The sequence below is a fragment of the Mustela nigripes genome, chromosome 3 (genome assembly GCF_022355385.1).
Source record: "Mustela nigripes isolate SB6536 chromosome 3, MUSNIG.SB6536, whole genome shotgun sequence".
In the NCBI taxonomy this organism is placed as follows: domain Eukaryota; kingdom Metazoa; phylum Chordata; class Mammalia; order Carnivora; family Mustelidae; genus Mustela; species Mustela nigripes.
The window spans coordinates 101,012,995-101,085,083 of record NC_081559.1 but is presented as its reverse complement, the minus strand read 5'-3'; the positions used below and the strand labels follow the sequence as shown (position 1 = coordinate 101,085,083).

General features: G+C 40.9%; 1 protein-coding gene across 4 annotated transcripts; it reads right to left on the bottom strand.

Annotated features, from left to right (window-relative positions):
- Positions 1 to 30,871: 30,871 nt before the first annotated feature.
- INSIG2 (insulin induced gene 2) lies at positions 30,872 to 56,491 on the bottom strand. 4 transcript variants are annotated; one of them, XM_059394427.1, is made up of 6 exons: positions 56,417 to 56,491; positions 50,502 to 50,883; positions 37,611 to 37,735; positions 34,253 to 34,419; positions 33,974 to 34,073; positions 30,872 to 33,017 (listed from the first exon to the last, which is right to left on the bottom strand). In XM_059394427.1, the coding sequence occupies exons 2-6, from the start codon at positions 50,743 to 50,745 to the stop codon at positions 32,976 to 32,978; spliced, it is 678 nt and encodes a 225-aa protein (XP_059250410.1). In that variant the 5' UTR covers positions 50,746 to 50,883; positions 56,417 to 56,491; the 3' UTR covers positions 30,872 to 32,975. The 4 variants fall into 4 exon arrangements, with proteins under 4 accessions (XP_059250410.1, XP_059250409.1, XP_059250411.1 ...); XM_059394426.1 differs by lacking the exon at positions 56,417 to 56,491 and adding an exon at positions 56,082 to 56,399; XM_059394428.1 differs by lacking the exon at positions 56,417 to 56,491 and adding an exon at positions 55,957 to 56,041.
- Positions 56,492 to 72,089: the final 15,598 nt, after the last annotated feature.

The window sequence follows — 72,089 nt, the reverse complement described above, 5'->3', positions numbered from 1 at the left end:
CCTGAATTCCTATGAGGCCTGAGAGTGACAAGAGTGTAACCCAAATTCCCTTTCAGATTTCACTTATCTTTCTCCTACTTAATTCTCTGTATTTCCAGTTTTTTTGTAAATCGACACAAATAGTCATATTTAAGACTAATAATTATCAATGATTGCAAGTGTCAGACACCTGTTGAATGAAAAAAAAATCCCCTTACTCAAACATGTGAGAAATTACAACTTTTAGAATCTGCTGATTGAAGAAAATGTATCATAAAACCAACTATGACTTCAGTACCTTTTAAAAAATATATTTAAATCAGTCAGACATCTGTGCATACTTCAAACAGCATAAACATTTGTGTCTGTGACATTATGCATAAACTACAGATAATAGTTGATATATGAATTTGCAGACCCTTTGAAATAATTCCCACCCTTGTTCCTTGACCTTCTCTCTCCATCCACCCTGTTCACACTTCCTTAAAGGTCTCATCTCCTTTGCTTTTGTACTTGACTCCTTTTACCTCCTTCGCCTGGCCTGCCTTGATTGCTTCTTTCCGATAGCCCTTGTTTAGCTATCAAATTATTTCATGTATCCTTCAAGACCTCTCAAACTCCATTGGCCACATGCAAACTTGGCCCTACTCCTGGCCATCGATATCTCTCACTCACCCTGAACCAAATAAATGATAAGTTATCTTAAAATGTCTTCTTTTTTTGAACACTTACTCTTCTGGCCCCAGTTGGCTTTGTTTTACAAGTACCAGTTTTTCAAGAATCCAGCAGTAAATATGTGAGACCTCCAGTTATAGCCATACCCATCCTTTGTGAAGAACTCGGGTCTGGGCCTTGCAGCTTGGAGGAGTCCATAAATATTTGTTAGGAAGAACAGCATTATGAAGTAGGTGCCACTTGTCTTCTTAGGTGTCTCTTATTTACAGATTCTAGCTAATTTATGCCAATTAGGTGAGAACATTTTGTGACTTATGAGGGGACTGTGCTGGCTTCACTGTCTATGCATCACTAGGCTTAAGCCAGAAGAAAGAACCAAATAATGATGGGGTGAACTTTGCTATCCTGACATCTTCTATCTTCATTTGTACAGTTTTTAGCTTTGCTTCATGGGTCCCACAGCAAAAGCCTGGCCTCTCTTCCAGAAGATAGCCCTCCATCAATTAAATGACAATTTTTTGTTTCACCTTTGTCCTCTCCTTACAGGCTGAACACTCCCAGTTCTTCTGACTGTTTCCTTTGCTGGTTTGACTGCTGACCTGGTCACTCCCCTCTAAACATGCTCTCATTCATCCTCATCCTTCTCAAAGTGTAGGGCCCAGAATGGAATATATAACTCAAGATGCAAAGAGACAGGGCAGAGTGTGAGGACCCATTGGCACCCCTGTTCTGATCACTATGGCCTAAGTCCACACCTCAGTCTGGAGACAGTGTGGTACCAGGAGACCCACTGTTTATAATCACCTTTTAGTTGTAGGTCTTTGAAGACAACTTCCAGCTTCGTTGACCCATAGATTTCCAATCAGAAAAGGCACCCAACTTTGTCAACTGAAAAATGAGAATTTATATCCACAGCACAATACACTAGACCCACCAGAAAAGTTAAAATGACAGAGACTATACCAAGTATGGGGAAACTGTGGAGAAGCCAGAATTTGCATATATTACTGGGGAGAGTAAACAGGTACAACCACTTTGGAAATCTGATAGCATCTACTGTAGCTGACCCAGTAATTCCATTCTTAGGGATATACTCAAGAGAAATGAGCACACAGGTCCATCAAAGACATGCCCAAGAATATTCAAAGAAACACTATTCATATTATCTCTGAATTGGAAACATCCCAAATGCCCACCAACAACAGGATGAATACAGTGATCTATGCAAACTATAGAACATGATAGACATGTATTTGGAATGAATGAACTTGAAGTGCAAGCCAGGGTATGAATAGATAAAAAGTGAGACATGAAAGAGCATGTGGTATGTGATTTTATTTATGAACAGTCAAACACAGATGGAACTGATCACTGGTATTAGAAGTCAGAATGGTGGCTTAAGCATTTTCTGTATGTCATCTGTCAAAAGGTATAGTAGAGTAGGAATAGTGGCTAGAAGGGTGCTGGAAGGGGGCTTTCAGGGTACTAAAATTGTTCTGATCTTGATTTGGCTACTGGTTCCATGAGCATGCTCAGATTGTTAAAATTCTTTGAGTTGCTGCTTATGATCATGCACTTTTCTGTAAGTATGTTATACTTTAACAAAAAATTAAAGGAAACCCACCATAATAACATCAATAGTGGCAAAACTAGGACAGCTGAAACTCTTTCAAAACTGTCAGCAATTGAGGAGGGGGAAAAATCAGCTAGTACAAGTCCCCCCAATTTTTTACTGTGAGTACATTGGTCCACTCAAGCCTGGGTCTAAATGGACCATTTCTTTCTTCCCATGTTCCACTACCAACCTGGTCACTTTTGCATCTGCTCATTGGGCTTATCACCTCTCAAACTCATGTTTGCTCTGCCTTTGAGGGTGGCACATTGGAAATCGGAAAGCAGAAATCCTAATGTTAAGCATTTTCTGGGTGTCAGACAAGAGATTTACTTAACATTATTTCACTGTATCTCTAATCACCCCATAAGAAGTCTCTGCTTTGCAGATGAGGAAAGTGATACATAGAAAGATTAAGGTATAGTAAGACTGACACTCATTCCCTTAATCAGCAGGCTCTTTGCCTCTAACTCAGGTTAAGACACAGTGTTTGGATTGATGTCATGTTGACCTCACTTATATGGCTTCCTGGACTTCTGAACTTTGGTTGGCTTTTGCCCACATATCTGCCTGACCCTTAGTGTGTGTGCTGCTTATCTGGTACTGATATCCTACATGTTTCTGACCTCCAATAATAGCAAAACTCCAGACTCCTGGCCAAAAAACCAGGGTACCTGTGGGCTTCCAGACAGTTTACTGGGTTTTCATATCCCAGCATACATCTCCTAGTCTCTGTTTGTGGATTTGGCATTGATAAGAACCAAGATGCGAAGAAAGAACAGATAAACAGAGGTCATACTCTAAAAGAAGGTGTAGGGATCCTACAGGAAGCTCCAAGTTTAAAATTGCAACTCTCTGTGGGGTTTTCATCCTTTATGGCTGAGTCAAGACAGAAAGTTGACTGAGAGTTGGAGGCCATCACTTGACAAAATATTTTGAGAAAAAAAGAAAAAAGAAAGAAGAAAGGAAGGAAGGAAGGAAGGAAGAAAGAAATGGAGGGAGAGAGGAAGGAGAAGAGAAGAGAAGAGAAAAAAATGTTTCCAAGTTTCCAAGTGTTCCTGTTTTTGGCTTTTAGCTGTGTGGTATTTGCAGAGATTTCTTGTTCTTCTTAAAATCTGTTAGCAATCCCCAAATCTACAAACAGGCTTTAGAAGACGAGGGTAAGGAGAGCAGTGAGAAAGATTGTTTCAGAAGCAATCCCTCTGTGAGGAAAAGCCGAAACCTAAATTGGATACAGCTGAAAATATCTCAATCCTGTAAGATTAGTCTTGACACCAGCCCCACAGCAGAAGCATTCTGTGTGTTAAAGGAATTACTCCAAAGGTTTTTCTTTTCTTATTGCCCACTTATTTTTCTGAAAATCCCTCTTCTGAAGCCCTGTGTTTTACACTAATGCAAAGCCTTTTGGATTATTGTCCTAAATGGATTCCAACAGGAGACATTTTTGCTGGGGACCATGATTAAACAGGCTCCCGGAATTTAGGCTGGCCTGAGCCAGGGAAAGTATCCATACTCCAGGAATACCCAGCCCCAGCCAAGGACTTCTGGGTGACCACAGCAACACATACACACACACAAACACCCACATCAAAACTGAACGGGCCCAATCACATCAGTGCTTTGCCCTCCAGGGAGCAGTCCTCAGTTCCTGTTTCACCTCTTTGGGTTTTTAATGGTCTAATACCCAATCCCTCACCACTTCCTCTTTGAAGTTGCTCCAGATTTCAGAGTTTTGCAGACAGTGATGATGTTTGCTGGGTTCTCATCCAAGCCAATGGAATAGTCCACCCATTCTCATTCTCAAGAGTCTCCGTTCTCATCTCAACTCTGTACATCAGTTTTTCAGATTTTTAAAATGGCAAAAAGCTAAAAATGGGTTTGAATGGAAAATGAGGGAAGTGGAACTGTAGTGGACCAGGATATTTGCTCTTACTTCCACGAAATTCTGGGTCATATGGGATGCCTTACAACCAGGTGGGCCATAGGACATCAACGAATGAAGGGATAGTGTCTGGGGACCCAGTCAAACTCCAGCCCTTTTATAGGGCTTAGTCCCCCAGATTGTTGGTTCACTTCTTCCCTACACCAAAAAATAACAAATTCACGAAATTACCCAGAGCTAATCTGAACTCTCCTATTTGTTCCAGCCACCCCCAGTTATTGTACTCCACCAAGAGGCCTCTTCCTCAGGCACAGTCTTCAGGAGAGTCTTATCATCTATGGGCATAATGGTCCTTTTTCAAGAGAAGTATTTCATTTTAATAAAAATGTGTACCACCATATTTAATCAATCAGGCTGATTGACAATGGCAATAGTTGAGTCTTGCAGCAGATGCTGCTGCTACCTCATTCTTATTCCAGTTTCATTTCTCAATCAAATCCATGTGTAAAAAACATAATGTGCTGCCAACACAATGTAATAAAACCTCAGCTGAAATGCACACCAGCACGACAGAAACTGATAACTCAAAGTATGGGAAAAGTTAACTTCAGAAAAATCACTTCTGACACCCGTGTATTCAAGTTTTATGGACAAGAGAGGCATCGCCTCCCTATTGCTAACATGAATGGGCCAAATTCATGGATTTGTCCTGAAACAGAAAATAATAATCTCTAAAGCAACCTTTTCAAAAAGCTGGCAGAAGAATTCTTTTTAAACTGCCCAGAAATCATCCTTAAAATTGGCTGAGTTTGTTTGAGATGCACCATTTGTGTCATGGAGCAATAAATTAGTACTCGAGCAGCATTTTTTTTTTTATGGTGGTGCAGACTGGTTAAAGATGATGTATCACGGGTTGTCACAGACTGAACCAGCAGTTTTCAAAGTTAATGATTCAGAGAGGAATAAAGGTAACCTAATTATAGCAGTACCAGGGACAGAACCCAGTTACTATACTCAAATTCTGAATGCCTCCAAATTTCAGACTGGGAGAATTGCATGTCCTTTTGCAAGACTCTTATTCTTACAAAACCCAGCTGGGGAGCAGACACACAGGACCTGAAAGGGGAATGCATCCATCATGCAGAGACCGATCAGTATACTGGGTTGCCTAGTGTCCCCCCACCAACCCCTGCCAACCCCATGCTAGAACCTCAGCATGTGAACTTATTTGGAAATAGGGTCTTTGCAGATGCGATTAATTAAGATGAGGTCAGACTGGATTAGGGTGGGCTTTACACCCAATGGCTGGTGCCCTTGAAGAAAGCCAAGTGAAGACACAGAAACAGACATGTGAAGACCGAGGCAGCAATTACAGCGATTCAGCTATAGGCCAAGAATGTCCAAGGATTTCCAGCAACCACTAGAAGCTAGGAAGAAGCCAAGAATGCATTACACAATACAATAATGCCGTCATTTGAATGATAATGTGGGTGTAAATTCCTCCTAGTTCACTTATAATTGGGCATAATATAACCAAATAGTCCATGTCATAACATGATTTGGTATCACAGAATGGTTATAGTCACAGGTAATATTTAGCATTGAAAGGCAGGAAGTCACCTGGACGGGGAGTAGGAGGAAACAACTTTTTTTTTTCTTTTTTTCACTAATGGGAGACTTCCAAGGTGGCTCTCAACCCAGGAATTGTTCCTCCCCAAAGTTAGGGAGTTCCACAAAATCTTGGTGCAATAGGGCCATGCACCATAAGACTACTCTGAACATTTGCAGCAAGTAGTGGGAGTTACGGAATTCACTCAGCACTGTGCGTGACTGATCTGAGCAATCACAGTGAGAGTTCTGGATCATGGCAGGCTAATGCACTCTCAATACAGATCTCAAGCAGTTATGATCGGATGAGAAGCCTATACAGTAAGCACATCAACTTTTGCAGGAGGAGGTGACCAGCCCCTAATGGAGTGTCCTGGATCCATGCTGAATAAGGAAGAAAATTCAGGAGACGCACACTAGGAATTACACAGGACCCCATGAGGCACACTGGACAGCTCACCTCAGGACCCTGCTGCTACATCTGCATCTGGTTACTGCGTGTGAGTTCTTGTCTCAAGGTCATTGTTAGCAAACCATCCAGGGTTCCTCCACAGTATGGGTTTGATTCCCCTTGACTCAATATTTCCCTTGACTTGATGATGTCCTCAGAAAAGAAGCCTTTTGGATGTTGTGAAAGAAAAACATCTGGCCCGTGGTCCTAATGGGTAATGATAACCACAGTCAAGATACCCACAGCTCAAGTAGGGAGACCTTTTATAGAAGAATTTAGCCTAAATGAGACCTTTTGCTGAGTTAGGGAATAGGAATGTGATCCTCTGGAAAAGAGAATGGATCCATAGGTCATTAGGAAAATCTACATCTGTAATCAATCCATAGTCCTTTTATACACATCTGATCACCCAGAAAATCATAGATATACTTCAGCATTTATATAGATCCAAATTCTCCCACCTCAAAAAGACTTATGCACAACACACTTTTACTCAGCTGTGCACTGAATAGGGTACTTTGGACTTCCTCAGAAATTGGATGGTGATAACTATCTTCAACCCCTTTCCAGCCTAGCACTGTGCTGGGTGTTCAGAATAAGCATCCAATCATCTGAAGATTGCCTCAACCCTCAATCAGGGGGAAACAAATGGGTCAGCGTATGAAGAGCCTTTAGTTCACAAACCAGCAGAATTTTCAAATACATGTTGGTTGACCAATGCTCAAGGGCTGAGACTCCAGATCCCCTGCAGTAATGTCAGGTGGTATCAAGGTCTGCCAGCTTCCAATTTCTTGGGTCCCATAGTCCCATAGTCCCTGGTTACCCCAGGATATAGGACAAATTTTAACACAATGGGGACCTATGGCTAGCATTCACTTGCCAGTCTCAGCCCTCAAGTTCTTGAATTATGGCAACCATCAGCACACACTTCCCTCTCTCACACACACACACTGTTCAAAAATTCATGGAATCAACTTGCTGGCTTCCTGTGCCCCTTCATGATCAGATTTGCCTTGGGGTATCCTCCTATGCCCCACATTTCAGGTACTAGACTACTCTAACTGTAACATTTGATTGCCTAAGCATAGCTGGTATGAGAAGACTGCCTCCCCATCCCATTTGCCTACACTTCTGGCAACCCCAAAGGGATGTCCAAACCTCTAGAGAAACAGCCCAGGAAACTTTGTCCTAGCTGAGCTTTGATGGGAAGGGAGAAGGTCTAATTCAGCAGCCAAAGAGATAAAGGTTCTTGCCTCCGTGTCTCAGGTAGAGGAATAAGGCAGGTGGAGGGGCAGGGAGTGTTTGGGGCAAGGATTTTTTCATCCGCATCATAAATGTTTTCTGACTTGTTCACTATTACTACATGATACATATTTTTCAGAGTTAAAACCCGCCCGTTTGACATCAGTGCTTCAGGCAGGATCCTGGCAGGAAACAGATGGCATGCTCAACCTGAGCAATTGAGCAGAACTTCCCAAGACTATTCTTAATTGCGTGGGCAGGGGACACAGAGAACCCCACAAGTTTGGCGCAGCAGCCTGCCGACCATGCACAGCCTCAAAGGGTGGCAAGTACTTGCTGAACTCGGGAGATAGCAGCATATGGAGATGGCTGTGTATATTGTGATTCATTTATTTATTTGAAAGAGAATGAGTGGGTACACACATGGGGGAGGGGCAGAGGGCAAGAGGGAATCCTGAGCAGACTCCCAGCGGATCTAGAGCCCGATTTGGGACTCAATCTCACCACTCTGAGATCATGACCTGAGCCAAAACCAAGAATCAGATGCTTAACTGACTGAGCCACCCAGGTGTCCCATGTATATTGTGATTTATAACAAGAAATAGATACTCATTCTTTGTCCCCATCTCCGGCACAGAACTCCTAAAACCCTGGGAATTTCCCAAGGGATGAGAGCAGTAAAGATGTCCTAAAAGTCACAACAAACCCCTTTCAGCCCTTCCAACCACACCTGACTTAAGCTATTGAGGTGACTTTTGGAAAGCTCTTGAGAATGACGGGGCTGGATGCCAGGAGAACCAACCATGTGCTTAGAAGGTTGGGACTTTCAGTCCCACCCCTCTGAGCTTTGCGGGGGTGGGGAGGGCACCTGGAAGTTGGTGGCCTATGGCCAATTTTTTAATCAACCATGCTTATAGAATGAAGCCTCCACGAAAACCTAAGCAGACAGGTGTGGAGAGCTTCCTGTGGGAGGTGCTGGGAGAGAGTGGAAACTTCACACCCCTTTCTCCTCACACCTCACTCTATGCATGTCTTCCATCTGGCTCTTCCTGAATTATATCATTTATAACGAACTTTAGTCAGTAAAATGTTTCTTTGAATTTCTCTGGGTAAGCAGCTCTAGCAAATTAACCAAACCCAAGGAAGAGGTTGTTGGAACCTCTGGTCTAGAGCCGATCGGTAAGAAGCACAGGTCACGGCTTGAACTTTCAGTCAGCATCTGAAGTAGGAGGAGGGGTCAGTCTCATAGGACTGAGCCCTTAGCCTGTGGGGTCTAATGCTATCTCCAGGAAATAGTGAGAATTTACCTGAATTATTGGAGAATTGCTTGGTGTGAGGGAAAAAAACACACACACTGGAACTGGTGTCAGAATCTAGGCCTGTCTGACCAGAGGTGAGGCCTTTGACAGAAGAGTCAGCCTACCTCCTTCAGGAGGAGGCCAGGGAAATCAATAACTTTTTTATTCTCCTTCTACTCCCTCGTCTGCAGCTGGTGCTTCTTACTGGTCAAACCTAAGGCAAAATCTAGAACTTTGCTGTCCAGGACAGGAGCCACTAGGCATAGGTAGCTATTCAAATTCATTAAAATTTAAAATTTAGGTCTTTTGTCATATTAGCCCCAGTTCAAGTGCTCAATAGCTGTATATGGCCAACGGCTCTCCTACTGGACAGCACAGATGGAAAGCATTCCCATTATTCCAAAGTTCTGCTTGGACAAGCTTGGCAAAGGGCAAAAGAGGGCCACTGTCCATGAAGGTCAGCCTCGTAGGCACAAAGCAGAGCAGGGAAGGCTCTGGAGGGATCAGGAGTGGATCTGGAGGGACATACAGGAGATATACAGCATGTTAAGCATTTCCAAAAGCATGTCTCATAAGATACTCTAAAAAATATAATAAAATTTGGGGGTGGAGGGACAGCCAATGGTCATATAAATTTGACAACTCTACACACTGTTTTGTTCTCCTGAAGACTCAAGATATACATCAGCCTAGTAACAGCTATAAGAAATCCTGGAAATCTGCTTAACACTGTTTAAAAGCAAGTGTTTTCTGAACTCTTTTGGCTAAGAAACCTTTTTATTTTATCTTTGTTATGGGAAGAATTACAACGCCTTTCACAGAGTTCCTTTTATACTGGCTATTTATCATTTTTGGACTTCCAAGATCCTATCAACCCTCCTTATTTGGGGTGGGAGATCCCGAATGGGATCAAAAGGGTAGACCCATCTGCCCAACCCAGAAAGCTGACCAGTGGCTAAGAGGCTTTTGACGACCAACCTGGTGGGTAGGGGGAGGAAACCGTGCCCAGATCTCCAGCTCTGCGAAGCATGACTAATAGCCCCAGCTGTTGCCCTTTTGATCCGCCCTTGTGTTCCTGCCACACATCCCCTGGCTGCCCCCAGAGCCAACCAGAGCATTCATGCAGGCCCATTCCTACAGACATCAGAGCCTAATAATACATTCAGCTCTAGGATTCCTCATTGGTCTGGTTGAGACTTTCTGAGGATGGCCCTGGGGCCTGACACTCTTCCTACCCACTCTCCCTTCCTCCTACCTCGTTTCAGGGCTGTCAGACCTGCATCTCTGTCTGAAGACTCTGGCTTCCTGCCTTTTCTTTTCCTTCACAGGCATCCCCCCCAATCCCCAGTAAATCCCTTTCATGCATGTGTAATACTGTGTAGTGTCTACTTCATAGAGGACCTGAACCAACATAAGAGCTGAATCTTGAGTAGTATCTCAGAGATGTGGGAACACATAGAAACAATTCAAGGCAGAGCTCAGTAACATGGACAGCTCTCAGAGACATATTTTTTGGCAGGCCAGTCAAGGCTCAAAAGATTAGTGAATAAACTTCCCAACCTGCTTAAAATCATCTGTCCTTTCACAGTGGTTAGCCCTGAAAACTGAACTCTTCACCCCAGTATCCATTGCTAACATGCTCTGACCATTTCAGTAAAAGCCAGTGCCTTGGCCATGGTCCACAGCCTTACCACGTATCTTCCTCATGATTGGATAGGGTGAGCAGCTCCTGACTGAGGTCAATGAGACTGGTACTCTGTGGAGGGCCAGATTTTGAGGAGAAGAAATGAATATTTTGAATGAGAAGAAATGAATATTTTTGAATACAAGGCACTGATCTTGCCTTGTATTCAATACCAATAACTACCATTGAGTTTAGGGTATACACTTATATGAAGGCTCAAAAAGTGGCCTTTAAAAAGGGAAAAACAAGTGTCCTTTTCCTTTTTTTTTTCCTCCCGGGAAGATACTGAGATGGATGGTTAGTGGCCCTTGCCTCTAGAGAGCACACAGAGTAGAGGAGATGCCAGACAAAGGGAGAAACACTGAGAGAAGTGCCACATGGTGGCATAGAGATGAGGTGTCCCAAGAGGGCCAGCGAGGCTCCTCAGGGGCAGTGACTTTGCGTCTGCGAGTTAAGTACAAGCAGGAGTTTGCCAGACAAAATCTGGATGAACAGAAGATGCTGACCCAGTCTCAGTGACCGAAGTCCCCAAATTCCAAACGCATGCTTACTGACGTCAGACTGGCTGGTCTGAATACTATCTGTAAGGTTTGGTTCCCCAACAGACTGGACCATTCCAGCACTCTCTGTGTCTCAGCCCCTTCGCCCATGAGATGGGGCTAGTTGCAGGTATTCGACAGCCCGGTGCTGAGGACTAAATGAGATGCGGTATGTGTAGACATTTTCTAGGCTGTAGGCAGTGCTGTCTCTACAAACAGTCATTCCTCTGCTCATTGAGGTTAGTGCTATTATTATTCATTAATTCAGTGCCAGGGGCTCAGCAGGTGAATGAAAAAGAGCCCTGTCCTTAAGGTGATCTAATAATAATTCATGCTCATACAGGCCTTATAATGTGCCACCTCCATTCCCAGCACTCTGTGTGTGTGAATTGTTTTACCCTCACGACAACCTGAGAAGCAGGTGCCATGGTTCCTTCTCAGTTTGCAGGTGGAAGACTGAAGCACGGAGTGTGTGGTGGGGGGGGGTGTGAAAAATTGTGCAAGACCCCACAGCTGATGGGTGGGAGTTCCCAGATGTGAACCCAGGTGAGTGGACTCCAGATGACCCACTCTTCAGCACCGTCCCCTACAGGGAGATGGACAGGTGTCAGGCAACCATGCTATGATGTCAGTACTGTGAATTTAAGTCGAGTGAGGACAGGGGATTGTCAGCGAAGGCTTCTTGGAGGAGATGGTGCCAGAGCTGAGTCCTGGGTTGGAGGTGGGGGAAGGTGTGCCCGGCAAGAGACGTGTTCAGTGTGGGCCAGGACAGGGGTGGAGAGGTGGGCAGAGACAGGGCCTGAAGGCTTTGGGCACCATGCTAAGGAGACAGACTGTCCACAGGGCAGCAGTGACTGCATTGGAAGGCTTGCTCTGACTGCAAGGGAAGACATAACTGGGAAAGGTGAGTGTGGGCAACCACTGAGGGCAGAGAGGCCACCACCAAGGTCCAACTGCCATTCCTGGTGACTACACACCAAGCATGCCAGCGGGGATGGAAAACTCAAGGATCATTCACATACAGCAAACAAACAATGGCTAAGCAGAAGAGAAAGCAGAAGAGAAATCAAGAGCGACTATAGAGTCCTGGTCTGCACAAAAGCGTGGGTCATGACGACACACAACAGGACCTGAGGAGGAAGACCCAGGACCTCCTCTGTAGGGAAGAGGACAGGAAGCAGAGCCCAGGGCAGAGAGAGGCGGGGTGGGGAATAGACAAAAAGTGAACCGAAGGGGCGGAGGGAAAGAAGTGAGCATCTGCCCAAGAATCCAGGAAAGCTGAAGGGCAAAGGAGTTAGGTCAGACACCAAGAATCTACCTCTGCAGTGTTCTGGGTATTTAAACCCAGGTTTTACTTTATCTAAAGACCATGCTTGTCCCTGTGGTTCGAAAAGTCTTGTTTTCAGTCTTATTTGTCCCCTTGCCAAGATTTCACAATTCACTGCCCCACTCACGTAGAACTGTTTAATGACTTTCTCAATATCTTCGTCTGCTCGTCACTGTTCCCTGCACACACACGCATAATAGGATAAGGAGCAGGCTCTGCTGATGGGTATTTGTGATGTGCCAGGTGGATAAATAAACCGATAAACCCACAGTTGCCGTCACCAATAATAATAGCCACTGTTCTCTGCTCCCGTTTGTTGAGAATCTATTGTGTCCCGGGTGTTCCACTGAGAGTTTCACAAACATGGCCAATGAACAGAGTAGGAATAACATTTCTCTTTTACAGGGGGAGAAACTAGGACTAGAAGTTAGGTAAGCAGCTGAGGGTCACACACTAAACAATAAGGAGCAGCAGGACGTCTGTGTATCACCCACAGGGGGCACAGCCCTTAGGCAGCCCTTTAAAGTGTATCTGTTTCTAACTGACATGATATCCTTGCTAAGATCCTGGGGAGAGAGGAGCTGTGCATTGGAAGTAGAAGGAGGAGTGCAGAGCACAGGGAACAGGGTTAAGTGGACTCAGGTCAAGGGATACTATTTCCAAGTCCAGTATTACCAGCTGTCACCGGACCCTCAGTCAGTCAGTACCAGCAGCTTTTTCAGAAAAGAACAAGCCCATGAATGGGTTTTCATGTTTGTCATAGAGGTTTACCCAGAGAAATGAATGGCTCAGTCAGTTAGGCGTCTCCCTTTGGCTCAGGTCATGATCTCCAGGTCCTGGGATGGAGCCCCACATCCGGCTCCCTGCTGAGTGGGGAGTCTGCTTCTCCCTCTGCCTCTCCCCTGTGCTGCTGCTCTCACTCTCGCTCTCTCTCTCAAATGAATAAATAAAATATTAAAAAATAATAATAATAAAGAAATGGAACACATGACACAAAAATTCCTGGCCAGCTTTCCTTCAGGAACACAGCTTAGGAACCCTTTGCTTACTTGCCAAGTCTAGACCAAGCACCTATGGCATGCCAAGCATAGGCTAGTCCTCGGGGTACACTAGCAAGCATGATCAGCCACACCGGGTTGAGATGGAGGGCAACAGAGGGTGTCCTTGCCCCAGCTGTCTCTGTGGGGGTGCCTGGAACCATTGAGAGTGGTCCGAGGAGGAGACAGAGGGTCTTTCCAGCTGAAGGGTGGTTTAAGCAAAGGTCTCTTGGCTCCATGCTGTTTTCACCACCTCTTGGGCACCTCTGTGTCTTGCAAACTCTGACACACCCCTGAAAACTTGGGCAGGCTTGCCTGGCCTGAAGGCCCCGGCTGGGTGACGGAGCTTCCGGTGGGCATCCTCTGAACCTGTCGCACATGCCTAGAGAAACAGGTCCTAACGGGTGGCCCCAGCTCGTGTGTCCCTTTGCAGTCTGAGCCCTCTGGAAACGAGTGGGGAGATGTTGAGTTCTGTGTCCTGGAAGCTGGCACAGGGCAGGTCCTCAGTAAACGCAGCAGAGTCGATGTCTTAGGATGATGTCAGGATTCTTTCAGTAGTCCTGGCAGACGCTGCCCATGTAACCATGCCACTGCCACGGCCCAAGCTCTGCCGCCGTGACTGGAGCGTATCACTTCCGGTTTGCTTTCCTCCCATATCAAATGATGAAGTCCCATCAGCCCTGTGGGCTCGGGTTGTAATTTACAACTTATCAAAGTCCATAAGTAGGGTTGTTTGTGCTGGAGCAAGTCTGGGGTTTCCCTCCACCCTTTAGTCAAGGTGGAGCAAAGAGAGCTCTTCTAGAAGGGATGTAACCAGCACATTTGGTTTTTATTTTAGTGAACTCACTCATGATCGTGTGACACAATGTTGCCCTTGTCTGTAATTCGCTTGAAGCTTAATTTTTTCAACAAGAGCACAGTTCAAAGTGCCTGGCACAGAATACAATGACAGCTAAATAATAATATTTAACATTCATGGAGAATTTTACTTTTTGAACAGGTGAAAGGATCACATGGTCTGAAAATGAAAAGGATATAAAAAGATGTACATTGAGAACCCTATCCCTGACTCACGCTTGTATCTGCCCCAATTTCTACCCCTATTCTCTGCCCCATGAGCCACCAATTTTAACAATTTCTGATCTTTCCAATGTTTTTTATGTCAACTTGGATTCTCAAAAATGCATCTTCAAGCATCTATAAAAATGATCACATAATTTTTCTTCTTAAACCCATTTTGGTGAACTGTCCTTGCATTTTTGGGATAAGCTACACTTGGTAGTGAAGAATTATTCTTTTCATATGCTGCTGAGTTCTGATTGTTAATATTTTATTGAGAATTTATGCATCAATATTCATGTATGAGATTCATTTATTGTTATTGTTGTTGTTTTTCTACAGCCTTTGTTATTGATGTTATCCTAGCAGGGTTAAAAAAAAGTTGCCCTTCCTTGTCTCTGCTCTGGAATAGTTTAAATGGTCTTGGAACTATCCATCCTTTAAAGGTTTGGCTAAATTTGCCAAGGAAACTTCTAGCTCTGGTGCTTTTTAAATATTAAGTTCTTTATAATACTACCTAACTTTTTCTATGAAAATTGGCTTATAGATGTTCTAGAGTTGGTTTCAGTAAATCATATTCTCCTGGAAAAGGATCCATTTCTTTTAAATTCACAAGTTTAGAAAAGTTGTATAAAATTGTTTTTAAAATTTTCTTGCTTTCTGCACTATTTTTACTTGCCCTTTTTGCGGGGGGCTCTCTTTGTTTGTTTTGCCTTTGTTTTTTCTTCCTTGATGTCTGAGAAGGTTTATCTGTTTTACTGATTTTCCCCCCAATGACCCAGCATATTCACTTATTCACTTAGTTCTCCCCCATTATCTACCTCATTAATTTTTCTTATTTTAATTCTTCTGCTTTCCTCTGGTTTATTTTGTTGTCCTTTTTTTTTTCTGACTTGTTTGAGTTGATTCTTAAATCCTTCTATTTCATCTCTTCTGTGTTTAAATAAATGTTCCTTTTTTAGGCTATGACATCTCCCATGTAATTCAATCCTTTAGATTCAAATTCTAGTAAGTAGTCATATTTTAATTATTACTGGTTTTTAGAAATTCTGTAGTTTGAATCTGTACTTTTCCTTTAACTCAAAATTTATTAAAATTACAATGTTCTTAAAACTCTGATTTTTGATCAATTTTAAATTTTACTGCATTGTAATGTCCACATTACCTCTACTTTTTGAAACTTACTCTGAATTCATTTGTGGTGATCAGTGGGTGTGGCCAATTATTGTGTCTGCCCCACAGACATGGTGGCAAAAATATGTTCTCTACCTTCAGGGCACGTAGTTTGATATATATTTATTACATCCACAGTTATGATTCTGTTACTTTGTATCTTTATTCATTTTTGGTCCAACTGATCTGAGACAATGTTGCTATTCCTGAGATGTGGAAAGGCTGGGGAGGAGCCAGTTCCAAGGGAAGAGTGGATATGGAAAAATCGTAAGGTCTGTCAGAGATGTCTGTTAGATCATCTCCAACCAAAAATCATTCTGTATACATATATCATATATATGCCTGACATAAACACACACACATATAATGGAATATTAGCCATAAAAAAGAATGAGATCTTGCCATTTACAATAACGTGGTTGGAGCTAGAGGGTATTCTACTAAGTGAAATAAGTCACACAGGGAAAGGTAAATACCACATAATTTCACTTATGTGTGGAATCTTAAAAACAAAACAATGAACAAACAAACAAAAGCAGAAAAAGACCCATAAAGACAGAGAAACTGATGGTTTCCAGAGGGGAGAAGAAAAAATTCACTCTTGCCATAAAGAAAAGGGCCCTGCAAGACTGACCAAAGTCCATACTTCCTAATTTTTTTTCTTTAAGATTTTATTTATTTATTTGAGAGAGACAGAGAGAGAGCAGGAGTGAGGGGGAGGGTTAGAGGGAGAAGTAGACTCCCTGATGAGCAAGGAGCCTGATGCGGAGCTCAATCCCAGGACCGTGGGATCATGAGCTAAGCAGACAGACGCTCAACTGACTGAGCCACTCAGGTGCCCCTGTATTTCCTTTTATTGGTACTACTTGACAGGACAGTCAATCTTTCATTTAATCAGATAATTTTGTACTGTTTCCTAATTTCTTTTAAGCCCTACTTAAAAAAATGCAGGGCTTGAACTCATGACTATGAGATCAAGACCTGAGTCAAGATCAAGAGTCAGACACATGGGGCACCTGGATGGCTCAGTCGGTTAAGCATCTCTCTATTTCAGCTTAGGTCATGATCTCAGGGTCATGTGATGGAGCCCCTCGACCAGCTCCATGCTCAGTGGATTCTCTCCCTCACCCTATGCTCATGTTCTCTCTAAATAAATAAATAAAATATTAAAAAAAAAAAAAGAATTGGAAACTCAACTGAGCCACTCAGGCGCCCCTCCTTATTTTTTCATATATAGACTTTTCTTTCCCTACATCAAGTTAAAAAAAATCAAATCCTCTTTTGCATTTCTATGGTGGGTAGGACAAGGTCCTATTGGTGGCTTGAAGGGATTTTAGATGGTGATGTACCTGATAATACCATTTGAGCACTGACTCTGAGCCAAGCTCTCTTCTAGGCACTGTGTATGTCTGAGGCTAATTAATCTTCACATCAATTCAAGGCATCCATGTTTTACAGATTCAACAAGGCAAGTGGAGGTAAAATAACTTCCTCAAATTGAAACCATGAGTGAGGGCAGAGCCAGGACCCCAATACCAGTCACTCTACTGTGTTGCCTCTTTCAGAGACCAGCTCACCCAGTGGCTTCATTCTATTGGTGAGGAAACAGATTCAAAGTTGTTGTGTCAGACAACAAACTATTAGCAGAGCTAAAACTAGATCCATGAGGTTTGGACCCTCATCCAGAGCCTTCCAACCATGCAGCACTAACCCTCACATACAGAGAAGCAGTATTTCATCATAGAAAGAAGATTCAATTTGCTAATCCTTCAAAAGAAGACTAATCCTTCAAAAGCAACTCCTGCCTGCCTCACGTCATGGAACTGCAGAGGCAAAGAAAGAGGTTTTCAATTGAAAGCTACTGAATGATGTACACTTTTGCTTTTTGTACAAGTAATTCAGTATGAAATAAATTCACTTTTAAGATGATTAGGATATGTAAAATAGCAGAAAGCTAAGGTTCTACAAGCGATAGATTATCTAGGTGAGAGGACTTGTGTTTTTGATAGGCATCTCTTGCACTCTGCAACTCCCATGCACGTGACCTTCCTTCTTCATTTATGGGTTGTGGGGATGAGGCTTGGAAACAGGTACTTTCCCAGGACAAGAACTAAAGACAGCCCTTGGAAAGACACACTAATCAACCCATTGGGGAGAGGAGGATCATTAAAAAAACAACACAGAAACGGTGAGCTTCTTGTGTTACCTTTGAGTCCACCTCTCAGTTGCCAAGAGTAACCTAACATTTCCCTAAATAGCTTGGTTTCAGAGGGCAAGATTTGTTTGTTTTGTTTTGCTCCATTCTATACTTAATCCAGTAATAATGAAGAGAGAAAGGGGTTTAGGACATGTGGGGAGCGGAGACTGACCCAGCATATCAACTTTATTAAGAAAAGGACATAATGGTTTGGCAAAATAAGATAATTTCATTTGGAATGTGTAAAGACATCCTATACTAGTGGAATTATTTGGCTTGCCAAAAATCAAAGTAGTTTAGCTGAATATGGCAGGGACCTAAGCCAAATGACTACAGGTGGTACCCCTGTACAACTCCATAGAGTGTTCTAGAGATAGGCTAGGGAACTTAATTCCAGTGCTGGAGCTGGTGGTATTCCACTTTCATGGTGAGCCAGCAAGATGGGATGGACAACAAGCCCGAGAAACCTGTCCTCTACTAGCACAGAATCTCTGGGAAACTGTGATCTTTCTCTTGAATCATGACATCATGAAAAGATTTGTCCAAAGGTAGTCCCACAACCTGCCTGCTTTGGGGCTTGCAGCAGAAACTGAATAAATGCATTCCTCTCTTCCGCAAGTGCAGATCAATCTCTCAAGCCTTGTAACCTCACATTTGGTAGATGCCAAATGAAGAGGTGAGCAGCTAAAAAAGTAGGATGGATTCCTTGGGAGAGGTTTTGGACTCTCTTTTCTCAGTTTGCCTTTCAGACAAGAGACTGAAATGGTTGAGTTGTGGTCTGACTCAGATTCTAGTCACTAGAATCTCTTCAGTGGGGGTCTCCAGCCTCACTGACCTAAACGTCCTTGTTTGCAAAAGAACACCCCTATCTAAAGGAAGTAAAAAGTAAACTAATTCATGATTTACCACGTGGATTACCAGGAGTCTTCCTCTCTTGCTCCAAGTGAGAAAGCTGAGCTGGGAACTTTCTCAGTTGCTTCAAATTCAGGTCATAAATTAAGATGTATCTGGCAAAAGCGGGAAAGGGTTTGGAAAAGGGTAGTTTTGCATGAACTGAGTGTAGGTGTTTTCTGAGTACCTCAGAACTTCAGGTTCCATGGCGGGGCGGGGGGGGGGGGGGGGGCGGTCCAAGTTCATTTAGCTCAAACCATACCTCTGATGGTTTCCAGTAATCTGGGTAATGTTTGGTGGGTGCTCTTCTCTTCCCACGAAGGACACAAGTTCTCTGCAGGGCATCTACAGTTTATGCATTACCTGGAATCCAGCCTTTATCAGTGAAGGAAACAGTAGCAAACTATCTTAGTCATGGTCACTTGGTTACAAAGTATAGAAAACCACTCAATTGAAATTCTTTTTGTTTATTGGAAGGAACATGTAAGTTTCATGAGGTGTAGAAAGTTAGCAAATGGTTTTCCTCTCTTCTCTTTTCTCATTTCCTATTGTCTTTTTCTCTTGACAACTAGCTCCTTTCTCTTGCTTTTCCAGCTTCTTGCTTCATTATGACTTTTTGGCTCTGATACAGGATACCCATTTTTGGTTTTGGTTATTGCTGGTTTTTTGGGTTTTGTCTTTGTTTTTGTTCTTGTTTTTTTACATTTACCTTATTTTTATCATCATGTCCTATTTTTTTTCTGTGGAGAGCCAGCTGTAGGAATTAGTCTGGCAGTGGACGCTTGACTTGACCAGAGCCAACAAGATATGTTGAGACCTCTGCTGAGGTTCCTGAGAGATGGCTTGTGAGCAGGAGAGGAAACAAGACTGGCACTGCAAACACCATCCCGCCTCTGGGAAGTCCAAGACTAATGGTGACACAGCAGATCGAAGGGATAGAAGCAGCTGCATCCTGATGCCAGTTTTGGAAAGCTTAATCTCAATTATATGTGAAGCCAGTTTCATGAGCCAATAACTATCTTGCTTGCTTAAGTCATTCTGGATCACGTATTCTGTCAAGAGTAACCCCCAAAGTCCCAAATGATATAGCCATCAACCCTGGATCCCCACCCAGCCAACCCCATTCATCACCATGACCTTGCAGTTCTAGCTTCCTCATTGGCTTAGTTGGGAAAGGCATGATCAGGAAGGAGTAGTTTAATGTGGTATGTAGGGCTATCCTTTGTAAAGCTAAAGGTGGGGTCGAGGGAGAGGAAGTAATTACCTTCTTGCATTTAAAGTAATTAGAGTCCTTGATCTGACAATTAGCTTCATCATATTTTTTTTCCCTGTCTTCATTAAGGTCAGAAATATCAAAATATAGGGGATAATGTGCAAAAAATCACTTCCAACTTCACAAATAAAGCTTGTAATGCTTTTTCATATGCAAGTCTGATGGAAATTTAGATGATGGGTCCATTTTGTCATTGTTCTCTTGTGGATATGCCAGCAACTTCGAAAATGTTTTCAATATGTCAACTTTAATTTTAAAATTGAAGACAATTGAGTAGCTTGGAAGCTCAGATTTAAGTCATAAATGAAAATGTATCTGGTAAGAAGTGCATTACATTCTATTTCTTCATTATGAGACTATTCAACCTAATTCTTTGACTTAAAAATATCTCCATTTTACAGGTCATGATCCCAGGGTTCTGGGATCGAGCTCCCCATGTAGGGCTCTCTGCTCAGCAGGGATCCTGCTTCCCCACCTCTCTCTGTCTGCCTCTCTGCCTACTTGTGATCTCTGTCTGTCAATAATAAATAAAATAAATAAAATCTTTTTTAAAATCTCCACTTTAACACGTCAAGATTCAAATAATCTTTTCCCATACCTCTTAAGACATCTAACTTATTTCATCAAAAAATAATAAGTCACAGGCTCAGATATAATTTCTTAGCCAAGAACTATACCAGTGACGTTGTTCATTGTTCCAACTAAAATTTAAATTTCTTTAGGAAGGGCAAGGACGTGACTTCCATATACATGTCTAAGTTCCACATATAACCATTTCATTTTCACCAACATATATACACCTGCGATTGTATACACACAAGCAGTCCAGACACAGCCTGAGAAGAATGAGCACTTGGGCTCTATCTCCGGACATTGAGTCTACTTGAGCGACGTGGGCAGATTATGACCTCTGTAAGCCTCTATTGCTTCCTGTAAAGGACTGAGCTTACCTCTTTATAGAAAATACTACCAACCTCATAGTTTTAATGGAGTAAAGGTAGAGCATATACTTGATACTTGGTCTTATTTACCAGCTATTACTTAAGGTAACAAATACTTGCCCTTCATAATGAAAACACTCACAATTCATGAATGCCCACTTCCTACCAGCTGTCAACACCACCATAAATCTCCAGAGTTATAGAATCCTATCTCCTCTTCTCATGAATTAAATGTTACTGCCTTCTTAATGCTACTGAAATGTCTCATTCTGTTACTAGCTGGCCGTGTGACCTGGGACAAGCACTTAGGCAATGTGAGTTGTGCTTCTGTGTTTGCAAAATGCCAAGAGCAGACTGTCCTACTCATATTTGTCCTAGATGAATGTTAGGGTCCCCTCCCACTATACCATTCTTCCCTGTGCCTCTTAGAATTCGGTTCAGCGGCCACGTGATGTACCTGAGTCATCATGGGACAATTACATCCTGATTTCAAGTGAATCCATATTATTCTTAGAGGAAAAGCCACTACCATTTAAACCTAGTCTCCCAGACAAATATCAGCATCAGGATAAAGGGAAAGAGAGAGGGAGGTGATATAATGGTATGATAATTCACAGTCTCAGAGTTTGTCATTTTGGAAATCTCTAAAACTTATTTCTCAAAATTTGAGGATGAATTTTGAGACAGAGGTCATCAAAGAGAGGTGTGCCACAGAGCATGAAGGATACCTCTCCATGGGCTTTCAGTCTACTGTTCCACATAACAGCCCCAAACCCAAGCTGCCTTATTTATTGGAAATGCTAACCTCTTAAATCCTTGTATTTTTCTGAAACTGCAAAATAGAACTGTCTAATTAGCCATTCCTTTGGTATTTACTTCGAAACCAACTGTGCATTTCTTGGCCTCTTCACATAGAATTGATGCCAACTGCCACGCAATTCCACAGAGTTCTTGTACAATTTTCACTTGCTCTGCCCTTTTTTTTTTCTTTTTTTGGTCTTAGCCTCCCCTCTATTACCTCACAAAAACGGTGAATATTTCAGAAATTTCAATGCCTTTAGAAGGTCTCTACACATGTGTCTAGAAGACATTCAGGGAAAAATGCAAAGGATGCCTTCTCACGGAAGTGGGGAAGAGAGCATAAATTAAATTTCTAATGGACATCGCCAGGGAAGAAAGTGCTACATGTGAAAAGCCCGGATTCTCTCTGACAGATGGCACGCAGTGAATGCTGTTAACTGGGCAGTGCTCAAGGGCTTGTGCCATTGCAAACACAGAAACAATAAAACTGCTTATTGATTTTAAAGAGATCTGTAATTAAGTATGACATCCTAACAGATAAAGGTTTACCACGGCAGAACAGCCAGGATTTAAGGGGTCTTAAAGTGAGATACTATTTAATGGATTTAAATGTCACTCCTAGGATGGCAAAACTTTAAGAACTGCAGTGTGTGTGTGTGTGTGTGTGTGTGTGTGTGTGTGTGTGTCTGTGTGAGTGTTTATGTCTGAGGGCAACAGCATGCATACAATTCAAGTTTGAAGTGGTGCATATGCCCATTTGAAATTTTCTTGAGGTTAGAAAAGCAAAGGTTGCAACCCTTATGTTCAGTTGCCTTGGGCAAGCAAAAAATAAAAAAATAAAAAAATAAATCTGTCAAGCCCCAGGTCTTTCTGTTAAGGCTGGAGTTGAGAAATGCCCTCCAAATGCCTTCAAGTCAACATTAGCTATGACAGAAGCAAGACTATTATTTAACAGTAGCAGCAAATGTCAAAAACAAACTGTGCCTGGCGTTTTGACAAGACTCTGTTGAAAGAGAACCACTTTTTCAGCACTTGTGTAACCGTGGGGGAGAACTCGACAATTAATATCCTGAGGTCTGGTAATAGGATTTCCAGGCTGCTTGGTGGTTTCCTTCTGATACGCATAAAAGGAGTAGCAAGTGGCGGACATGAGCAAAAAGAACCCGAAACAGGGAGGCCTGGAGAAAAGGACTGATGAATCAGAAATCGGGTACCTAGAGCTAATTAAAATGTAACTTCTTCTTGGGGAAACTGCAGTCTCACCGTGGTGACACTGTAAAGTATGAGGACAGAGCCATCATCCCTAGGCAAAAATAAGATGCTGACAAAACCTATCTCCGATTTCCCACATTCTTCCTTCCCTTTGGTGCCCTCATGCCGTCCTGTGACACCTGCTCTGAGCTTCTTTCCATGGATGACACGGTCTGGCCTAAGCCGGCCAGACCTCCAGCCCAACAATCAATTACTCAGTATAATTACAATGAGCCAGGTCCCTGAAAAGTGACCTAACAAGTGAAGCTGTAGCTGGTGGTCGGTTGGCATAGTGGATTTGTGCATTCTGTGCCCTTTCATTTTGACAGAAACATTAGAGAGTGTCTTGATGCACAGGAAATGCCCATGTGCTGGCTCAGTACCCAAACTCAGAAGTGGGAACAAGAAGAAAAGAGAAAGGAACAAATATTTAACTGGTTGACTGTTCACATTACCTATCATTGTTTTGATGTTCAGAGGCCTCAAAAGAAGATGGCAGTGTATCTCCATTTCACAGATGAGGAAACTGAGGTTTAGAAAGCTCAGGGGACTCGCCCGGGGTCCCAGTCTATAAGGAAGTCATGCGGCGTTCCAGCTTAGCAGTTTGTCAGATTCCCAAGGCTGGCTCTTTCCCCAATTCACTCTGCCAAACCTCAGGATCACACCTGGATCAGCCTCAGAATGTTCTTTTCCAAGAAAAACCTGATAACAATAGTGACTGATCAATAATGCGGATGCTATGAACTGTGACAGATGGGGCAGTGTCAACTTGTAAGCCTTCTAGAATAACCCCCACAGGCAGCTGTGGACTCTTCCCAAGAAGCATGCCCAGCTTGAGGCTCTACAGGAGTCATTTAAGCCCTCAAAGAGAAGTCAGTCCCCATGTTTGACGTCCTCCCCCACCACTTCTTCTACCTGCCATCTTCACTGCTTCCAGACTGGACTTTGGATTCCCCAGAGTACACTCGCCGGTCTGCTCATATTGTTTTCCTGCCCATCCCATGCCACCAAAAATTGTCCTCCCTTCCTCGAGCTGAGTTCGGTCCTTCCTTCACACCTCATCAGTACCTGTGTCCCCACCCTTCGGAGGCCTTTCCTGACCAGCAGACTAACATCAGGTTCTTACTCTCACAGAACATATCCTCTGTACAACCCATTTATGTGGATGCCCCAAGGCATGGACTCACGTATTATGGGGCACATAAAAAACGATACCACCCAGCATTAATAATTCACATAGATGTCTCCCAAACTGAGCTTTTTAAAAGGTCAGAAGTCAAAACCTGTTAAAAAAAAATTTCATCATCTTTCTATTCTGTCAGAAGGAGAATAGATGAAATGAAAGCAGTAGAACATCTATTATCAAGAGAGGCTCAAGGTCTACTTCTAAGCATTCATGGAGAGCTGAAGCTGTTAGGCTCTCTAAGAATTGCTCTATTAGCTTTATAAAATAAGCCAGGCTCTGGAGCCAAGTACTGTATTAAACACGAGCTGTGTCTGTGACAAGGCTGCACCTGAGTCAGAAATGATGACGAAGCCAAGTCACTCACTCTAAGGGGACAGCCAGAGAAATCTGCTGGAAATACTTAGGGGAAACCACTTGCAGGGACTGGTAGGGACAGCACCATGTGGTGATGAGGAGGACCCTTGGTCACTAGAGCTAAGTCACACCAGAGTTGGAAACCCTGCTCTGCCTTTAGAAAACACATAGATGTTGGCAGCTGTCTGTATATCTGGAGGGGGGGGCAGGGATGTTTAGAGGAGTCACAAAGCAAACACCTGATTCATTTTCTTCCCTTCACTTTTTTTTTTTTTTTTTTTTTAGGATTTTATTTATTTATTTGAGAGAAAAAGCAAGATACAGAGTTGAGAACACAAGCACAGATGGGGGGAAAGAGGCAGAGGGAGGGGAAGAAGCAGACTCCCCACTGAGCAGGGAGCCCGATGTGGGGCTTGATTCCAGGATGTCTGCATCATGACCTCAGCAGACGCCAAACCGACTGAGCAGGTCCCCCCCCGCCAACCAAGCCCTGGACGTTCTTCTTTTAGATGACAGGAAAAGGCAAAGATGAGCCCCTTCCTTCTTTCCCACTATTCTAGAACTTGCATACTAAGTTTATATATTATGTATTTTAAAGATAATAATTTTAATTTTACCACCAAAAAAAGTATTTTATTTTCTCCTAGTTGTGTTCACTATGAATCACTTAGGACAGAAAATATGCTAGCAGGCAGAGAGTGTCACAAAATGCTTTATGCCAACAGTAGCAGACACTATTAGTGATCACCCATATGTAGTTCTTCTCTCCTCCGGGGGAGGGATTACACATCCCAGTTCCTTTATAGTTAGTTGGGACCCAGAACCAGAACTAATACTATCAAACATTGAAGGATCACAGATTTATTCTTTCAGGGCGGGGGGGAGCTGAACTTGACTCAACCTTATTATGAATTTTACCATATATTCTGGAAAGATGTGCTTCAAGGTAGACTGACTTGCTTTCTCTTAGACAGGCATGACACGGACATACACTGGGTCTGAGGCATAGGAAATTCCAAAAAGGTTTGTCTTTACAAACATCTTTAAGTGACATGGTCAAATTGTCAGTCTACGGGCTCCCCAAGCCAATATGCGGAGATGCCACACGGCAGCTGCATCTGGCTGATCCCAAAATGATGGGGTAGCACTTCGTTTTTCTGTAATGTCCTGCTGGAAAATCACAGACTTTTGTAAAAGCAGAAAGGATTTTTTTCAAAACAGAACTGCCACTGTCATACTTTGGTTGGATAGACATTCCCAGAAGATCTAGGAGTGACATGTGATGACTACAAAGGGAATAGAAATGAGTTTCATTCAGTGGCAGAAATTCCCAGGAAATGCATTTTAGAAACTTTTCTTCTAAAACAAACAGATTCAGCACTTGGGTTCTTTCTTCCCTTTGTTTCCTCAATTGCTCATCACAATGAATTGGTCCATGATCACATCCCGTACAAGTATCCTCAAAAAGTGTTTCCAAGAAAGAGACAAATCTTGCAAAGGCAACAGTCATATGGAAACACAGTAGCTCGGAGTGGATTTATTGTTTTCAAAGCAGTGATGAAAAAAAAAAAAGCTTATTTTAAGTGGCAGTATATTTCCTAAGTGCTCATTACTTTCAAAGCCCACCTCTGGGAACACCATAGGAATTAGCAATTGCAAACCCTGCCATGAAAAGAACAGAAGGACACCAGGGCATGGTTTCGATTTGGAATCAAAACTGCCCCTTGTTCATGAAATCCTCATGGAGACCGCAGCCAGGGAAATGGCGAAAGGGAAAAATTGCCCATATATGGCAATCCGTTCTGACACAAGGCTCATCAATAGCCCATTCTTTCCCAGGCACATCATTATCTATCTGATCTGCCAAATCTGATACTTAACAACATTGTCTTCAGAACAGCTGACAAACCCTGGAAAAGTCTGTCTTGTAAATCACAAAGAAAGATGACAGGTTTCGCAGGTTTCATCAGTGGTAAAAAGAAGGGAGGCATAAAGGAAGAGATACTGGTATACTTAACCCTCTGGCACAATGAACTCAATGAACTGAATGTATTTTGAAAGGAAAAAAATAATCTCCATACCTCAATTTTTATTGAGGCCAAAAAAGAAGCCATTGACTTAACCTATTTTTCTCAGCTCCTAACTAAATTGAGTTTTTGAAACATAAAGACAAATGGACAGGCAGAAGGCATGATTTCATGGTATCAAAAAGGAGTGGAGAAAGTTGAATCAGGAAAACAGACTACTTAAGCTATAGCTTCTCTCTCCTACCTCAGGTCGATAGAAACAACAAAAAATTAAAAAGAAAAGAAATCCACAACTATACTGCCAAATGAGATGTATCCTTCATGGACCAGATACTACAAGGAACTCCAGAAAGTGAGAAAACAACTGAGACCAGATAGATGGAGAGAAACCACAGCTCACAAACCCTAAAGGAGGGGACTTGCTAAAAATGAAACCACAGATTCTAAGCTCAGAGGTGGCTGACGCTCAGAGATGAAAACACCCAACCGACCTGATGGGTTCAAATAGGCTCTTGTGGAAGCAGCCATTGGGCTGATGCAACACTTCAACTCCCCCATCTTGGACTGGGATGGAGACAACACGGTATCCACCCCAGATGAAAGTGGTAAGAGTGAGGACTATGTTCAGAGAGGCGTGGTAGTACTCCCAAAGCCAACAAGGGAGCACTCATATCTACAGATAGGCTCATCCTGCCCTTCCCTACATTGGCTATGTAGAAAAGTTATGACCTTTAAAAGTAGAAAAATTAATATCCCCAGAAGATACAAGAATGACAACACACTTCCATAAAATACAATACATACAATGCAATGCAATACAATACAATACAATAAAGATCTTAGAAAACTCAATATGTGATCACTGAAATTAAAAACCCAGTGACGAGTGGATATAGCTGAGTGGATATAGCTGAAGAGCAGCTCATTGAGCTGGAAGATCCAGTTAACTAACTGAATGAGTGCAGCACAGCAGAGAAAAGCTAAGGGATATCCAGAAAACAGAAACAAAAGGTCAAAGATCTTTTGGATAGAAGCATTTGAGAAGGAAAGGAGAGAAGAAAAACAGAGAACAAATAATAAGAACAAAGACCAAAAAGAAAAGAAAAAAAAAAAAAAACCCTAGAGTAAAGAGGAAATGTCTCTGACTGAGCAGGATTTACTACAACCTGTGCTGAAATTTCAGATGATGTGGCGGGGGGTGGGGGTACTAAACTACAAAATAAGTAAAAGAAGGGAGAAGGGACTCTAATTAAAACCCCAATCCAGTCAAGGCATCTGGTAAGTATTTCCTTCAAATGGTTGGGAGGATTACAGATAAGACCGTCCTTTGCACCTGACCTCTGAGATCATTCCAGGTAACACCACTACTGCTCTAATAGCTGGTTACGCGGGCCTTGAGTCCACTCCACTGCGGTGTGTCTCCACCTACGTTGGTGAACTATGTAAACAAAGTTGTTTAGATCACACCTTGGACCTCTCAACCTGGAAATGTTCCACTAAATTCTTGACTACAAACCCTAAGCCTATCACCCTTTTTGTGGAAAAGGGCTTTTTACCTCAGGGCATTCAGTCCTTTTAGCGCAACTCATTCTTTCTTTCTTTCTTTTTAATATTTTATTTATTTATTTGACAGAGAGATCACACGCAGACAGAGAGGTAGGCAGAGAGAGGGAGGAAGCAGGCTCTCTGCCGAGCAGAGAACCCAATGCGGGGCTCAATTCCAGGACTCTGAGACCATGACCTGAACTGAAGGCAGAGGCTTTAACCCACTGAGCCACTCAGGCGCCCCCCACTTTTTTTTAAATTAACATATAATGTATTGTTTCTTTCAGGGGTACAGGTCTGTGAATCACCAGGCTTTCATAATTTACAGCACACACTGTAGCACAAACCCTCCCCAATGTCCATCACCCAGCCAACCCATCCCTACCCTCCACCCCCCAGCAACACTCAGTTTGTTTCCTGAGATTAAGAGCCTCTTACGGTTTGTCTCCCTCCCCCATCCCATCTTGTTTCATTTTTCCCTCCCTTCTCCCCAGTGCCCCCCCCCCCATCCTGCCTTTCAAATTTCTTATATCAGGGAGATCATATAATTGTCTTCCTCTGAGTGACTTGTTTCGCATAATACCCTGTTAGGTCAGCACTGCTGATTCAACTTCCCTTCCCAATTTGCCTGGATCCCGTGATAAACGATCCCTTGATCTTTTGTTAGAAGCCTCCACTCATTTTTCACATAGCCTTTGTGCCATGTCTTCCAATAAATTCCCAATGAGAATCAATCTATCCCATCACAATTGCCCTAAACTCCTGGACTACTGAGCCCCCCTAGACATGGCACTACCATGTTGACTGGCTCCGCTGTAAGAATCTTATCTCTGGCCTTGAGTCCTTGATGGCCTCAAATGATCTAGAAACTCTTTCTTTATCTCCAGTCAGTCCCTGTGTCTATTCTTTGTAGAGGCTGTCCAAATCTCCACCATTCCCTCAAAGTTCTCTAGCTAATCCCAGCTGCCCTCACTTGTAATATACACCTCAGTATATGATCAGACTTGTCCCAAATATGTTTTGTAAGCTATTGGTATACAATGAAAGACTTCAAATGTTAAGATAAAAAGGTTAGGAAAAGCACTTTCCAACATAAAACAGTCACATCCCCTTTACCTATAAGGTTAATACTTCCTTCCAACTGCACTTCAAACTTCTAGCTCCCTTCTGCCAGGAACTGCCTTCTGCTCTGGTTTCAAGCACATCGCTCTTTTATTTCTTCTCCCACTTCTGACCACAGCCCCTCCACCTCCTTCACCAGCTCTTCTGCACACACCACTAGGCCTCAGATCTCATCTCTGTTTGTTCTAACATGCTCCTTGGAGATCTCATCCACCTCCACAGTGTCAAAGATCATGGACACATGCCAACGACAAGCTCCCTCACTTCCATCCAATAACCCAGACTGCTATATCCAATTGCTTATGATGCATCTTTACCAGATGTTCCAGACATAGCTGAGCTGATCAAACTCATTAACTTTACCCACCCACCTGCTTCTCTGCATTCCTCTTTGGTTTATACGAATACCATCCACCTAGTTTCCCAAGAAAGAAATGTTAAGTCCCACTTCTCTTCCTTATCCTTCACACTCAAGTCATCAGGTTCAGATGTTAGTCTAAAATGTATCTCAATGTGTCCCTCACTCTTCGTTCCCAAAGTTAGGATTTCTCTCTCGCCTCAAACATTCCCCTCATCTTACATGCATCTACACCAACCAATAGCAATCTGGGCTGCACATTAAAACTGGCTGGGGAATTTATGAAAATCTTCATGTTCAGCACACACCCCAGGCCAATTATTTTAGAGTCTCTGGGAGTGGGAACAAGGCATCAGCATACTTACAAGTTCCCATATGATTCCAATATGCAGCCAGCTTGAAAATTTTCCCAGAATTGAAGACATGAGCACACAGAATGAAAGTGCATACTGAATAACAAGCAAGAAAAGTAAAAACAAATCTAAAGCTAAACAGGTCAAAGTGAAACTGAGTTAACTGTGAAGATAAAGAAAATTCTGTGTAAAAGCTCCTGGAGAGAAAAACCAAAATTACCTACAAAGGAAAGAAAATCACACTAATAGATTTATCATCTCCAACACTAGATGGCATAAACAATGAGTTAAAAGTCTTCAACATAATGGGAGTGATGGGGCAGGGGGCAGTGGGTTAGCCTATGAACCTAGAATTCTAAGGCCTGCTAAATGTTCTAGGAGAGTGAAGCACATTCTTCCACATGCGCAAACCTAGGACTTTACACACACAGACCATTAATAGAATTGAATTGAATTACCTTACAAACAACACACAGTTGACCTTTGAACAACCTGGGTTTGAACCACACAGGTCCACTTATATGTGGATTTTTTTCGATAAATGTGGTACAGTACTGTAAATGTATTTTCTCTTCCTTATGATTTTCTTAAGAACACTTTTTCTCCATCTTTATTATAAGAATACAAAATACAATACATACACAAAATATGTTATCAGTAAGGCTACAAATAGTTAAGTTTTGGGGAGAGTCAAAAGTTGTATGCAGACCTTGGACTGTGCAGGAGTCAGTGCCTGTTGTTCAAGGGTTAGCTGTACTTCACTGTGCAGACAAGTGAGCCAAGAAAATTAGAGAACTATTTAATAATGACCAAGTCCGGATTCCACCTAGAAAATACAAGACGTGTGAATGTATGTGCCACTAAGAGGTTCCACCGCCCTTGATCAACGTAAAATGGCTCAGTGCAAACAAATAAATTTTATAACAAAAGTATCAGCAGGATTCTGGATAGTTAATTTTAATTGTTTTCCTGTGCTTTTGTAGAATTAAGTTTCAGTTTTCAAGTGTTTGCTTTCCAGAACTTTAATAAGAGGAAGTGCTGCCAATGTAGCAATGTTGAAAGATGTCTACTTTCTTTCACTGCAAAAAACTGGATGTAATATATTTACATGTTTATCAAAATATCAAAACAATTTTATTTTTGCCACTAATATCTTGTTTTCTAAATGATCTGAAAATAATCTTGAGAATTCCCAAGTGATAACCATTCAATTCCTGTAATATTAGACTTGGTTTCCTTTCATTATTTCTTAGGAAATTCAATCATACATGTTAATTTTATTAAATTAACTCTCAGTATTAGATTCTAAGATTTAGCACGAGGAAGAAAAAAATGACTCTTAACCAAGATGATAATTATGTATTTAATACATCTTGCTTTTAACAGCAATTTTCAAAGTAAACACATCATAGACCTTATAACTTATTAAAGATTTATAGTGCTTACAAAGTTGATTCTAAAAATATACCTTATTTGTTCTAAATGAATAACATTATCTGGAAGATAGAATAATAAATTATAGTAGTATGTTTACCACCACTATAGTTAAGATTGTATACATATATTCAATATGAAATCCTTTTAGGATCTTCATACTTTCAGCCATAAAATGTAAAAGCAGATTAAAGTTTGGCATATGAGATCTCAGTCTGACAGCAATGGTTTTAAACCCCAAAATTACAGTATCTAGTTGACACATTACGAGAGCATGGGCACATGCACATACATTTCTACATGTATATTCTCTCTCACTCAATCACACACACACACACACACACACACACACGGACACACACACAAACCCAAAGTAAGGAGAAAGTTCCACCCCTGTGTATCAGACAATTGTCATCAATTTCAAAAATAAAAACTGAGGAAAAAGTTAACTAAAAATATGTTTAAACCACACTTAAATGGTTCCCATTGTTGGAAAGATATGCACAAAACTGCTATTGAAATCTTTAACATGCATGGTATATGCCATCTCAGGACATTCTGGAACAGGCTTGAACTGTTCACTCATGGACATATGAATATAAAAAAAGTGATATGCTCATCCATTTCCCAGATGGCATTCCACTGACCGTCAGTCATGTGACCCAGACAGGCTAATGTGGTTTGCTTCACAGAACCCAACAGATTACAGAACCCAAGAGAATTAGAAACTTCATTTTGATCTGTTTAGGGTTTCTTAGGTGTTCCATGTGCAAAAGCAGTGAGTTACTGTACTGCAAAAGACAACATCATTTCACACTTTGTGGCACTGCAAAAGGTCATTTTGGTATTTCTATAACATATTTATTCTAGCTAAATTTCCCAATGGTGCCTTCTTTTAATTACATATAGCCTTGCAGACTTAGACTTAAAACAATTTAATGCTGATAACCCTCTCCTGCTCATCACTTTTACCTCCAGCAGAATTCCTTTTTGGATGCTCTCCAGTAATGCAGGTTTTAAAATGTTCTATGGAAGTTCATTTTCATTACCAATTAAAACACCCAAGCTCTCTGAGACAACATTAAAATAGAAACTAACCATTCGTCAGGGCACCCATAACTCATACTGCTGCGATTAGAAAAATGAAAAGGCACAACATAAGCAGAAGAGAATATACCAGCTTTCCATTTTTCTTTTTCTTTCTCTTTTTTTGGCTTTCCTCTTATTTTATTTCACTAAGTTTATAAACTGTTCAAGCATTCTTATACTCTGCATGACAATAACAGAATATTTTGGCACATCAACATTGTGATACAATATATGGTATGTTTAAAAAATTAATTAAAAAATTTCATCTATTAATGAACACGCTGTTTAACGTAGTGCATATATTTTATAGTTATTTAAGTCAAATACATCAAGGTTTGTAACTGATTTACAGATGAAGCAATCACAGATTGCAGTAATACATGCATATGTGCATGTATATGTGTGGAAGTGTGTGTATGTGTGTGTGTAGATATATACATATCTACACACATACACACAAATATATACACCAATCAAGGGAAAAACTGCATCCTGGCAATTTTACAGTCCGAAGCTTTGTTGATATAGCGATCATTTACGTGCCCTTTTCATCCTGTTTTTCTGTATAGAAGATATTTTTGCCTTCTTCATTCCTGATGAGATTTTTCTGCGATAACTTTACATTCATACTGTAAAAATTAAAAGGTTAACAGATTAAGGTGTATTTTGAATAGCAATTTCCATACAGACTAGAAATTAATACTTTATTAACATATGCCCACTTTATTTGTCAAAGAATCTGAGAGTTATGCAAGGATTAGAAGCAAATGACAAATGTGATGGGAAAAAGAAAGCTCACAGTCAAGAAGTGAAAGAGACATAGCAAACACAGGCAAAAAACAAGGTTTCTGCATCACACGTAAATGATAACAGTATGATTCAGATCAATCCTATAACACGAAGGGAGGCAAACGGGTTTCTCTGAGTGCTTGGTAAGGCGAATCAGCAAAGGAAGGTCATGAACTTAAGAGCAGGACTATACAGTGAATTCAGGTAATATTTTTTTCAAATCACTTTATAAAATCAAGGGGGAGAAGACTATTACATTAGCAAAATCTTCTGGTCAAGACAGTATTTTAGAAGTACAGCTACAAATGTTCACCCACAATTCAATATAAAGGAAACTAATGGGCTTGAGATAATTGGATGGCCAGACTATCAAAAAGACAGCCACCCAAGCCACTCAGTTCTCCTAGCAGCTACAATGACACAGAGCACTTATCTAACTACTCTGGCCTCCAAATGCAGCTCCCTGACTCCTCCCATTCACGACAGGCATGACCAACAGCGTCCTTTTTCTTTTTAACTAAAATGTTCAAACATCTTGATTTGCCAGAGATAGTCCTAATCTATATCTATTGAAGCAACATAGTTATTAGTAAGGATGCTTTTCACTTTTAAAAACTGTCTCTCTGTGATAGACTATAGACTAGTTAAAAAAAAATTAGAGGTTAAATCCTATCACCTTATCCATAACACCTTTTAGCCTTTCTATCCAGGGGTTCCTTTGACTCTCAGTATGCTTGGCTTGGAGAAAACTTGTTTTACAACTCAATAACGGATGAAATAATAAGCATCAGCTTACCATTGCCAGTTGTCGACCAATGTTTCCCATTGTTATGCCTCCAGCAAAAAATATACATGGTAACCAAGAACGAACATAGAGAAAATCTGGAGATGTATATCTAGAATAACAGAAATGTTTTTAACAACCCAACCAGGAAGTACAATGATACATATAAAGAAAATTACAATGGAAATAAGTTACTCTGTACATTAAAATGGCTAACCCAATTCCAAAATCTCAATTCTGAAATCAATTGTTTATTTCTTTTAGCAAACAAGCACCAAAAAGAATACTTACTGATAAACACCATTATAGACTAGCAGTTGAGTGACCAAGGTTGCCAAGAAAGCAATTCCTACTCCAAGGCCAAAACCACTTCTAGATCTATCAAACGTCCACCATAGTCCAATGGAGAGTGCAGCCAGTGTGAGAGACAACTGTATGTTGTTATCAAAATCCACTTTCTGAGATCAGTGTTAAAGAGTCATCTTCTTAAAACTTGTCACCAAATAATACCAACTGTTCATTTTTCTAAAATAAGATGTTACTGCTGAGACAGGAACTGATTGCTTATTCGAGAGTGAGTTCAGTCTTTCCATACAATGCAGGACAACGGGTGAGATTAAAATTGTCTGCGATATTTACTAAAGATACACAGAGAGCATGATATTTCATTAACAGATCCCACCTACTTGTATTTCCCCCACAACCCACCCCCAAAAAAACTTCTGTCTACATTCACAATTATAAGATCAGACCCATTACATGAGAAATGCTTTCTTTGCTAAAAATGTAACCAGAGGTCTCGGAACACAAGTACTGCTAAAGGAACACATTTTTGCTAAAAAAGAAACCAATATTACTTCTCAAACAGGTTCAGAATTACTTGCGAATCATACAAGAACTTGAAAATAGAAGAGTTGACAGCTATTTAACAGGGTACCACATTCTTCATATGATTTACTGACAGACACATTTTATAATAATGCAGTTCAGAAACAAGAGGACCAAGGACACAGTATCCCTTTCTATTATGTCAACTGTTCTAGTTTTAATTTGTTGAGGATAAAGCCTTGAAGTGAACATTATCTTGCAACCTGCCAAGCTATTTTGGTGCCTGAGACTTTCTGGTATAGGACAGTTTGCTCAAATGATATTTTATTTCTGTCACTTACTTAAGCATCTATTCACAAATGTGCAGCCCTTTTCTACTCCAAAATCTCTGGGCAAAACGAAGCTTTACAAATTCAATTTTCTCATTTCTTTGCTAGAGGATTACACTAAAGGAATTAATTTCAAGTATCATTAAAAGGGCATTATCTATGTCCCAAAGGCCACATCTTGGCTCTATATCCGGCTCCCCAGGGGGGGCTAGATAGCTCAACCAAACTAACTGGCCATGCTGCCACTACAGAGAAGAGAGGAGAAGTTCAAAAAATGCATATAAAACTACTTCCCACTTCCTTTAACATCCTGTACTTACCACCCACCCCCACCCCTACTACACCGGCTGGTATCTCCAACACCCACTTCATGTACTTCTTAGCATCTGAGGGCCATCTTTGGCCATTTTCTCAAAGTCATTTCCTGATTAGGTTGATTTACCAAAATAAAAAAATAAAAAACCCTACAGTTTATGGTATGCTTTCTGCAAAAGCTTTTCTTATTCTTTTGCAGGCATTATACCTAACACTCCAAAGGAAAGGTTATATGCTCTGATTTTTCTATGCAATAAACATTCTTATAAAGAGTGGAATTTGATATTCACTGAGTTCTATCTTTGATAACTAAACAAACTTTATTAAGAATCAAAGGAAAATAAGGGTAAATAGGTAAAATACTTCTACCTGGAAAATAGTACCATGGGATTTTCTCTAGTCTAAGGAACCTAATATTATTAAGTCTATGTGATAAATTTTGCAGACATTTTGGATTTTGCTTCAATGGTGAACAGAACAGTAAAAAAGAAATCACTATATTCAAGTATTTCATTGCCAGAGAAAAAAAGAATGACCAAAGCAAAAAACTTAAATTAGATATATAAAGGTTTTTAAATTCCAGAAAAGACTATCTAAATTTGTCTATTTAAAAACACCTGAAACATCTGTGATAGAATGGTCTAATCCACCAGTTGGGAGGGATTTACATGCTTAGGGGGCTCCTGAATGAGGGAAGGAGCCCTTTCTAGACTCAAGCCAGGATCTCTGTGGTCTGATCTCACCTCTGTCCCAGCCTTGCAGGACGAGCACCTTGGCAAAGTACCTAACTCTTAGCTTTCATTTGTCTTGTTATCTTTATAAAGAAAATGTATAACTGGGTGATTTCTAAGTTTTCCTTTAGATACAGTATTTTATGAGTCTATCTTTTTAAGCACTCCCCGCCACTAGATCTGTTTGTTATAAAATCCTAAATCTCAAAGATTCCTCCAAGCAAAACTTGTTGGGAAATTCTTTAATACAAATGGAAATGGAAAACCAAACTAGTAACCACCACTGAGGGGCTTCCAAATTTACAAATCCCCAAGGGCTAGCACAACTGGAGAAAAGAAAGGCAAATGTGTTTGCAGAATGGAGGACCTTGCCACCTGCCCTTGTTCCCCTTCTCAAGCTTCTCCAAAACAGCTCAGTATTTCCTATGAAAGACACAGGAATCCATCCACCGTGTGCCCCACCCTCTCACCAGCTAACCACCAGCCGCCAGCCCAGTGCAGAGCCACACAAGGGAACCCTAGGCAGCCTGACCTGCACTGCATGCTCTTCCCAGCATCAAAGCTCCTGCCCCTTCCACTCTCTAAGCCACATCTTCTAGAAGAGGGAAGACTGCACTAGCCAGTCCCAGGCTCTCTTCTTCCACAAAGGAAAGTCAGGGGCGGGAGAGGAGAGGAGAGGCAGTCGGGAGGATGACAGGATGAAAGTCTTACAAGAGCAAAAACTTTTATTCTGGGGTGGACTTTTTTTTCTCTGTGCTATCAGGGAAAAGATGGGGAAGAAGGGAAATAGAGGCTACTTTACCTTTCCAGCTGGGATTCTCAAAAAAACACTCTGATCATGAAATAAAATGTCAGAATCCATAAATGATCAGACTTTAAATATATGTACCTTAGGGACAAATGTTTTTTTGGCCAGTATCTAAGCTGAACATTTCCACTTACTACACCTTTAAGAACATTTATGTGGTTTGCTGGCATTGATTAAAACCAGTGGATGAATCTTTTCTTGGAAAAAATTACAGATTCCATACATTAAAAACAAATTAAAAAACCAGCCAGCATCCTGAAGCCACCACACGTCCTCACTGGCAAGTCTTAAACGAAAAGAGAGAGGGAAGAAATCCTTTGAAAATGTATCTGTTTCAATCAAAGAGTTAGCAAAACTACACAGAATTATGTAACCTAGTTCAAGAAGAACACACAAAATGTTTAAACGTGCCAAGTTGTTCAGTGGTCCTGAAACACGGGGGTTTAAATAAAAGGCCATACCCAAAGCATTAACTGCACGGCTGCTACCATGATATTTCAACAACATAGCACATGTTCTTTTTATGACAAAGGGGACATATCACAACTTGACAATGGTGAAGTTGCAAGGGACTGTTTAACCTTTGGTTTGTTGGAACTGCTTTGTGATTATGCATTTCGTTACAGCGGAAAGGATACAGCGCTGGCATGATTTATACCAACAAAGACGGCTACGCACCGCATCACACTGGACCACTCTCTTTTAAATTTATGTGGTTCTCCTAGATGTCTGTCAATGCAGGGGTATAATAACCCAATCACAGCTGTGGAAAGAAGGAGAAAAAAATTAAGTCATCTCCAATGCTATACTGGCAAAACTTAAGCTAAAAGAGTCACTACAACCCCCACAAGCATTTGAAAGATTGTTTCAAAAGCTCTCCAAGTTGCTTAACATCAATCACTGATTTTTTTAAACTTACCTCCCCAAAGGGGGGTTGGGAGATAACACCACTGCAGAAAGCACTGTAAATGATTACAACAGTATTCCAAATTATAATTGCAGAGCACTACTTCACTGTATGAGTCATGATTTAGCAGTTTGCACTAGATGCTGCATGCTTCTTCTCTACTACTCCTATCTCTGAGATCTGAAAACATCAGACCAGCTGGCAGCTAAGCAATGTTCTCTCTGAAGTACATAACCATGAAGCATGTTATAAAATGCCGCATAAACTGTCCAAAGAAAAGCTGGAAGCATAAATGAATACAGTAAGGTCACCCCACACATAGTGTTTGTTCCAATGGCTACGGATGTCCTGGTCTACAGATTACTCTAGTGCCTCCATCTTGTCTCCTGTGCCCAGGGCTGTGTCCTGATGTTCCCCTCTATAGAGTTCTCTATAAGAACTGTACATTTTCAGTTAAAATTTAAATTCCTTCTTAAAAGTGAGAAGTCATTTTAGTACATTTCTCAGTTTTGGAAAGAACATCTTGAAGGTTAACCATATAATTATGAAAAACTGTATACAAAATGTCTATGATTAAGACTCCAAATATTCACGCCCAATTTTTAAATAAAGTACTTGTCAAACGTCAACATTTTATTCATTTATGGAAAGAGATTTTAAATGTATAGTTAGTCACTAAAAAAAGGCTTTAATGAACCAAAACATTCTTCAACAAGTTATAAGGAAAATGTACTTCTACAGATTAAATTTAATGGGAAATAGCTAATCAGCCTTGACTTGCTCATTTCCCTAAAAACAGAATAGTCATGTTGCCATCAAGTAATAAAGACACAACTGATGTCCAGTGCTACCTATGATGTATCTTGAAATTACTGTACCAAAATCTTAAGTGCCTGAGGATCAGGAACCGCCCCCCCTGCCTGGCCTGGTATTGGCTAGATCTTACAAAAGACACATTCAATCTTTAAGGAAAAAGAGAAATCAATTAATATCAAAAACCACAGGCTATCAGACCAATGGAGCAGTATTAAAAAGAGGTCACACAGTCACCCCTCCATCTGGGGGTGAGCAGCTGCAATGGTATATGCGTGCTCTAATCCACAAATCTGAAAGTGCTCTTCTGAGTTAGGCTTTTGCTGAGTAGAGATTGTTCATAGACCATCAAGAGATTAACAACAAATTTCAGCAATGTGGACCTCCAACAACTATTAGTAAATTTAAAACTTTCAAATCATATTCCTATTTAAAAGGCTTGACTCTAAAATCCTGGGAGATTAACTGACAGCATTTCCAAATTCCTACAAAATTAAAATGGCAACAAGCATGCCTAACAGTTGAAATACATCATAATGAGTATTACCTCCTTTTTTTTTTTTTTCCTCTCAAGGGGTCATGAAACTAACAGCTCATGTCATTCCTCACTCTCTCTCTCCCTCTCTCTCCTCTCTTTGCCTGTTGCTGACTAAAATCAACTAAGATCAGGCATTCCAAGTCAATTTTCCTCAGCAGCTGATGCCATAGGTAAAGAATTATCACATAGAGAATACTGACGTGTGTGCAAAGATATAAATAAGTAAAATTGACTAGATTTGTATGCATGTGATGTCAGACTCACAAGTGAGAGACAACTGAGGAGAGAAAGCAAAAACACAAAAAGGAATTTAAACTGCCATGCTGCCAACCTTGGGATTTGCCAATAAAAATCAAATCCATTGAGTATGCATGGTTCTCGGTTGCTCACTGAGAAGAAGAATTCGAGGAAGCTTGTCACTTTCCATTAAATGTCTTCTTCCTTCCCTTTAAATAAAGGCATGGCAGAGTCTGATAGCAGTGTCTACAGCACAGTGAGACTCCACTGTTTGTGAGTTCAGCAGAAGGATGTCTGGGCTTCTTTTCTCTTCCTTCTGACTTTATTTTAACAAGAGATTGTTAAAATCATGCCTGTATAACATTATATGCAAACACTGTCCTGCTTAATTGAAGGGCTCTCTGATGCAAAATAACATCTCTTGGGATAGATTTACTTCTCTTGGTTACAGCGTACCAAGACAAAAGCAGAAGAAGTTTGCAAAACATCAATATTAAGTCATCACATTTTGGGGTATTGTGTTTAATTCAGTGATGCACTAAGAGGAACAGTTAAATCAAATGTTTTTCAAGAAAGGGTGGGGAAAAACGAAGCCACTGAAAGAGATAGACTTTCATGGAAAACTACGACGAGTTACGCAATGTTTCATTCAATAAATTCCCATAATATATCCAGTTCTTGCTATTTGCCAGGGATTTTAAAAGAAAAAAGAGTAAGACATGATCCCAGTCCCAAAGTGAGCACAGAAACAATGCAATACAGTAATATGTTAGGGGTGTTACTGACAGGGCCTAGTGGGGGCCCAGACTTCTGGCATGTGCTGAGGGAAGACAGGGTGCTGGAGTGTTGGGAAAGCTTCACAGAAAAGGGGGCCCCTGAGGGAGGAGCTGAGTGTAGCACGTCAGTGGCGTGGAAAGAGCTTTCTAATCCAAGGCGAAAGTCTGGGGAAAAGTATGGACAATGAAAATACCCACTGTCGGGGGTGGGGGGAGGAGTCAAGATGGCGGAGAAGTAGCAGGCTGAGACTACTTCAGCTAGCAGGAGATCAGCTAGATAGCTTATCTAAAGATTGCAAACACCTTCAAATCCATCGGCAGATTGAAGAGAAGAACAGCAATTCTAGAAACAGAAAACCAACCACTTTCTGAAAGGTAGGACCGGCGGAGACGGGAAGGCGACGGGAAGATAAACCCTGGGGGGAGGGGCCGGCTCCCGGCAAGCGGCAGAGCAACGGAGCACAAAATCAGGACTTTTAAAAGTCTGTTCCGCTGAGGGACATCGCTCCAGAGGCTAAACCGGGGCAAAGCCCACACGGGGTCAGCGTGGCCTCAGGTCCCGCAGGGTCACAGAAGGATCGGGGGTGTCTGAGTGTCGCAGAGCTTGCGGGTATTGGAACGGGAAAGCCGGCTACAGAGACAGAGCTGACAGTAAGCTCACAGCTCGGTGTTGCCTTGAACCAGCCACAGGCTCGGTGAGCTCGGACCGCGGCCGGAGGTCAGGCAGACGGGAGTAACTGGGCGCTGTTCTCTGAGGGCGCACTGAGGAGTGGGGCCCCGGGCTCTCGGCTCCTCCAGGCCAGAAACCAGGAGGCCGCCATTTGTATTCCCGTCCTCCGGAACTCTACGGAAAGCGCTCAGGGAACAAAAGCTCCTGAAAGCAAACCTGAGCGGATTACTCAGCCCAGCCCCTGGTAAGGGCGGTGCAATTCCGCCTGGGACAAAGACACTTGAGAATCACTACACCAGGCCCCTCACCCAGAAGATCAACAAGAAATCCAGCCAAGAACAAGTTCACCTACCAAGGAGTGCGGTTTCAATACCAAGGAAAGCAGCAGAATTCCAGAGGAGGGGAAGGCAAAGCACGGAACTCATGGCTTTCTCCCTGTGATTTTTTTTTAGTCTTAAAGATAATTTAATTTTTTTCTTTTTCATTTTTTTTTTCTCGCCTTCTGGTAAAATTTTTTTTTAACTTTTACCCTTTTCTTTTTTAACGTTTTTTAACTATTTTATCTAATATATATATTTTTCTTTTTTATATTTTTCTTTATTCGTTTTCTTTTTTAAAATTCTTTTCTTTTCTTTTTTTTTCTATTTTTCCTTATTTCTTCCTTTTTGAACCTCTTTTTATCCCCTTTCTCCCCCCTCATGATTTGGGATCTCTTCTGATTTGGTTAAAGCATATTATCCTGGGGTTGTTGCCACCCTTTTAGTATTTTACTTGCTCCTTCATATACTCTTATCTGGACAAAATGACAAGACGGAAAAATTCACCACAAAAAAAAGAACAAGAGGCAGTACCAAAGGCTAGGGACCTAATCAATACAGACATTGGTAATATGTCAGATCTAGAGTTCAGAATGACAATTCTCAAGGTTCTAGCCGGGCTTGAAAAAGGCATGGAAGATATTAGAGAAATCTTCTCGGGAGATAAAAAAAAGCCCTTTCTGGAGAAATAAAAGAACTAAAATCTAACCAAGTTGAAATCAAAAAAGCTATTAATGAGGTGCAATCAAAAATGGAGGCTCTCACTGCTAGGATAAATGAGGCAGAAGAAAGAATTAGTGATATAGAAGACCAAATGACAGAGAATAAAGAAGCTGAGCAAAAGAGGGACAAACAGCTACTGGACAATGAGGGGAGAATTCGAGATAAGTGACAACATAAGACGAAACAACATTAGAATAATTGGGATTCCAGAAGAAGAAGAAAGAGAGAGGGGAACAGAAGGTATACTGGAGAGAATTATTGGGGAGAATTTCCCCAATATGGCAAAGGGAAACGAGCATCAAAATTCAGGAGGTTCAGAGAACGCCCCTCAAAATCAATAAGAATAGGCCCACACCCCGTCACCTAATAGTAAAATTTACAAGTCTCAGTGACAAAGAGAAAATCCTGAAAGCAGCCCGGGAAAAGAAGTCTGTAACATACAATGGTAAAAATATTAGATTGGCAGCTGACTTATCCACAGAGACCTGGCAGGCCACAAAGAGCTGGTATGATATTTTCAGAGCACTAAACGAGAAAAACATGCAGCCAAGAATACTATATCCAGCTAGGCTATCATTGAAAATAGAAGGAGAGATTAAAAGCTTCCAGGACAAACAAAAACTGAAAGAATTTGCAAACACCAAACCAGCTCTACAGGAAATATTGAAAGGGGTCCTCTAAGCAAAGAGACAGCCTACAATTGGTAGATCAGAAAGGAACAGAGACCATATACAGTAACAGTCACCTTACAGGCAATACAATGGCACTAAATTCATATCTCTCAATAGTTACCCTAAATGTTAATGGGCTAAATGCCCCTGTCAAAAGACACAGGGTATCAGAATGGATAAAAAAACAAAACGCATCTATATGTTGCCTCCAAGAAACTCATTTTAAGCCCGAAGACACCTCCAGATTTAAAGTGAGGGGGTGGAAAAGAATTTACCATGCTAATGGACATCAGAAGAAAGCAGGAGTGGCAATCCTTATATCAGATCAACTAGATTTTAAGCCAAAGACTATAATAAGAGATGAGGAAGGACACTATATCATACTCAAAGGGTCTGTCCAACAAGAAGATCTAATAATTTTAAATATCTATGCCCCCAACGTGGGAGCAGCCGACTATATAAACCAATTAATAACAAAATCAAAGAAACACATCAACAATAATACAATAATAGTAGGGGACTTTAACACTCCCCTCACTGAAATGGACAGATCATCCAAGCAAAAGATCAGCAAGGAAATAAAGGCCTTAAACGACACACTGGACCAGATGGACATCACAGATATATTCAGAACATTTCATCCCAAAGCAACAGAATACACATTCTTCTCTAGTGCACCTGGAACATTCTCCAGAATAGATCACATCCTCGGTCCTAAATCAGGACTCAACCGGTATCAAAAGATTGGGATCATTCCCTGCATATTTTCAGACAACAATGCTCTAAAGCTAGAACTCAACCACAAAAGGAAGTTTGGAAAGAACCCAAATACATGAAGACTAAACAGCATCCTTCTAAAGAATGAATGGGTCAACCGGGAAATTAAAGAAGAATTGAAAAAAATCAAGGAAACAAATGATAATGAAAATACAACAGTTCAAAATCTGTGGGACACAACAAAGGCAGTCCTGAGAGGAAAATATATAGCGGTACAAGCCTTTCTCAAGAAACAAGAAAGGTCTCAGGTACACAACCTAACCCTACACCTAAAGGAGCTGGAGAAAGAACAAGAAAGAAACCCCAAGCCCAGCAGGAGAAGAGAAATCATAAAGATCAGAGCAGAAATCAATGAAATAGAAACCAAAAAAACAATAGAACAAATCAACGAAACTAGGAGCTGGTTCTTTGAAAGAATTAATAAAATTGATAAACCCCTGGCCAGACTTATCAAAAAGGAAAGAGAAAGGACGCAAATAAATAAAATCATGAATGAAAGAGGAGAGATCACAACTAACACCAAAGAAATACAAACTATTATAAGAACATACTATGAGCAACTCTACGCCAACAAATTTGACAATCTGGAAGAAATGGATGCATTCCTAGAAACAAATAAACTACCACAACTGAATCAGGAAGAAATAAAAAGCCTGAAAAGACCCATAACCAGTAAGGAGATTGAAACAGTCATTAAAAATCGCCAAACAAACAAAAGCCCAGGGCCAGATGGCTTCCCGGGGGAATTCTACCAAACATTTAAAGAAGAACTAATTCCTATTCTCCTGAAACTGTTCCAAAAAATAGAAATGGAAGGAAAACTTCCAAACTCATTTTATGAGGCTAGCATCACCTTGATCCCAAAACCAGACAAGGATCCCATCAAAAAAGAGAGCTATAGACCAATATCCTTGATGAACACAGATGCGAAAATTCTCACCAAAATACTAGCCAATAGGATTCAACAGTACATTAAAAGGATTATTCACCACGACCAAGTGGGATTTATTCCAGGGCTGCAAGGTTGGTTCAACATCCGCAAATCAGTCAATGTGATACAACACATCAATAAGAGAAAGAACAAGAACCATATGATACTCTCAATAGATGCTAAAAAAGCATTTGACAAAGTACAGCATCCCTTCCTGACCAAAACTCTTCAAAGTGTAGGGATAGAGGGCACATACCTCAATATCATCAAAGCCATCTATTAAAAACCCACTGCAAATATCATTCTCAATGGAGAAAAACTGAAAGCTTTTCCGCTAAGGTCAGGAACACGGCAGGGATGTCCATTATCGCCACTGCTATTCAACATAGTACTAGAGGTCCTAGCCTCAGCAATCAGACAACAAAAGGAAATTAAAGGCATCCAAATCGGCAAAGAAGAAGTCAAATTATCACTCTTCACAGATGATATGATACTATATGTGGAAAACCCAAAGACTCCACTCCAAAACTGCTAGAACTTGTACAGGAATTCAGTAAAGTGTCAGGATATAAAATCTATGCCCAGAAGTCAGTTGTATTTCTCTACACCAACAACAAGACAGAAGAAAGAGAAATTAAGGAGTCCATCCCATTTACAATTGTACCCAAAACCATAAGATACCTAGGAACAAACCTAACCAAAGAGGCACAGAATCTATACTCAAAAAACTATAAAGTACTCGTGAAAGAAATTGAGGAAGACACAAAGAAATGGAAAAATGTTCCATGCTCCTGGATTGGAAGAATAAATATTGTGAAAATGTCTATGCTACCTAAAGCAATCTACACATTTAATGCAATTCCTATCAAAGTACCATCCATCTTTTTCAAAGAAATGGAACAAATAATTCTAAAATTTATATGGAACCAGAAAAGACCTCGAATAGCCAAAGGGATATTGAAAAAGAAAGCCAACGTTGGTGGCATCACAATTCCGGACTTCAAGCTCTATTACAAAGCTGTCATCATCAAGACAGCATGGTACTGGCACAAAAACAGACACATAGATCAATGGAACAGAATAGAGAGCCCAGAAATAGACCCTCAACTCTATGGTCAACTCATCTTCGACAAAGCAGGAAAGAATGTCCAATGGAAAAAAGACAGCTTCTTTAATAAATGGTGCTGGGAAAATTGGACAGCCACATGGAGAAAAATGAAATTGGACCATTTCCTTACACCACACATGAAAATAGACTCAAAATGGATGAAGGACCTCAATGTGAGAAAGGAATCCATCAAAATCCTTGAGGAGCAACCTCTTCGACCTCAGCCGCAGCAACATCTTCCTGGGAACATCGCCAAAGGCAAGGGAAGCAAGGGCAAAAATGAACTATTGGGATTTCATCAAGATCAAAAGCTTTTGCACAGCAAAGGAAATAGTTAACAAAATCAAAAGACAACTGACAGAATGGGAGAAGATATTTGCAAACGACATATCAGATAAAGGACTAGTGTCCAAGATCTATAAAGAACTTAGCAAACTCAACACCCAAAGAACAAATAATCCAATCAAGAAATGGGCAGAGGACATGAACAGACATTTCTACAAAGAAGACATCCAGACGGCCAACAGACACATGAAAAAGTGTTCCATATCACTCGGCATCAGGGAATTACAAATCAAAACCACAATGAGATATCACCTCACACCAGTCGGAATGGCTAAAATCAACAAGTCAGGAAATGACAGATGCTGGCGAGGATGCGAAGAAAGGGGAACCCTCCTCCACTGTTGGTGGGAATGCAAGCTGGTGCAACCACTCTGGAAAACAGCATGGAGGTTCCTCAAAATGTTGAAAATAGAACTGCCCTATGACCCAGCAATTGCACTACTGAGTATTTACCCTAAAGATACAAACATAGTGATTCAAAGGGGCACGTGCACCCGAATATTTATAGCAGCAATGTCCACAATAGCCAAACTATGGAAAGAACCTAGATGTCCATCAACAGATGAATGGATCAAGAAGATGTGGTATATATACACAATGGAATACTATGTAGCCATCAAAAGAAAAGAAATCGTGCCATTTGCGACAACATGGATGGAACTAGAGCGTATCATGCTTAGCGAAATAAGTCAAGCAGAGAAAGACAACTATCATATGATCTCCCTGATATGAGGAAGTGGTGATGCAACATGGGGGCTTAAGTGAGTAGAAGAAGAATCAATGAAACAAGATGGGATTGGGAGGGAGACAAACCATAAGTGACTCTTAATCTCACAAAACAGACTGAGGGTTGCTGGGGGGAGGGGGGTTGGGAGAAGGGGGGTGGGGTTATGGACATTGAAGAGGGTATGTGCTTTGGTGAGTGCTGTGAAGTGTGTAAACCTGGTGATTCACAGACCTGTACCCCTGGGGATAAAAATATATGTTTATAAAAAATAAAAAATTAAAAATTAAAAAAAAAGTACCCACTGTCACCTGAAAATTGTTAAGCTTTAGGCAAAAAGGGAGCTTCAGAAAGACTCTGAAGAAGACAAAGTTGGCAAGGGTCGTATCATAGAGACTACCCTGTACACACTGGGGAATCAAGAAATAACGCCATTGCATTTGTAGCAAACTAAAGGCTGCTCACTCTTACAGTCCTAAGTGTACCACACATGATGGAGAGAAGGGATTGGCGGGTGGTCAGAGTGAAAAATTAGAAGAAGAAAAAGAATAACTGAAAATTCCCATCAGAGCAGTAGAGGGTCTGGACCAAGAGACAAAGGAACATAGAAACTTGGAAACCTGGAGAAGTGAGAGCAGGAGGAAACTTTCAGGGCTCTCCAGGAACTGGGTAGATGACTGCTGGGCTAAACTGAAAAGATCTGTTTTTTCTTTGTTAGATATTAGCTTCACAGGTATGAATATAATTTGGTTACTTGCAATTTTCAAATCAATCTCCCTAGTTATTTTACCCACACAACGATAGTTATCTTTTCCCTCTATTCTTTCCTCAGAAAGATTCCTTTGCAGGCCCCCATAACGTTCAAGAGGTTTCTAACTCTGATTCTAATCACTGCACATATTGAGAAGTTAATCAACTTGAAACACCAACCATTATTAAATTAAAAATAGAGAACTAAGAAAAAGAAAATGAAATCAAAAGAAATATACCAGAGTTCTCTACTGGGTACCCCTCCAGAAGCACCGCTAATTTTCCAGCAGTAGGTGCTATAGGGGAAGATAGCAGATAGCCAGGGACCCTTCTGTTTGCATGTAGAAAGTGGTGATTCTGGAGAATCTCCAGAAGGTAGCTAGCTGCTCTATGAATATTAGTTGGACAGGAAAAACAAAGGACAATTATCAGTTTTTCTGACTTAAGATGGTAAAAGCCTAGAAATTTTTGAAAATGCATACTAGCACATTTACACAAAAACATATATTCATTGACTTCTTATTTCCTTGATGTTTTCCCCAAAACTGGGGGCAGGAGGTGCAAGAATCCATTTTCTACCTTCAGTAATGTTCACAAAACTGGTATCTTCACTCTCATCTACTAAATGCCATGACTCACCCAACAAAATCAGTAGCAGAGTTAACTGGAATCTAGATTTCCAAATGCCTCTGTACCTCCGTGTACCACATACCTCATGGAATGCACTGCTTTCGGGATAAACACTTAAGTGTAAATCCCCTAAGTGGGGAAGTAGGAAGTTAGGTTTGTAAGTGTGACAAACCTAGTGGCTGGGCAAAGGAAGGAAAGCAGGGACAAAGTAACTGAAATGTGGCATTAACATTTGTAATTGTCCCTCTTAAATAGGAGTTTGTGGCAAAAGTGCCCATGTCACAGGGACAGACACAACCCCTGGTCCTCTCCTTAATGGTGGTACAAAGAAACCTCCTGGTACAAAGAAACCTGTTCTCCTGCCCCAGCCACAAAAGTCCAACACACAACAGCAGGTTCCATCAAAGCCTGGCACTTGGTCTGCAAGCTTACCCTGAGTCCAGAGGAAGTGTGAGTAGCTTCCTCTTTCCCCTCCTCCAGCCTGGAATGCTGGAGCCAGCTGCACTATTCACTAGCTCTGAGACCCTGGTCTCAATGACATCCTCTCTTCCTATCAGGTTCCTCATTCCCCAAAGTAGGCACAATGTCAAAATCTCACTCCCAAAGTTGCCCTACAGATCCCTGGGGTTAAGGGATGTGCCTAGCACATTACGAGGCAGTCAGTAAGTAACAATTTCCCTCCCTTGACCGTCCTTTGTCTATTCTGAAAAGTCATGTTCTTCCAAATCCCAACAAGCTTCAATTGGTAGCCAGATAGCAGCTATACCATGCGAGAAAATAAACAAACTAGAAAAAGACGATGGGTGGGCCACCTGGGTGGCTCAGTGGGCTAAAGCCTCTGCCTTCAGCTCAGGTCATGACTGTAAGCAAAGAGAATCCACCTCAGTCCAGGGACTGAGCCCTGCATCAGGCTCTCTGCTCAGCAGGAAACCTGCTTCCCCTTCTCTCTCTACCTGCCTCTCTGCCTACTTGTGATCTCTGTAAAATAAATAAATAAAATCTTTTAAAAAAAGAAAGGAAGAAAGAAAGAAAGAAAAAGACGATGGGAAAACTTAGTTTTTCTCTTTTTAGTTTAGCTGAAATAAAAGAAAATACATGAGGACTAGTAGACACAGCAGAGAATGATAAAATATAATTTATGCTTTCTATTCTATTTGGATGAGTTTGTTTAGTGTCTCAGAAAATGTACTAACCCTGGGGAAATTACGAATCACTGCCTTTATAAACTTTTAATGTGAATATTGTGATAGAGACACTGACACATAAACTGACACATAAACCACACTGAAACCTTACCACAACATGCCTCTCCATCCATGCAACTGTCCAGCAGATTCCACAAGTCATTCTAAAACATCTCACACCTAACTCCCCCCCTTCAACCTCCAGCTCAAGGATGGAAGTCAAGAGTACATTTTACTGCAAGGTATTGGTGTATTTTAAGTATGAGACACGAAATGGACATTCCAAAAAGCAATTTTCTCCCTCAATCAGCTTTTTCTTCTACCACACAATGATGGTGTCCTCTAATACTTTCTTTTATAAAATGTTATTAATCTATTGGTCTCAGTCAGTAGAAAAAGCTAAAAAGCATCAATTATGGAAGCTCTGCATGAAGTAGGCTTTCTGAAATGCTCCACTTTATCCCTCACACACTGTCCACCAAAAAAGAACTAAAGTAACTACTGAAATAGGCTAATGACTGTAAGCAAAGAGAATCCACCTTATTAATCTCTTTAAGTATTCATTATCCTTAAACCATATCTAAAAACAAGATACCAAGAAAAAAAACAGGTACAAAAATCTAAAAAATAACAACATGAAGCTTTAAACTTGCATAACACTACTCCATCTCTCAAGTTGTCATGTACTTCAAAAACAAGGCCATAACACACACAGGTCTAAGCCTTAAAACCACAGTGACAATGATCATCAAAATAACTCAGAGTAAGAACTGGAGTGCCTGGGTGGCTCAGTGGGTGAAGCCTCTGCCTTTGGCTCAGGTCATGATCTCAGGGCCCTGGGATGGAGCCCCACATCAGACTCTCTGCTCAGCAGGGAGCCTGCTTTCCCCCTCTCTCTGCCTACTTGTGATCTCTGTCAAATAAATAAATAAAATCTTTTTTAAAAAATTATTTTTAAAAAAGGATTAATATGAGGTGGGTTGAAGAAAAGACAAAATTAAGAATTAAAAGCCTCACCCCAAAGGGAAGTAAGATTCTTTTAAGATTAAATTGTTAAAGTTCATAGGTCAGACAGAAATCAGACACAAGAGTATCTACACTGTGATTCCATTTATATTACATGGCGAACGGGCAAAAATAACCTAGGGACAGAAACAGAAAGATAAGTGGAAGCCTGAGGCTGGGGGTAGGGAATGGACAGCAAGAGAGCACAAGAGAATCTGTGGGTCATGGAAATGTACTAAAGCAGGACTGTGGTGATTGGTAACACCATGTGTGAATTTGCTTCAACACATCAAACTGCTCATTTAAAACAGGCCCACTGTCCCGCATTGAAATCAAAGCTGAAAAACAAGTACTGCCCAGACAACATCCACATGCATGCGGCCTCCTTTCTTTCTAAGCATTACAGAAGCAGCCTACACATACCTGAGGCTGTGCCACAGCACGGCGGTACCCACCACGCTGAAGAAAAGATGCTGGCGATCACGTCAGGTGGAAAGAGCGTCACATTTCTCTGAATCTGAAGTAAATTTAACACTAGGGCAAGAAATACTCCAATAAAAAATAGTACCACTCCACGAATCATCAAGTTCACACTCCTGCTAGTGACAGATGAAATGTAGGGGCCGCGCTTTTTGGGCCCAGGTGATTCTGTCTCTCCTTCTGCCATGGTTTCATCAGTTCAGTAAACCAGCAAGGTGGGGAGAAAAAGGCTTCCCAGCTGAAAAGCCAACTGTCTGTGAATCAGTGCAGAATGGTGTTTCAACAGTTACAGCATCTTATCCTAAAAGAGGACCTACCAGAAATCCTGCAAGAGATAAGAAGAAAAGAAATCAATGTTTATCTAATAAATGATCATACAATTTTTCTGATTTCAATACTAATTAATTTCAAAGTACAAATAATGAAATGACAAGCTTACGTATTTATTTAAATTAGTATTTATTGAATAAGAAGTGGTTTAAAAAGCATTCTTATAGGCATGGTATAATAAAAAGTGTTATAGTTATATATACTAAGAATAAGTGACCTGCGAAGCTCAAAGGTTAGAATAATAATAAAAACAGCTTGTTCTGCTTCAGAGAAATGCAGAACAGGTTATCTGTGATAGTTATGCCAGAATCTGGAAGATTAAAATCCAAGTTTCTATTTCTTCTACCTAAATCTCCAACCCAGAACAGATGGGCCTGCAGATTTAAAAATCTTTATGCTTTATTAAAAAAAAAATAAATGAATTTATACAGAAAATCAACATATTCTAACGAAAATTCTGTACTGCTCACAATAAAATGTGACTTGCTCATAAGGATGACCCTCCATAGAGGAACGCACTGTTTTCATGTTTACAGGCTGTATATTTGATTTTTGCACAAAAGCATCTTAGAAAACACAGACTGCCGCCCACTTACCTATACATAAACCAAGCACAGAAAGCAGACCTTCTCTCTGCAGGGCCACAGCTGTGTCCCACCCCTGCCTGGACCCAGCAGCCCTCTGTTGCAACCACAAAGCTACTGTGGAGGAGTTGCACTAGGAAGCAGAAGAAAGGAAGCTAAGAAAATAGAGAGTAAACTCGTGCCCAGACTGTAAGGAGTTTTGGCCACATGGCTCCTAAAAGCCAGGGAAAGTGGTCTCTTGTGTGCATCTGGTTAAGACAAAGAACATCTGATGCTTTCTGTGAACACAAGACCCATGTGTAAACTGAGGGTTGGGGAGAGGGGTGCTGACTTTAGAAATAATCTGTATGAAAATGAGAACATTTGCGAGTACTAGTAAGCCATGTCACAGCCAATCAGTTCCATGTGCTAAACACAGACAACAGACTGGGTTTTTTGTTTGTTTTGTTTTGTTTTGTTTTACTGAACCTCTGTCACATCCAAAGCTCTGTGCCCAACACTCACAGTGGGATGTCTGTCCTCAAGCTAGTCCTCACAAACCTACCTTAGTCTACAGCATGACTGAGCTCTACAGCTTAGAGGACTACAGAAAACAGTACATCTTATGGCTGATTCATGGACAAATACATTCTACACACCAACTGAAAACGTCTAGAACCCATCTCTTCCTGATCTGGTCCTGCAGACTCTTCCTTGCTGTGCAATCCAGCAAATAAGTATGCCAGGTGTTCAGCTGCTACAGAACTTTTCATCATCACCATAATCATGACTATTGATACAGCTCCCTGGACATACAGTTAGCCCTAATCTTCAAAATCATCCAAAGGTAAGTATTATCATCCTCATTTTACAAATGAAATCAAAGTCAAAGAGATTTAGCAACTTGCTTATCATCACATGACACATAGTAACAGTACTGGAATCTTACCTTAGGTCTGAGTCCAAAACCCACCTCTTCCCTCTAAACCTGAGTCCTATTCCGGCCTAACTCCTCAGACCTCTTCTTTGGCACATGGATTTGTGGAAGGGGATTTGGTTACTGAAAAGATGGCAGACATGGAAAATCTAACTCAACTGTAATATATCCTCAGTGTAAGTAGGCAACCATATAATATCACAGAGATCATGACAGTAAATGCAAAAATGCTTTAAAATTTTCCTCAAAATTACTAGATCAAGGTGTGAAAAGGTATTTTAAAGAAAAAAAAATCATATGGCCAATTTACAGACTCGTATGCCACCATACTGCCTAAGACCCTTCACTTCCCAGATGTCCAGTAGACACAGCAAGGTGCCCCAACTTCTGCTCTTAAAATGGCTACTCGAGAACAAAAAGTATACATACATTTTAAGTAGCCCCAATTCCTCTAGTAAATCCTTCTTTTATGTCTGTGATTTTTTTCCAAGCGGGAATTAATGGCAAAGGATATGGTGTGTTGAAATTATGTTTCTGTAAGAGCTTAATAACTTCAACTTAAAAAGCTTTTTCCAGTTGTGCCAGGCCCCAGCTCACAATCACCAGTGTTTGTCAGAGGGCAATGGCATTTTTGGCAGGACAATTCCTTGCTGAGTGAAACTGCCCTAGGCATTGCAAAATACTTAACGTCCCTGACTCGTGCCCACTGAATGCCAGTGTGTGCCCCCTCACCCATTTGAGACAACCAAAAATGTTTCTACAATATTTCCAAACACCACCAGATTAGCAATGTCCTCCCACTCAGGGCCACAGATTGCCACAGACTATTTCCTCAACCTAGAGACTTTCTAAGTTGTTTGTTTATGTTATTCTACAATAGCTCTTTATTCAACCTTTCCTAGCAGTGCTTGTTTATAGATTCCTACTTCACCCCAAAAGTTTTCTTTAAAAGTAACAAAATGTTGTTTTGGTGACTGTTTATTTGAATGAGTTCTCTTTTTAAAGATAATATTTTAAAAATCCAAAAAGCTGATTTTTATGACTATGTAATAATATAATAGCATATAATTACTAGAGACAAAAATAAAAGAATGCTTTAGAATTACAGTATCCTAAAATTTAAGAAAGAAAAGAGAACTGAGAGATCATCTGTTCCAGGGGGACTTGAGCCTGATGCAAAACAAAACAAAAAAGTTGTATATATATGCACTTTCCTGGACAGTTGCACAGTTTATACCAAGTACTTACAAAGTCCATAATCCAAAAGAAGTTAACCAGTGATCTAACAGTTTTATCATTTTACTAGATAAGAAATTCCACAAGACCACTCACTCCCTACTCCCACATCCCTACTATGCAACAACAGTTCAGTTCCTTAAAAAAGCATGCTGTTTATAGTAACAGAACAGGGAAGTAGGTTATTTAAATGAAAGCTTTTGGGATTAAGTATGCCCTTAATCTGTTTATTGTAAAGTTTGGTTTTCTGATTAAGTATTGATTTTTTTTTTCTTAAAATAAAATGTACCTATACCTTTAATCTTCTTATATCAATGATAAATTTGATTCTTCTCCAAAATTAAAAAAAAATCTATATTTGAAAAATTTAGATTATTCAAGAAATAATTTGTTGATTAGGGAAAAAATCTTTGGTATAAAGATATTATTTAGAGAGAACAATACCTCAACAGATCTTCAATGATAATCCTGGTAGGGAGGTAAGTGTTTTTTCCCCATTTTTACAAAACAGAGTAAGTTAAGTAACTTCCTGAAATGATAACACTGTTATCAGGTAGCACCAGGACTGGCATTCTCCCCCACATCCCCAACACTCTGGTTCCTTCTAGAGTTCCTTCACATTTCATCACACTGTCCCAACTACAAACACCATCCAAAAACAATTCACGAATCACACAAGTGGCAACTTTTAAGTCATACTGATCAACTAATGTTAATACAAAAATAATGGTTTTGTTTTTTTTTTCAAAAACTGACAAAGAAAAATCTCCCACTGTATATAAGAAATCCTTATTCTTCCTTGAGCTCTGACCTGTAACTTCTATAAAGTACATTACTAAACAAAGAGAAAAATAGTTTAGACAGGTCTATAACAAATCATCAAAAATGAAAAAATACTAGGCCAGCTATAGGACCGCCTGTTAATGGGTGATATTATTCCTTTAAAAAAAAAAAAAGTGGTAAGTGATTCCAGACTATTGGAATGAAAATCAAAGTTCATGTCTTCCACTGAAACAACTTTTAGGCAACAGGCATTTGAAAACAAACAAAAAATTTTCTATAACCTTAAGAACCGGTTGTATTTGATCAATTCCAACACCCTCTCAAATCACACAAGATCATTCATCCTCCAAAGATTAACAGTCACAGAAGTATATTTCCTTCCTTATAGAACCCTATCTCTTCAGGTGTTTAGGTCAGATAGGCTATAAATAATAAAACTAAATTACTACCTCACATCTTTCATTAGATGCTCTCTTAATTATAATGGTATTCTCAAAACAGAATAAGCATAAACATTAGGAAAAACACATCAATGAAAAATAGCACACAAATGTGAATCATAGACTTTGCACACTAAAACTTCTAGAAAGACAAATATGTTTGTCTTGAAGACAATGACATTTATCTTTCCTTTCTACATTAAAACCCAAACACAGAAACCATTAAACAAGAAGCATTTACATCCCATTACTACTTTTAAATGTCAAACCTCATTCACTAAAAAGGTTACTCTATCATTTGAATAGTTTTTTGATAACAATGAAAATGTGTCTCTAAATTACTCAACTGCATTTTCTCCTTTCCTTTGAAGCGGACCATTCGAAAAAGCAACAGTTGTCAGTTTATAAAAAATCAACCTCTTTCCCAAATGTACATGATTCACTGCATGGTCACTTTGTATCAGATATGTACTGACAACTACAACAAATCACACTAGTCAACATAATGTGCAGTGAAAGAATGAAAATGGAAAACAGGCTAATATTTTTTTCCCTGGAGACCCTATTAGTTAGGCATCCCTTCATTTTCACTCAGTGGTAGGCAACCAGGGATAAGCCCCAAAGTTGGAAAACACAATCTAGCCACTGTTTGGCTGCCTTCCCCTGCAATCCTCTGCTCCATTGCAATACTGGTATGGGCCAGCTCCAGTGGCCCACGACTCAAGTCTACCCATTCCTTCTTAAAGCTCTCCTCATTAATCCTACAAAACAGGAAGCCCTTCATGACATATTTTCCATATTTTCCTAGACTATCAAGCTTATCCCATACTTTTAAAACTTTTTTCCAACACTAACAGGGCATGGGTTATGATCACTTGTTTTAGCACACTTCCCCCACCCCCCATTCCAGTCCCCTATTATCCACACCGCTTTGCTTTTCCAAATTTCCAATCCCCACTGAGCAACCCCCAAATCCCAGTAACTATCACCAACTGACTTCTAGGTCCCGGCAAGTGTTCCCTTTGGACTGACCCACACACCTACTCCAAAGGTGTCCAATTCCAATCCAAATGCCAAAGTCCCACTCCTCAACCTAATAATCAACATACCTTTTTGTGGATTCCAAACTTACTACAAAAGCTACGCTTTTGGATCAATCCACCTCCCCAACCTGAGTCTCCCTGGCTACAAGCCTCCCAAATCCTGACAGCTCTATGGTTGACAGCTCGCCGACCTCCAGCTTCATCAGATCTCCAGGGTCGCCCTTCCCGCCGTCCTCCAGTCTTCTTTCCGCTCGGACACTCTTCCACTGTCCGGGGAGACTCGGCCTCTCCTATGACCTCCGCCCGACCCCGCTGTCCGCCTCCGGACCTCGCCGACCCTTCACCAGGTAAGCGGGAGCCCTTGCCCTTCAGGCCCCATCTGTGGTCCTGGCTACCCGCATCTGCCAGCAGGGTTCCTAGCCTGCAAAAACACAAGCGGCTCCTCTTCCCGAAGGCCATCCCCCTCTTCAGGCCTCTTCCCTCAGCACCATAGCTCCCGAGCTTCGCAGGGGGACCCCCAACTCACCCCCGCCTCCGCCATCTTCTGGGACCTGCTCCCGCCCCCCTCCAGCTCTTCCTCCTCCCCTCCCACAACTCCGCCTAAGCCCCACTGCGCCTGTGCAGTCCACGAGGAGGCGCTCTGACGATCGGGGCAGAGGAACTTCCGGTTAGTACCAGCGCTTCGTTGTTGAGCCGGCGAGACGGGGCAAAGGAGCTTCCGGTTTGCCCGAAATCAGCTCCTGCTTGTAGGCGTGGACTGTTTTGAGAGTGGGAGGTGGTTAGGTCAGCTGTTGTTTGCTGACCAGGCAATCTTGGGTTGTGACGAGTATCCAGGCCCAGTGGGCGGTGTGAGAGAATCGCGCACTGACACACGCACAGTCTCTGGGAGGCGTGACGCTCAGCGTGTGCCTCTGCTCCAGGAGGAATTGGCTCTGGACCACAGGCCGCCCAGATCCCCCGCCAGGGACGCTGACTCTCAGTATCTGTGCTTTCGCTGGGCTTTACTCTTTACGTTTTCACGTCCTGTACTAAATCCTAAAAGCGTAACTGATATTTCGCTCATCTCCATCCCACACCACTTCATAAGGTCTTTATTAATAATGGTTCCACAAGTTCGACCAGGTAGCACAGTTTGAGGACAGATGTTTTCCCAGGAAGAGCTTTGGAGGTCGATAGCAAAGTAGAGAAAATAGAGAATCTTATAACCCCCTCTTTGTTGGGAGGTGTACTATGTATGAATGTGATCAGATTATAGTGGTCTTGAGGAAAGTTTTAGGTGAAATTTAGGCCTACCATAATTGTTTAAGAGCTTCCCATAAAAGTGTCAGTGAAATACTTTCCCCCCCTTCCTTTGAGTGGTTAACAGTAAGATGGATTTTTATATTTCTAACCTTTATATCAATACACTTATTTCTCAAAATTAAAGGCTAAATTAAATCTGCAGCAAAATATATCTAGGCAAGTCTTTATATGCTCTTTCTTGTTTTCTCTAATGTTTCCTATAGCTTATGAATGTCTCTCTTTTTAAAAGATTTTATTTATTTGAGAGAGGGAGAGCGGGAGAGAGCACAGCAGGGGAAAGAGGTAGAGGGAGAGGGAGAAGCAGTAAAATAAGATTTGGGCAGATTATATGGATGGGTGAAGAATTTTAAAAGGAAAAGGGAAGAGCACCTACAAAAGAGACAACAACCTCAAAAATGTCCCTCAAAAATGTCCTGACATTAAGGCTTTCTATGAGTTCTGTTTGTCCAGCTTATGTCTCCCCTAAGCCGTCTTTTTCAAACACGAGAATTCGCTTTTAAGAAAATCCTTATGGAAAATTTTAGCCTATAGAGGCATTTATTTTAGTTTAAATATTTATTTAAAGCTGAAAAATGTTGGTATATTCCAGGAATTCAAAAGAAGGTGGAATCGCTGGGGGGTAGCAATTGAGAAGGAAGAGGTTGTGTATTAATATCATGATTGAGCACATTCTCAATCAGTGTGTCAGACACCGCACTAAATTTAATTTCATTTCACCTGCTCAAAAACCCCTTTAAAATAGATATTATGTAGTAGAGGAGGAATTAAGACCAAGAGCTGTGATACTCAATCTTGGCTGTGTATTAGGATTGCCCAAGGATCTATCAAAATTTATTTTTTTTAAGATTTTATTTATTTATTTGACAGACAGAGATCACAAGTAGGCAAAGAGGCAGACAGAGAGAGAGGGAAGCAGGCTCCCTGCTGAGCAGAGAGCCCAATGCAGGGCTTGATCCCAGGACCCAGGGATCATGATCTGAGCCGAAGGCAGAGGCTTTAACCCACTGAGCCACCCAAGCACCCCTCTATTGAAATTTCTTGAGTCTGAGCCTCATCCTCCATGTATTCTGATTTAATTGGGCTGAGGAGAGGACCTGAACCATTTTAATAGATTCCTTGTATAATCCCAATGTGCATCCAGAGCTGAGAATCACTGTCTTAGGGTTAATTTGCCCAGGGTCACTTAGCAACTAAGTAAGTGGCAGAGGAGGCAGAAATTTAATTTAATTTAGATCTATCTGATTCCAAAACCTGTGCTCTCAGCTGCTCACTAGCACCATCAACATTCAGCAACATGTAGCACACACCACTTGCATGCTTGGAATTTTGTTAAACACTGGCACGCAAAGACAAATGAGACAGAGGCTTTGCCTTCAATAAATTCAAGCCTGGTAAGGCAGAAGTCTCAGGAAATGAAACTAGGCCAGCTCATACAAGGTAGAAGCAAGTCAACTGGAAATTCTGTGATATTTCCTTCCAATTTTGAGCTAAATTGGCATGGAAGGGAACTGGTAGTGGGGAATCTAGGTAGGTGGCTATTGAACTAAGACAATGGCAGAGGTACAAAGAATTGGCAGGACTTACTGGCCATTGATGAGAGGATGAAGGAAAGAAAGAAGCAGAAGATGACTTCAGAGTTTTGAGTTTGAGTGGAAGTAACACCATTGATTCAAATCAAGAGCACAAGTATGGGGTTGAATGAGATTGAAATACTTGTTGAACACTCAGATGGAAATATCTAGTAGAGCACTGGAAGTGTGCATCTGGAATTCAAATGAGCAAATAGTCTGGAAATAAAGATCTGGAGTCACTGACTTATAAGTGGTAGCTGCAACCAAGCTTTGCATAATGTGTACTCTATGTATGGATTTTTTTTTAAGACAACAGAGATCAGGGAGGGGAGAAAAACCACCAAATTTGACATTACCATATTTGAATAGTTCAATAAAGCTATTTTTGTCTACAGTGATATTAAAGACAGTCAACTCATGATCATCTATGATGAGTTTTTAATACTTTCCAGACCTTCTCTAGCCTCACAGCAAATTTAACAGATGATGCATGGCCATGGAATGCAAACCAATTTTAAATATTGGCTAAATATTTAAGAGCACAATATGATACATTCAGAAATGTAATAGAAATATCCTAGAGCAGTGTTTCCACACATAAATAACTTTTATGCACCCCTAGTTTTGAGTTCAATTATTTTATCCTGATATTACTTTAAACTGACAAAAATTACAGTATTCTAAACATAAATCTAGAAATAAAATCCTTAGGCTTAAGCCATATACCTCTATAAACCAAAAGACTTGCAAAATAAATAGGAACAAAAGTATAAAATAAGTAAGTTTCAAATTGTAATGTGAAAGGTGTTTTTTTTTTAACTTGAAGAATTTCAGTAAATATTTAAATCTTTGCTCCAGAATGGATTATTTTAAGATAAAATGTGATTTTAATACTGTATGTCATGTGATGGTTCAAATCTCTCACCACTTCTCTTTATTAAACCTTTGTTTTTACAATGAACCCTACCATTACTGGCCCTTTATCTGGGGCAAATGGTCATTTAAATCCACCTCTTTTTTTTTTTTTTTCAAATCAATGTAAAACAATTACAGGCCAATCTTAAGAGAAATCATGTAAGAGTACCCTGTTAGAACATGTTCATCAACATAATCCAGAACAGGCTTGCAGTAATATTTGAAGTTTATCATGTAAGTAAGATTCTATCATTTCAAAATTCTTCAGAGGAATTATAGAATACTGAGAATATATTCATGTCCCTTAAAGATCTGCAAATGCCACTTTGAAAAACAAAACAAAACAAAAACCTAACTTAGATTATTCAGTGTTTTTGATTATTTATGCTTTATAAAATTCCTTAGCATAGATCTCCAATTCTCAAAATACATTCCATAGAATCAATATTAACAGGTAGTTTGTGCGAGGAGAGGGATGAGGTTCTACATTTGTATTTGGTAAGCATTGGATTAGAAAAAAATGAAACACATTTTCAATATGGGGATTCTGAGATCCTTTAACATGCTAGGACATGGTGGTCCCAGGGAACCTGTGATTCTTTCCCTTCTCCAGGGCATCTCACAGTATTTGACTATATTTCCATATTGTTAAACATTTCAGGCTAGTATATGTAAAGAAAGTTGAAGGAATGAAATTGTATTTTACAGTGAAGGCTGTTTATAAAATCCTCTGTCATCTGTCAATCAATGACATCTACTTAGAAAGCAGAAGCATCATCAGGCATATGGCACACTTTTCAATGCCTAGTGTGGTGCCTATTTAATAATACAAACTCAAGAAGTATTTTGGGGGTTAATTAGTATTTTGCTGCATTTGTTATTTGTTTTATGTCAATAGCAATTGCTGCTGTTTTGATTTAATGAACACATACATATCTTCTGGAGAGAAGACCATGGTCACAAAAGTGTTTTGATGAAGCCCGTCATTTAACCAATATTTATCCTGAAGTATCATAAAGAAATTTGTCTTAGAATCTACAGTGTCCAGTACAGCAGGCACTAGCCATATACTGCTATTTGATTAATTTAAGATTTTATTCATGTATTTATTTGAGAGAGAGTGAGTGAGTGAGTGAGAGAGTGATTGTGAGTGTGAGCAGGGAAGGGGCAGAAGGAAAGGGAGAGAGAGAACCTCAAGCAGACTCCATGCTGAGCATGGAACCCAACACAGGTCCATCTCACGACCCTGAGGTTATGACCTGAGCCAAAACCAAGAGTCAGACATTTAACTGACTGAGCCACTCAGGCACCCTAAATTAATTAAAATGAAATAAATTTTAAAATTTAGCAGGCACACATTTCACGTGTGCAATAACCCCATGTAAACAGGACAGATTACAGAATATTTCTATCATCACATGAAATTTTATTGGAAAGCCCTGTATTAGATTTCCCCAGAATACTAACATGGTAGGGAAAAAATCAAGAAATGGAGGTGAAATTAAATTATTGCCCACCATCAATTTGTCCACCTAAAATTTATAACCTCTTTGAGCCCATGGGAGAAAGACTTGTATAATACAAAGCAACCCAGTGGTTCTAGTTTTATTTTAGGAAAAAGTTTGAATTATGGCACTCTCCACTTTCAAACCTGGCACCAACATCTTCTAGAGGGATTGCCAATTCCAAGAGAGTTTGGTTTCTCGGTAAAAGCCATGAGCAGACGGACAGTAGAAAGTCTATACCATGTAATGTAGATCAGGTGCTTAAAGAAAAGCCCTCCCACTGAAACCAAAAGTGTTTCTTGGAATATATTTTAAGTATCACAAAGGAGCTGAGAAGATAAAGGAGGATTACCAGGCCAACATCTAAGGGAAGGTAGGACCTTAAAGAAGTAAGCAAAGAAGGAAAGCAACTTGCCCTGAAACATTTTCCTAGTTGGAAAAAAAATTGAAATTCTGTTTTGACAGACTTTTCAGATGAGAACAAATGTAAAATCTTGAGGCCTGCTAATCTGGGGACTCAGACCTCAAGTTTAAAAGTTGGGACAGCCAAGGACAACACCTTGGTGTAAAGGTGATAGGAAGTAAAGCCACTCCCCACCCACACAGGGCAGAATGGGCAGAAATGAGGAGAGCAGAAGGAAATAAAAACATAAATGAGTACCTGTGGAAATGTAGGTACAAGCTGACCCTCAGGCAAATTTGCATTCCAAATTCACTCCACCTCAGTAAATTCAAAAATTTCATGTTTTTAATTTTGTTTAAAGTGTTCTTAGATGGATGGAATCCAAAATACCTGTGAATTGAACACTTCTTCTACATGTCTTTCCATTCTTTTACAAATGTCTAGCCTGCATTTCAATACAGCTACAAATGTTTTTGTAACACTCACCTTAACCAAGTATCTGTAGCTTTTGACTTATTTGTCCTAGAAACAAAACCTGCCCTTTTAATATTTCCATTTCATCGATTTAAAAATTTTTTAAAGGATTATTTATTTGAGAAAGAGACAGAGTTTGCATAGGTAAGATGAGGGGCAGTGGAAGAGAATCTTCAAGCAGACTCCATACTGACTGGTGGGCCCCATGCAGGACTCAGTCCCATGACCCATGAAATCATGATCTGCACCAAAACCAGGAGTGGGATGCTCAACTGACTGAGCCACCCAGATGCCTCCATCAGTTTCCCAATTTTAAATTACATTATGCAATCACAATGACATAATTCACAACAATCACAATGGACTCTGAGTGGACATATAACCCAATTGCTGGAGCTGGAAGTGCTGGGGGTAACTAGACCCAGGAATGGAGCATGCTTTATCAGGGAAAAGAGACTTGCATTTTACTTTCAGTGTAAGATCTTACATCCTTTCTCAGTGATGTGAGGTAGACAGGGGAGGCTCTTGAGAGGTATATGTCACCCAAGGTATATTAGCAGTTGGGTTGGAATAGAAATCAGATCTACTGATTCCTAATTCAGTGATTTTTTTTAATAGAATTCATCTTGATTTAAGAACCATGCTTGAAATCTTTTAGATCATATAAAAAGAAATTTTTTCTACTGTATTCATCTAACACAAACTGAGGTGATAATAGATAATTCTTGGTCTATCTGTAGGTAAAGTTTTTGTATGTTTCCTTGATAATATGCCCAGAATATTCAATCTATCTTTTTGTAACTCTAGACTGAAAATATACTGAAATTACCCACCATTCAGTTGTAGTTACAAATGTGAGGTGATTTTATAATAATGATGTTTATCTTCTTGGATATAAACTCATTAAATGTTTTCTGCAATTACTGACTTTTAGCCTGATTTTACCATTTTTTGTTTTATGGCAAACTCTATAGCACATTCAAACAAACTGGGGGTTGGGGTGGGGGAGGAAGTGACAGAGGTGCTTACGAATCAATCTAATCACAAGCAGGCAAACTCACCTGAATTCTCAAGGTTGCACTGCATCAATCTGTGATTATTGGGAAGACTGGTACTGATTACAGAGGAAAAAAACAATGACAACATGTTGCCAGAGAGGGGAGGAGGATGGCGAACAGGGGCAGGGTGATCCCCCAAAGCTCTGAAGGGAGAGGTCAGTAAGAAGAGCAGTCGCCTTTTAGTAGTGACCTTGATGTAACGCTGTTGGGTGTTTTGGGGTCTGTTAGGAAGTAGTGGCAACTAAAGTCAATAAATTGAATGTGTATAAAGTCCAATGGTCCCTGTAAGGCTGGGTATGTATCATCAGGCAACAAATAAACTAAACAAAGCCCCAACAAGGTCATCGCGGATGAGCAGGCAAATGCAGAACACAACTCTAAGACAAAATCACTGGGGTGTAAAACATCACAGTGAGAAGACAACTGGAAAGACTATAGACTATAAACTATTTGTCAGAGAGGCAATGATAGAGACCAAGAACCAAGAGGCAACACTAGCTATTAATTATTACAAGGGCCTATGCAATTTGAGGTCAAAAAACATAACAATGTGTTCTCTAAGAGATTTCTCTCTTGCTAATTCACCGCACTGTTATTTCTGTTGTGTGACACTCTTGCCTTCGAATTGAATTCACACACTGAGGGCTTTAATACTATTCAGTCTCTCCCAAAGGCGGAATGTGTACTCCAATCTCTAATTGAACTTAAGCTAGACTCATAGTTGTCTAAGTTTATTGTTTATTATATAAGTTTATTATATCCAATATATCCATATATTGTGGATATCCAATATATCCATGTATTGTTTATTATAAGTATATTATATCCAAAAAGATAAACATCATTATTGTAAAATCACCTCACATTTGTAACTACAATGGAATGGTGGGTAACTTCATGTATTTTCAGTCTAGAGTTATGAAAAGATAGATTGAATATTCTGGGCACAGTTTATTGTTTTTATAAGAGACTGAAAAAAGTAGCAGAGAATCTCCTCTGGCTTGCCAATTATAAATGCATGTGTACACACATTGATTCACAAAAGCAGAGGATTTCATCTGATAACAGATGGAAGACACAAACAGTCAAATTTTTGAAAATTTCCCAAAAGGAATATGTATACGGCTAGGTGATGTAACAGACATAAAACATACTTACAGAAACTCAATGGTTTGGATTTAGATTTCTTCTGGGACTCAGATTTGCCAAAAACAGAAACTTCCAGAAGAATTTTTCATAACAATAAAGACATTGCTTGAAGTGATTTTAAATTTATTTCCTTTGGAATTTGAGAATCATTGCCTTTTTTTTTTTTTTAAAGACTAGCAATCAATGTATTAATAGCGATTAAAGAGAATTAAATGAACTTAGACTTTTCAGAAGCATATCTTAGATTCATAAAATTAATGTTAGTACTGAAGTATGATAAAACCATTGAAAAGGCATTCCAACCTGGAACATAATATGTGTAGCTCATTGATGGTCTGGAGAGTCCCGATGATGCTCACTATTTTCAGAGACTTTATTAAACACTTGAGCTCCAGTAGGTCCCACCGCTCTTCTGTTATTTGAAAAATTGCCGTGTGTCCACTCCTAGAGCTCAGTCTTATTTAAGGGAGCCTGAGGTAAACGAAAAGCATGTGCCCTGTGTAGAAGGAGGAGTATCTTGGTTCCAGGCTCTGCTCTCTATTACCATCTGGTTATTCTTGGGCAAGTGACTTGCCTTCTCTGATCCTCCATTTTCTCATCATTGAAGTGCTTCTTGTCATAAGGAATATGTGTAATAAAGTAGTCATACAACGTCATGGTTTTGTGGATATTACCATTGATCACTTTGATATTTGCCTTGACAAATGGCATTCCTATTTCTGTTGAATGCCTCCAGGATCAAAAATTCCTCACCTCAGGGCACCTGAGTGGCTCAGTGGTTTAAAGCCTCTGCCTTCAGCTCAGGTCATGACCTCAGGGTCCAGGGATCAAGGACTGCATTGGGCTCTCTGCTCAGCAGGGAACCTGCTTCCTGCCCTCCACCTCTCTGCCTGCCTCTCTGCCTACTTGTGAGCTCTGCCTGTCAAACAAATAAATAAAATCTTTTTTTAAAAGTATTAAAAAAAAATTCCTCACCTCTTACGGAAACTTGTTTCATCTCTTCAGAGCTCGAGGTGCGAGAAAGTTCTACTTGGAGTTCAACTATATCCGGCTTCTTGCTGACTTCCCACCCACTGACACCACTTCATGTGACAGCCTTGAGATTGTGAACATCTCCTGCTCTGCACCCCCCACAGGCTCTTGTCCCCGTTAAATATACTGTTTGTTTAACCATTTTCCACATGACACGTTCTCCATCCTCTTACCATAATTGTTGCTTTCTTTTGGGCATGCTTCAGACTACCAACATCCCCTCCATAGGGTTACTTCCAGAACAAACACCAAAGCTGCATCACCACGTCCCTCATTTTCGATCCCTCCTTGAACACAACGCCTCACTACAGTAGCGTTTTTGGCAGCCATATCCTACTATTAAGTTGTATTGAGTTGTTAAATTTAAACAGCTCTTAAATCCTTTCCATGTGCACAAACCACATTTTCTCTATCCTGTTCCGGTAAAGTTGTGGGTCGAATTTGAGAGTGTTTAGATTTTTCCATGTTTTCCACTGAGGACGATGGGTGGATGCCTAAACAAAAGGGATTGTGATTTTTCTGTTGAATTTCTTTCCCATGCAAATTCCATGGTTCAACATAATGATGAGCCCCCGTAAGGCTTGTGTTACCTGCAGACTGCCTCTGCAGGCCATCAGGATCTTATCCAAGTCCTTAATCAACACTTTGGGTAGTGCTGCACCAGGCACAGAGGCCTGTGGTAGGCTCCAGAGAGAGCCCTGCTATTTGGTTTGACATAAATCCACTCATCAAAAAAGAATTCTGTTCACTATCGGCCCAGCTTACATTCAGAGTGGGGTCATTACAGACTGGTAAATATGTTTCGAAAGCCGGACTAACCGTTTCAGCTTCACTGACTGATGCTGATTCATTTGTTGAGAGCTTGCAAGTCATCTCTTTAATGCTTTGTTCTAGAAAATTCCCCAGCTGTCAAGGACGTCTCCCAGAATTCACAGGATTCACCTCTGCTTTGAGAATAAGACATTTGTCTATTTTCAGTTTTCCCTAATTCTTAAGGGTCTTCAGAAATTATCTACAGGAGTTCCTCGTTTTTATCCTAAAATCGTTGTAGCCTCTAGGAAATGTGACTCATTCAAGCCATGAAACTTAAATGCATTTTGAGTGGCTAGTGCTTTCTTAGAGGTTTCTCCCCTACCTTCCTTTTACAAACTAGTATTAGGGCTGCTTTTCTTTCTCTGAAAATCTTTCAGCTGGAAAAAACATAGGAATTAAAGCAGTGAAGTGGTTCTACTCTTCCTCTTCTCTTTCAACACTGCAAGTAACAGGCTCCTTAAACTTGGGGCACACATCTGTCCCATCTATGAAAACGTGCCTTGTGTGACTCATCACCTCAGGCCTGAACCACTTACATGTGGATTATTCACAACTCCAGTCCTAAATGCTGGCACTCCACAGTCTAATCTGTTTCCAGTTTGACCCTAGGACTTATTTTTTATCTTTCACTTCTGCTTCTCTCCTGAGACCTAATGCTTTTCCATACTTCAATTTTCCTTTTGCTTTTAAGTATCAGGCTCCTGCTATGGTCCCCCACAGGTAAATGCCCACCCCCACCCCCGCAGATGGATTCTTGCCCTTTGGCTGATTTCCTTGGTGCTAACATTCCCACCAGGTGTTCCAGCCACCAGTTGCTGTGGATCAAACCAGGAAGCAGCTTTATTGCCTTTAAGTCACATGGTGTCACTTCCGCCATCCTCTTTTGGTCAGCCAATCACTAAGTTTTGTCCAGATTCAGAGACAGGAGATGTGGACTCCAGCTCTTAATGAGAGGAGTGTCAGAAAATTTGTGCACAGGTATTTAAAATGCCACCAGGTTAGTGGAGCCCAGCAAACAGAGCCCTGGCACCACACAACAAAGCCATCCTTTACTTAAGTAAAGTGTATATGACCTAAGCATGCATGACCTCAAATCCTTAGCATGTTTCATAAACCTCCCTCTATCCTGGTCATTAGGGTCTAATATTCTTACAGGCTTACACTGCTGTCTTCCCTTTGACCATGATTGTTTGTCTCTTTCCTGTTTGAATTCATCAGAGAAGAGCCCATGGAGTCCTATCAGTTTATTAGGGGCTCTTCCATTATTTCCATTCCACGGTAATGCCAAAAGTTAAGCTTTGAAAATATTTTATTCTTTTTCTCAGAGTCCCTATAAATGGAATGCTGGCAGTCCCTTTCCTCTGTCTGCATAACCCTGCTTAACATTAACACGCTCAATACTGGCCCCTTGTTAATGCTTCTTATCCCCTTCTTAGGATGGAGAAGGTTTATGGGGAAGAGTCAGACAGACCTGAGAGTCCATTTCTGCTCTCCCTCACTAGCTAGCTGGGTAATCTGGACAACATGATTTTACTTCATTAGGAGAATAAATTTCATATGATAATAGTGATGGCAGTAGGATTAACTGACAGTGGAATTAATTTTTTAAGATTTTTTACTTATTTGAGAGAGAGAGAGCGCGCGGAGCAGCGGGAGGGACAGAGGGAGAGGGAGAAGCAGATTCTCTGCTGAGCAGGGAGCCTGAAGTAGGGCTTGATCCCAGGACCCTGAGATGATGGCCTCAGCCAAAGTCAGATGCTTAACCAATTGAGCCACCCATGTGTCCCTAACTGACAGTGGGATTAAATGGAAGACTATATGGAGAGGATTTAGCACATTAGTAGGCACTCACTAAGCAGTAACTGTTACTCTTCTTCATCTCTTACCCATATATTTTTTAAAGGTTTTATTTATTTATTTGAGAGACAGAGAGAGAGAACATGAGCAGAGGGAGGTGCAAAGGGAGAGGAGAAGCAGACTCCCCACGTGCAGGGAGCCCGACATGAGGCTCAATTCCAGGACCCCGAGATCATGACCTGAACCAAAGGCAGACGCTGAACTGACTGAGCCACCCAGGTGCCCCAATCTCTTACCCTTATTATCTTTTCACTGAAAATGGCAACCATCTCTCTATTCTGGACTCCGGGTGTGAGTAGAATAGTCACTCACTATATATCTGTACCAAACACCCTGGCCGGTGACTTGTTCTTTATGAGTAGTTGTCTATGCTTTTGCCTGGTTTTGTCAGCAACTTCAGCAAGATCTGCTAGGGTCATGGTGACCCATTCCTTCCTTTCTTTTGTAACCCTTGCAGCACAGACCTCCATCCTAAGCTACCGAGTCCAGAGGCGCAACCCATGTTGAGCTGTCCCTATGTCCCTATGTTGAGCTGTCCCTATGTTGAGCTCTGAATGTCAGAGCCAAGACTGTTGCCCCAAGTTCCTCTCTGCAAATAACTATAGGACACTTTCCTACAGAGAGCCTAATGTAGGGGAATGCTGCTTGTCCAGGGTGTACACTTGTGGGTGTAAAAATTGTCATGAGTCACTGTGTAAATACTATGGAAATTGCTTTGTTTGTTAATGTGAAAAGCTCTGCAGAAATACAAGGTATTATAGGAACCAGGGCTGAACATGAGAGATAAGGTACTGTGGGGAGAGAACCAGTGAGTGAAGCATCGGTGTGTGTCACGTATCCCTCTGAGGGGACGAAGCCCACAGGTTCTCCTCCCTCACTTTCTAAGAACACCGACTCCCCTGGGTGAATAATTTAAAGGACAAATTACCACTCTTCTGGGTACCAAAGCCAGCCATAAGCTAAAATTAAATTAAATCATAAAGCCCTATAAGAAACTGAGGGAAGAGTCAGAAATATAAAACCAAGGGAATCCAGGGCTAAGCATGAAATATTAGAGGCAGTGCAATGTCCTTGCCTTCCCCTGCTGATGAAGGGAAAAAGTGAAAACCACCCTGGCACAGACTGAAAGGACCACCATCAAATATCCATTGTTAAGTACTTGGTAGTGGCTATTGCAATGATTTCAATTCCGGTGGGGTATTGGAGGGAGGTAGGAGAGACACCACTAGATCAACCTGGAGTGCTTGCACCTTGGCTAACTAGCTGGGTGACCTTGGCTAACTAGCTGGGTGACCTTGGCCTCTGTTTCCTTTACCTTTGAGTTGAAAAGATGAAATCAGAGTTTGTGTTTCTAAAGTTGTTTTTTTTTTTTTCCCATATCAGCTCAAAGATAGTGAGCTATAAAAGCATGTATAAGGGTGCCTGGGTGGCTCAGTGGATTAAGCCACTGCCTTCAGCTCAGGTCATGATCCCAGGGTCCTGGGATCGAGCCCTGCATCAGGCTCTCTGCTCAGCAGGGAGCCTGCTTCCTCCTCTCTCTGCCTGCCTCTCTGCCTGCTTGTGATCTCTCTCTGTCAAATAAATAAGTAAAATCTTTAAAAAAAAAAAAAAGCATGTATAAAATTTGCCTATGGAAATATAGAAAGCTCATTTTTCACAGCACCAGCCCTAGCACCACCTTTAAAATTTCCTTCTATCCTGGGGCACCTGGGTGGCTCAGTCATTAAGTCTTTGGCTCAGGTCATAACGCTGGGGTCCTAGGATAGAGCCCCGCCTTGGGCTCTCTGCTCCTCCAGAAACCTGCTTCTCCCTCTCTCTCTCTCCCCCTGCCCTTGTTCCCTCTCTCACTGTCTGTCTGTCTCTCTCTCTCTCTCTCTTTCTCTCTGTCAAATAAACAAATAATATCTTTAAAGAAAAAAATTTCCTTCTACTCTTTAGTATACTCCTTAGTATTAGACCAGGAGATCAGGTGGGGGGGAAGGGGGCAATTTTGGAAACAGAAAACTATGAAGTGTGTCCCCACACTTCTTTCCTCCAGATGGAAATGATTTGTTTACATGTGGCCTAGAGGTAAGATCCCACCCAGAATGCAGGAACGAAGGAGCCCTTAAACATCCCAGGTTGGCTTCCGTGAGAGGAACCCAGCATGCATGAACTAAAGTAAAAATCCAGCCATCTAGCAATCTACAACCGCGGAATGAGGAAGGATTGTGAAGGAGTTCCTTTATTTAATCAATACAAAGCAGGGACTTTGGTAAGCAGACTGGCAGATCTCCAGCTGCCAACGCGGCATGAAACTCTAAAATAAATTAAAGGCTACAAAGCAGATGGTATTTTCCAGGGGGCTATATAGTTGAAAAACCTGGGACGTGCCCTACGTCCAGCATTTTAAGCTTAACTCTAGCAACATCACAGCTGAGCCTGGTCAGCATCTCCTGCTATGACATATCACAGGAACGGGTAAATAAAATCCTCACACATACCAGTATGTGTTAGGATTTCCTTGTTAGAAAGCTGTACTCAACCTCTTGGCCCACGTGAGTGAGGGCAGCAGTCAAGGCCACATATCAGGAATACTCCCTTAACCGGTGGTGCCCAGGTCTTTGGATTTTAGGGACCAGTAAAATTTCAAAGGGAAAGAGAGAGACCAATCCCATGGAGGCCAAATTCAAAGCCATTATTTCCTCAAGTAAAAACACCTAGCCACCGATCCTTCTCATGTCATAAAAGGAGGTTTTAACACTAAACCAAAGGAAGGACATTGTCTCAAATAAAGGATGGTCCTTTAAATTGCTTGTGTTTAGTTTTCGGACATATTTAACGACATTGCTCTTTACTTTTCTGAGCGGTCATGAATCAGTGAAAATTTCCTTCTGGGCCAGAATGATTCGTAAACAGGCATACGGGAAGTCCTGCTCTTCCTTAAGATACTCTAAGAACTAGAAATCCTCTTTCTCCAATAATTCCAGTCCCACCTTTCCGGGCTGAACTTTAAGCCTGTTTCTACTTTGAAGCTTTTTTTTTCCCTGAATACCAATGACCTTTTATGATCTTGATAGTCCCTGAACTGTTACATCACTTAGAATATTATTTTAACATATAATCTACCACTGTCTCTCTCTCTCTCTCTTTTTAAGATTTTATTTATTCCTTTGAGAGCGAGAGAGCGCAGGCGCACACCCGAGCGCAGGAAAAGGGGAAAGGGCAGGGGGAGAAGCAGACTCCCTACTGCACAGAGAGCCCCACTTCAGGGCTCATTCTGGTGTCCTGGGATCATGACTTGAGTCAAAGGCAGACGCTTAACCAACTGAGCCACCCCAGGCGCCCCATAATCTAGCAGTCTTGCTTTGTGGGAAAAGGTTTTGAAATTGAGAATGTTTTATAGAAAATAGTTTCATTTTAAATGAAAAACTTCAAAAGTTTTCTTATTGAATAAGAGAACCAGAAGTTAGACATCTTAGAATAAGAGCTCAGCTTTAGAAAGATAAAAAAATACAGAGAAATCTACCAAGGAGATGAAACATCCATTATTTAAAATGCATCTGAATCTGGCTGAGGTCTTTTAAAGTTGAAAGTACAGAATTCAACACAGTTTGATAATAGGCTGTTGTGTAGAAAATGCTTTGGTAGTACATCAAGAAAGGGTTACAAGACCTTGGATTTTAATATTGTCCCTTCTCTTTACCGAGCTAAGTAAGCATCAGGACAATGACTCCCCTACTTTTTGTTCCAAATGGCCCATATTCCCATTTAAATAGAATAACAGACTTCTGCATAATTTAAAAAAATTGTCTTAGAGATCATCTAGTCTACCCTGTTGTTAAACAGATAGGATATCTAAGGCCTGGGTAAGTGAGATGACTCACCCCACATCCCAAGAGATCAGTATTAACAATGGAATTTCTACCATGTTGTATGATCTTTTAAAGATTTTTTTTTAAGATTTTATTTATTTATTTGACAGAGAGAGACACAGCAAGAGCAGGAACACAAACAGGGGGAGTGGGAGAGGGAGAAGCTGACTCCCCACTGAGCAGGGAGCCCAACCTGGGGCTCAAACACTGGACCCTGGGAACATGACCTGAGCTGAAGGCAGATGCTTAACGATGGAGCCACCCAG

Bases quoted from the DNA above. Each gene is read 5' to 3' on its own strand.
- INSIG2 (XM_059394427.1), bottom strand. From the start codon at position 50,745: ATGGCAGAAGGAGAGACAGAATCACCTGGGCCCAAAAAGCGCGGCCCC. The intron at 34,074-34,252 runs GTAAGTATTCTT...CTGTTATTCTAG, and splicing joins GTCTATAATGGTGTTTATCA to ATATACATCTCCAGATTTTC. The intron at 33,018-33,973 runs GTAAGCTGATGC...TAATTTTTACAG, and splicing joins TTGGTCGACAACTGGCAATG to TATGAATGTAAAGTTATCGC.